The following is a 72089-nucleotide window of genomic DNA, read 5'->3' on the forward strand; positions in this document are numbered from 1 at the left end:
GCTGTCACAACAGTCTTCCCATCTGAAACTGTGGCATTGGCACTGTGTTTTGACATATGATGTTACTCTCCAGTATCTTCTCTTTTCACCTCTCCACTTGAGGGGACACCTTCAATTTTATTTCACTTACAAGAATCACTCCAGTCTGTTTCAGCTGTGCCCACCACTTCAGAATTAACAAATGAACTCTGTTTGTCTTGTCTGTTTCTTGTAGATATTTCTAAACACTTAAGTTCGTTGATACTTTATGTGTTTCAGTGTAATTCCATCTTCCTCCATACTTTCTTCTGTGAGACTCTTACACTGGATGCAATATGACTCCCTGCAAATGTCAGATCTGATTTTAGGACTACCATCCCACTTTATTCCTACAATCAAACCAAACCAAACCAAACCAAACCAAACCAAACCAAAGAGCATTCTTAGAAACCTCAAACTTGAACTAGTTTCTTTTTTTTTTTTATTGTTTTCTTAAACTGAAGCCTAAATAAAGCAAGCAAGTTTTTTACTCATTCATAAATTTGTTGTCTACTTTTTATAGTCTTCAACGCTGACCTCCTCCTTTTCTTACCTGCTCCCAATACTGGAAGGAAAGCTTACAGTCATTAGTATTGGTCTATTTTCAGTTCTCTTCTAAAACTCCTGAACTTATTCAGGTTATACTCCACAAAACACAGTCATGTGTGTCTGAGTTGTTCTGGAAATTCCCTGGCATTATTTAGGAAACCTCTCATTTTTATTACAGCGTTATTAGCTGGCTGTCTGGAGGTGACTGATGCTACCCTTTCCTGCCCGAACCCAGAGTAATTTTTTTATTTTCTGAAGGGCCAACAAAAGAATTAGATGTCTCTGTTCTCTTTCAGTATTTGTCTTTTAATTATTTTGGGGGCTTCTATTGTCTCACAAGGTTATCTCAATATGATTACCTTTTCAGTGACAAAATACCTGTTGGAGTTACCAAGTTTAAAATGTTCTGTATGTGACCTCTTCCCGTTTTTTGCATCTATCATCTCTTATTTCTTGACTCACTACCTGTCTTAATGCCTTTTGGTCATCATCATGCCATTTGCCTGGTTTGGCTTTCTCTGTCTTTCCCACATTCTTCAACTGTCTTATAAGTCTCTGAACCACTCTCCTCTCAAAGGAAACCAAATAGATACAGGTGGGGTTACCATTCATGCCACTGAAGTTTATCTCATCAAAAACTTAGATGTTTAGCCTAACTGAACTGTCTTAAATTCCTCTGTTGCTAACCCAGAGAGAATGACGCTTCCAGCCTGTGATATAATCCATACAAATTTCTAACCTAGGTGGAATAAATCAGCTTCTGAGATTTGCTCTGGACATCTCAAGCTCTTTCCATTACTCTTGAGAGAGAATGGATAGTGACTAACTAGATGCCTCCCATACAGATAGCTGAATTTAGAAGAGGCAACTTTTATGCTTCCCAATTTCCCCAAAATCTGACATTCAGCAAAACTTAGCCTATATAGCAAGACACAAATACGTTCTCTGATGCGCTTGAAATCTACTGTCTGTCATTTGACAAAGGTTTTAAAAAAGGTAAATGGTTGTGCTGCTGTCTGCCAGATGAACATCAGCATTCATTAATTCACCTTTGGAGTTCTCATTTTTTTCCTCACTTCCAACCTCTCCTGCCTGTCTCCTGGAAGCAGGGCATCTGGCAACAAAGTGGAAATATTAGATCCTGAAGAAGTCACAAAATAACACACTGGGTGAACCAAAGTATGAAATAGACATGTGCATAATAAACATCTTGCTTTCTTTTGTTAGGGATAAATCTCAGTTAGTGTGTTTTGCATCATTTGTGGTTATGGTATGACATAGACTTGGAAAAATAATGGGTTTAGGCAGCATGTGGGACCACGGTTCCTAAGCAGTTTAGTGTTTGGTAGCTGTTAGGTGTCAGCTGTGATGGATTTGATATGGACACCGGTGGTGGTTGTTACCTGAGTGGGAGACATGAGTTCCAGCATCTTGGAACAGAGAGCTCTTAAAGCACTGATATATGTATCCTGAACAACTGTTTTAACAGTCTGATTATCATATATACATGGGTAGCACTATAACACTTTTTTTTAAATTAAAATTGTAATTCGGTTGTCCATAGGTGCTTTTCAACATGTATAACTTTAACCATTTAGGAGTTAGAGCCTACACGACTAGATTAGTCTAGGTATCCTTTTATGGTGAATAGAAAAAAACATCCAAACACAATTCACTGCAAATGCCACACATGCAAAGTGAGTTGAATCATCTTCCAGAGATCCTCTGTCCACTGAACATGGAAAAATCCAACTTTTAAATACTCAAAGCTAGAGGGAATAAACACCATGTTATAAAAAATAGAACAACTTCAATGTCTGAGCAGGGAAGGTAGTTTTGTGCCTAGTATTTGTGTCACATACACACGCCTTTCAGGGCTGTGCAAAGGCCCTTTAAACAAGAAGAAAGACAAGATTTCATGTATCTTTCCCATGTTGTCTGTTGGTTGCCCTGGGAATCCTCCTTCACAGTGGTTTTATTGCAGGACTGTCTGAGCACCCTCTCCAGCAAGCCCCTGTTCCCAACTAAGAGCAGACACTGAAGCTTTGGTCCTTGCAGAACTCAAGAGGAAAGAGATACAATGCAGTCAGAGGTACAAATAAGCAAACAAAAATGTTAAACAAACAAGCATTAGACAGAGAGGTAAGCCTGTTACAAAGCTTGTGAATATTTCAGCAGTACCGCTATACCTAAGCGAATCTTCTATTTCAGTCCAGGTCAGTTGCCAGCAACCGTGAACCATGTGAAGGGAGGAATCCAGAGTGATCGGGTGTCACACAAGGACAGCCATTAGGAAAGAAAGTCCTCACTTCTCATGATCACAAGCCTTACTGAGGTTAGAGGCAGAACAGTACCAGTGATTGACACAACTTCTTCGCTCCTTCTCTTTTATAATGGATCTCCTCTGGATCAACAGCTGCACCAAACACGGTGCTGCCGGTAAAGAAATGCACGTGCTTAAGAAAAGAGAGAGCAGTAATACAGACATCTGTTTGGCTGGGTCTCGTGGAAGATCTATGTAAGCTGCTTGGAACGGACAGCCAAGCCTTGAGCAAACATTTCACTGATGCAGCCAAGTGACATCTAGAGATTCAGTACATTGGACTGAGAAATATCCTTACCTCAGCAGCATTTGTTTATAACTTAGGCATAATGTATGGTGCAGTTTCTGAGCTGTGTGATTTATCCAAACATCTAAAAGAAAGACATAACATTGCCAGAAGCTTATTCTGGGGTGTCAAAGCAGATTCAGGTTTTCGCATCAATGGCTGACAATCCTGGCTCTTTCGCTGAAGAGGCTGTCAGTACTTTTCAGAACATGTTCTTAAAAAAAACCCTATATCTGCACTAGGGGAAAAGTCTTAAAAGCAGTTACAGAGAATTTTCTGGGAGTCTTGAAAATAACATATATTGCGAAACGCTGTTCACAAGGGCATTGAAAATTAGCACTGCTCTGTACAGTGTTTCTTGCAGAAAATCACGCAATGTGATTACATACCTCTTGATAGGAGGTGTCAGCTCCTGTGTTACGGCCAAATTCTAACCTGGATAATTACCTTCTGCTTATCTAAATTCCCCTCACAATTTCAGCTGAATAAGATCTATTGTTTTACTTCACGCCCTAAAACGCCGAGAAGTGCAGTGTTAGTGTACTTCTAACCAGAGATGGCTGCATTTTGGTCAATACTTTTGTGAGAATTTTCACTTTCAGAGAATATTGGGCAAATTATCACTGTATAGAAACTTGATGTAGAATTTTTTCTAACATCAGAAATGGGAGAACTTGTGGCTAAAGGAAGTCATTATTAGGTAGAAAGCCTAAAAGGCTTGGTGTCTCTCAAGGAAATGAGAATTATATCTATATACACACATATATATAATTCACAATTAATGTAGTATATTATATATAAACATATGTTCTATATGAATTCAGAACAGAATTGAACTTATTTTTTAAAAAAATCTTCTTGTCTGAAGCAAACTAAAAAGTATGAAAGAAACTTCCATGATTTTTCCCTCTCTCAAAATTTACAGTTTATGTTTGCATAATTTGCAAAGCCTTTCAGAGCCTTCTGTTGCTATACAATTGGCTAAGTCAGAGCCAAACAGACGAAAGCGGTAAGGTGTATGCTTTATCAGCAGTCATGTCAATTAAAACTTATATACTGCTGGGCTTAATGTAGAACTTTCTAAACTCAGCAGACATTTATGTTTATTAACTTGAATGCCAAGGCTACTGATAGCCATTTGTTGCCCTACACCTTTTTATTAAGACAAAATATGTTTCACAGAAGCTTCATTTGTGGTAGTGACTTGAAGTAAGTATACGTAAGCATAAATCCTTCAGATAAGAAAATTGATTTCTGAATGCAACTATTTTACTCTCTTATTAAAAAAAAAAAAGAGAGAGAGAAACAAAATCTAATAGAAAGCAACAAACAAACTTATTTTTTGTAGTCGCATCATGTACCCTGAGTTAGGTCTCTTTCCTTCAGTCAGGCTGGTCTTCTGACATCTGGCAACAAATTCCCATTTATACCTACTTTTGTGCTTCATACCCCTATCTTACAAAATCACGGTTAGTTTTTCTGTTCCAGTTCAGAAAGGCCAGAGGTTATCAGATAAAAAATATGTAGGGTAAAAAAGGCCATCAGTCATGCAAATAACAATCCTTATGGAAAAGGACAGACTTTAGAATAGTATCCTTATTTTGGCATTTTGGTGCTCTACTTCAATTTTAGCCACTGCTTTCAAATACTTTTGAACTATTGCACATTATATTGAATCCCAACTCTTACAACCAGCTATTGAACTGACTTTAGTATTAAGCACAACATTTATGTATAAGAACAGGTGGGATATAGCACCAAGAATGTTTCAGAGAGTACAGTTTTCAACTCAACAACTCAAGTAAATGAAAAAATGAACAGAAAAGCATAAAAAAACACCTAAGTGTTCCTTTAAGGAAAGCAGTCTCACATCTAGGCACAAAAAATTTTGGAAATTAATGTTCTATCTGCTAGAAGTTACCAATTATAGAATACCTACCTTTACTGCATTTAACACAATAGGAACGAACCTCAGAATTATGAGCTTAACCTGTAAAAGGACTGCTTCAAAGTTCAAAATACAGGAAGTTTCATCCTTACGCAAGTTTTGGACACCACTGTTCTGGGACAAAATTTATGTTATGTGAACTTCATTTAGCTTAACTACATATTACCCAAATCAAATTAAGTGAAGTCTCCACTGACAAATTTAAAACTTTACACATATTCCTCACTTGACTTTGTTACACAGTTGAGTTTGTTAGTAATTAAATGCTGACAGGAGCATCCAATTTAAATGCAAAAGACCAGAGTGTAAGTAGCTACTGAATATGCAAAAAGAGGCAAACAAAGGGAAAAAAAAAGAAAAATATTTAGGTACATTTTTAGATATTCATTTAGTAACAAATGAGCTAGTCTATAAAGGCTATTGCCCTTTGACTCTTGCATAAATTAATAAATCTGTAATAATGTTTTGTGATCTTGTGTCACAGCACAAGCGTTCCCGTTTCTTCCCAGAAAAGCCAACCGTAAGTGGTAGGTTTAGTTTCCTGGATGCACCTTGCTGAGACAACATGGCAATGCAACCATGAAAGGGAACTTCTTATCCATATGTAGCTTATTCTTAAAGGCTTATGCAGACGAGATAAAGCCAAATGCCTTTCCAAAATCTGCACCTGCTGAAATTGTTCACAGTCTGAATCTGGACCTATTCAGATTTTCCAGTATAGAAGCTCTTTTGTGCATTGTCTAAATTTTTACAACGGAGTAGCCTTCCTCAAATCCTTTAAAAATAACAAAAATAACCCTGCCTGCAGTCCCCATGTTCCTAACTGGTCATTGGTTAGGTTCCAGACCCTGACTTTTCCTTCACACACCTAACTGTGTGCAAAGAGACAAAGGTAATGATATTGCTACTAGGCCAAGTCAGGCGAATAATTTTATCTACATTCAGTTCACCAGCTGTAACATATTTCTTTACCTTACTGGGAATATTATAAGGATGATAAATTAATTTAAAATCTGTGAGATGCTGAGAATGCATGGTGATGAGTTCCAAAGAAAAAACAGTTAAATAAAGAAGCTGAGTGTATGAACCACTGCTGACCAGTGTTTCTTATACCACTCCACTACGACCCCAGGACAGAAAATAAAACTGGATACCAGGTAAAGAATTATATGTGCTATATACTCTTTGCTGAGACTTACAGCAAAGTTCTTAGGCTCCAGTAAGTGTTCTCATTCCCACAGTCTCCATAAGGTCAAAGTGGTTTTGCACAATTCTTAATGACTTTCCTAACCAAAGCAACATACTTATGTATCCCAGAATGATGGGTGGGTTGTGATTTAGTAGTTATGGGTTTCAGCAGCACCTAAGTAAAACACTGTTTGTTGTTTATAGTTACTTTTCTATTAAATGGAAAATTATACTCTCCCAGAAAGACTAAGTTCTTGGCATTATTCCAACACAGTTCTGACTGACATTTGCCAATTTACTTGTCATCATATTCAACATGCCAGTATTAACATTTTCCTAGCTGATTTAGAATTTTTCTCACAAACCAAGTTTTAGTAGCACCTCCTTAGGGCTATGAACATGTATTTACTACATGATAGGATGAAAAAAATAAAAGAAAATCCACATTTATGCATTTTCATATATATAATTTATGTTGGGTAAACTGGAAAATGCTTTCAAGAATCAACTAACATGAAAAGCATATTTAATAAACACGAATCCTTTTTATAATTTATATTCTGTTTTTCCAGGTTTTGCAATATGTTCTGACTTACATCAGGCTACATTATGATTCAAATATAAAGATTTTTTTAAACTAATCATACAAACCTATATCACGTGAGATCCTCTAAAAAGACAAGATGACATTTAAATACATAACTGAAAATGTTCAGAATTTTAGCTGCAAGCATAGAGAATTGAAAGTGGATATAACTTATTTCCAGGTTTCAGCAGTGGAAAACAGGTATTGTATGTGCACTCATTTATTAAGCTTTCTGATCTGTCCGCCACATGCTCAGTGCACCAGATCCAGCAGGTAGTTAAATTCCTAACTTCCAACTTCTTTCAATTTAAGAACAACAGAAATTTAGAAGCCTCAATGTTTTTTATCAATATGGAGCAATACACAACACTTTTGAAAACTGTGGAAGCCATAAAAGCAAAGGAAGAACAAAAGGACTTGCAAAAAGTGTATATACTTGCATATTATCATTCTTGTAAGTGCTTCGTAATTTGCAGAAGCTGAAATATTGATATTTGATTCATACCTGTGAAGGGAATGAACACTTTCTTGTGTTTAGCTGTCTTTGGGAGCAGCAGTAACACACTCGGGTCCCTGGGCTTTACTTCAAGCTAGGGGAACACTTTGAATCAGCCACTGTCAAATACACTTGACTGGCTGCTCAGTGTAACCTCAAATGCAGCAGTGTGCAGCCAGCCAATCACCATGCAAAATATTAACAAGGTCATAGTAGTGTAACACACTTCTATAACTCAGAGATTACAAAAGACATTCAAATTCTGATGCCCCATTCATAAGGAAAAGATTGTAATGAGAACAGAGAATGGCACAACATTAATTCATTGTGTGACAAAGAATATAATGAGAATGGGAAATAGTACAAACATAACTCATTCTTGTTACAGCTTTAAGATTGTAATGTCATGGTTCATATCACATACTTAGGAAGAAAGGTATGGCAGAAGAGTTGCTATATTAAACATAGTTAATCTGAATGCAGTACACATTATTATATATGCAATATAATAAAAAAAATGAAATGTTACTTAGAAATGGTTTGTTAAAATTGTTATAATTTCTCCATACATTTTTGTTAACATTTTATTAATACCGTTGATACGAAGGGTTGAAGTGTGTGTGTACGCTTATAAACATAGAGCTGTCCTCAAGATCTTTTTACTCATGTATATCTTTAGAAATCAATTGCAATTAAAAATAAAAATATTGAGGACAGTGTCTGTGTCTCTCATGACACACATTACAAATCTGCCAAGACAGAGGCGGTCGCGCTTAGTCATTTTGCCCGATACAGTAAAATGAAATACAGTCATAAAACAAGTGATGTATTTACCTCCTGATTTTGTTGAATAATTTTACTTATTGCTTATCTACCACTCATTCAGTGATGTGCAATATCCTACCGAATGTAGTAGACTTTATTGAAGCATTTAACTGATAAGACATTAAAAATCTTTGACCATCCATCTGAGAGTTTGCCAAAGCCCAAAGCAACTTGTTTCATTCATTAGGTGCTATGCAAGATCACCAAATCAATACATTTTATTTTGGTTTTAAAAGTAAATCATTAACTTTGTAGTCATTTCTGTTAACTAAAAAAGGAAGTGTTCTCAAAGACACTCCTGGTATATTAAAATTCAGTTTCAACAGGCAGTTTCAACACAGCAATGATATTCTAGATCTTATCTACTTACTTGCCTTGAAACTTCATTCTCTGCTTCTATGCATTGTCTCTGAATGAGCATATCCAACACCAGCATCTAGGACTTCAGCATGACTTTTGTAAAGTTTGTTTGCTCCAAATTCAGCTCCAAATGTTTGTAGGGTGAATACTTACAAAGCTACCATAACCAGTGCAGGGAATGGAAAAGATCCTGTCACCACTGCAGCTTTTGCAATGTGCAGGTTATATTGAGCACATTCAAAATTTAAAAATCATCTCTTGATCAGCCTTATATAAAGGTTTCTCAGACAAGAAGTAGCCCATAGGTTGTACAGTAGATACTGCACTTCTGGTATCACCAGGTGATCACTGCCATCTGAAGGATCTTGGGGCCAGATCCAATCAAATAGCCTTAAAAGTACAGCTTTTGCAGAAATTCAGACCCTTTATCCAAGAGTGTAGTGCATAACATCTATGACAAGTCTTTAATAACCTAAGATCTCTTAAGCTTTCCAAACAAAGTTGCTTTCATGACTAAAATTGGATTGCTGCGGGATGTCTGAAAATACTGTTTTCCTGAGTCCCAATGATCACACTGCCACTTACCTGTCACTTCAGGACATTTGGGATATATTGCTTTGACTTCACTGATGAAAGCTCTAGGATGGTCCATTCCAGTACAGGTACTCAGATCACTCCTAACATACAGCGGCAGCACTGAAAAGCACAGCAGTTAGGACCACCTTTAAGAAATGGCTATTGCTATGGGGGTGGCCGTTAAGATTCAGAATGATGTTTCTGTATTTTATCCAGGCACCATTCACTCCAAAATGCATAAAGCAACCTTGTTGATAGGAGGAGGGAATAAATTTCTCCCCTGCCTTCCTTCCTTTAGAGAAAGGCCTTCATCAAAAATTTCATAGCCTTTATTCTCTTAATTTTCTCTTCATATCTTTGACTTATGCATTCTTGACTGCTTTACAGTCTGTCTTCAATGCAAGAAGCTGGGAAGCCCTCTGCCCATTGCAGCTCTAGCTTACTACCAGGGCCACCCTTTTGGAGATGTTTGACTCCTACCAACCTGGTGAGGATTCACCTCAACCTCTCACCTCTTGGATAACTGATCTAGTTAAAATGGGAAGCATTAGTGTCACAGACTCTGTTTTTAAAAGAAAAAAAATAATATCCATGATCAAAACAACAGTTTATGGACCTGAGAGTAGAAAGAGATTTAGAGCTGTGCATAGTTATTCATAACTTTAGGCTAAGGCTGTTCTCCATTTCTGGAGACCTGACCATAGATACCTAAATCCAGTATTCAGAAACATTCTTTGCAGCTTGGGGTGGGGGTTTGGGAGTGATTTAGGGAGCTCTCATGCTCAACATACATACTAACATATGGTATCTGAATTATTAAAGCAAGTGGAGGAGTACATATAACTAACTCAGATTTGCAAGGCCACTGTTAAACCCACTGTGATGCAAACATCAAAATAGAACAAAGAAAGAAGAAATAATCACATATGTGTGCAGCAGCAGAAGACTGTTTTCTGGAAGCACCATCTCCACCCCTGTGCACAAGTATGTTGCTCTTGCTTTGGGTCTCTTTATTTCCATGAAAGATGTAATTCCTCACACACTTGCAGAGATTGCATTTCACTGTTTCTTATTTACAGCATTCATACGCCATATATCTTTGTTCCATATTCACATGCAATTTTGACCTTTTGACTATTCAATGGAAACTTCCAATCTGTTTATTTATATGTGAATGCACAATGTCAAGGGAAAGCTAGGAGGTGATTAGTTTTACCAAATGAAATCAACTTTCAGCAGGCAACTGAAAAGCAGATTTGTAACTTAAAGATGATATTCATATCAAATGCCAGACAGGTAGCATTTCTGAATTCGTTCTAGAGGTGTTCTAGAACAGCTTCACCTTTTTTGCTTAACAGAGAAACTCCATTTCCCCACTGCTTCTACACATGCAAATAGATCTTTCTAATAGAATATCACAGAATCACAGAATGTTCGAGGTTGGAAGGGACCTCTGGAGGTCATCTTGTCCAACTCCACAGCTCAAGCAGGGCCACCTAGAGCTGGTTGCCGAGGACTATGTCCAGACGGCTTTTGCATATCTCCAAAGATGGAGACTCCACAGCCTCTCTGGACCACCTGGGCCAGGGCTCAGTCACCCTCACAGTAAAAAAGTGTTTCTTGATGTTCAGTCAGAACCTCCTGTGTTTCAGTTTGTGCCCATTTCCTCTGTTCCTGTCACGGGGCACCACTGAAAAGAGCCTGGCTCCATCCTCTTTGCACCCTCTCTTCAGGTATTTATATACATGGATGAGATCTACCCTGAGCCTTCTCTTCTCCAGGCCAAACAGTCCCAGCTCTCTCAGCCTTTCCTCATAGGAGAGATGCTCCAGTCCCTTCATCATCTTCATGGCCCTTTGCTGGACTCTCTTCAGTAGTTCCATATCTCTGAACACCGTACTCCAAGTGTGGCCTTACCAGTGCTGAGTAGAGGTTACCAGTGCCAGGTAGAGAAAATCTAAAAAATAATTTGCTCCTGAATTAGAAAAAAAAAATATTCAAAATTATTTGCTCTTGAATTTGAAGAAAATCTACCAGATTTCAGCTAAAAAGATTAAGACTTTGAAAGAGATCAACATCTGAATGTGACCCCTTACAATATTATTGGCAATCTTAGAAAGATTTATTGTCATAAAAACAAAACCCCGTTTCCTTTTCTCTCCTCTAAAATTAAAGCTAAGATATTAACAAAATTGTAAAATTGTACCACATGGATTAAACTTAGACTGTTCATTTGTCCAGAAGACAATTTTTTTCTCAAGAATCATAATTCTATTTTCAATAAATTAGTTAAAAAGTAAAGGACATTGCTTTTATGTGGTTACTGTTTTTTCTAATCTAGGAGAATTAATTTGATTCTATATTGATATAGATAAGTATAATTCAAAAAGTGGCAAATATGTTCTTATAGTGTTAGTTACATTTTAGTATCCAACATTACAGCCAGGTGCATTGTCAAAATGAGATAGGTATAAAGACCATGAACAGAGGAAAAAATGTGATTGTGTGAGGGATGTTATGACAGTTCTGTATGCATAATACATGCATCCCAGGAGGCAATTCTGCATCTGTTACATATATTTATGTATTTTTACTTGTACTTTTGGAGATATTTAAGATTTATGGTGATAGATTCTTTCCCCTTAAAGACAATAAAAGGAAAACATGCAACAAGGGTACAATTTTGTTAGTGAGTGAAATGAGCTGGGTGTGAAAGTCGTGCACATGGTAGGCCCTGTGAAGGTTAAGAAATTTCTATTCTCAACACTTAGTAGCCTTTCTGCAGTGGCTTTCAAAATACTTTCAAAACAAAACTCTAATAGATTTGATCTATGCGCAGCTAAAGTATGTTTCTGTTCATTATAATGACTGAAAGAGGGTAAGAAAACAATTGCTAGATGTTAAAGACTAACACAGAAATGATGAAGACATTTTGTGAGTGAAAAGAAAAATCCTGAAGTCTCAGGGAATGAAGAAAGTGATGATAAATGAAGACAACAACACAAGGTCAAAGAGGCAGAAAAGATAAAATGGCTAAAGAGACAGACAGTTTTATACAACTAACTGTTTGAAGAAACAACACACTGTGTTGTACTGTAATGACATCTCCCGACCATTGAATTTTCTATGAAGAGATAGATGAGCCTTCTACTAGCTTCCATTACACAGCAAGTATTTTCTAGTCTCTGCTATACAGGAGATTTAAAAAAACACCTTCTTAAGAATATTCTTAGATATATTTGGAGGGCAAAGGATAATATTTCTGGTGTTTAATTTTGACTCCTTGAAACAGTGACTTCTGTACAGCCTTCTTTGAGCATTAGAAGACCGTCTAAAGAAAGAAACAGAAAGACGTGCCTCAAGGCACAAATCAGAAAGAAGCTCCACCTTCCAGGTGTATGCAGTTCTACAGTTGCCTCTTATATGGTTTTATGAAGTTTTTTTAAAGACATCTTACATCAGTCAGTGTCGGAGATGGGTTATTACACCAGATGAACTGCTCATCTTATCTGGTGTGTCATTATTACATATAAAGCGACCCCCCCTGGTCCCCCAAAAACTTCAAAGATAGAGATATGGAGCAAACCCTGAAAGTGAAAATATAAATTTGATGGACAATATATTCTTCTTCCATCTTTACTATTTTGAAGCAATTTTCATTTACTTGAAAAGCAGAAGAAACAGAAATTCTTTAAGGAATTTAAGATATTCCACAAATATTAGTAAAAAAGTTACTGCTACTAACTAGGTGATAAAACTATGTTTTCGTATACTATCAATAAAAAACCTCTAACAACTCATATTTCCCTTAGTTGGAAGGAAGAAGACAGTTACCAAATTGTACTGTTGACTAAATATAGTTCATAAAAGAGATCTATATTAAAATATAGCGTAAGCCTTATCAATAATGTTACACTACACTGAAAAATTTCATTTACAAATCATGTATGAATATAATGTCATATTTATCAGTTTAATTTTCCAGTACCGATCTACCTTTAATTTCTTAGCTACTTCCAGAGATGATATGCTAATATAACTTAGATAACAAATAATATATAACAAATAATGACTTTGCTATCAAGAAAGAGCAATGTCAACACTTTAGTACCATACTTCGTCTCAAAATCTGTCAATATATGCTAAGTGATAATCTGCCTCAATCAACTCTAACCCTTAAAAGAAAATGTTTGTAATGACAAAAATCAAAATACCAACATTAGATAGCCAAAAGACATTAGATAAATCTGTGAGTCATAGCCAAGTATATTATTTTGAGCTGAGACAGACATTTACTTGCACTTTTTGTGAGCTGCAGGTCCTAGGTTTTGACATAGATCTAGTCCAGTGTCATTTTATGGTTAATAAGGAGTTTGTGTCAACACAAACAAACAAAACAAACAAACAAAACACAGAAACAGGTAAATTCACAGATATTTGAGGACAGAATGTGGTGGGGGAGGGAGAGAGAGAGAGAGAAGTACATCTTTACATGTGCCTACTAATCAAATTTCTGCCCCCCTAGCAAATCAGTTCTACTAGGATGCTCAGGCCTGGTTTAGCACAAGCCCTAGAAAACCAGGTATTCTTACACAAAGTATTTTCAGCTTGTTTCTTTTGTCATTGCAATAAGAGTTTAGGTCACCTTAAGGTAACTTAACAATAGGAAAAACAGAGCCTCATAACTTAACAGTTTTCCTGAACAATTGTGCGGGTGTTTTTTTTTGCTTTGGGCATAGTACAAAAGAACAGTAGTCTCTGAAGGTCTATTTCATTGTAGGTGGCGGAAAGAATAATTCTGCCCATTAAAATAGCTCCATAAACAGATTAAAGTTAATTTTGTTAATTTTGAAACTTTGATTTTTCCAGCATTTTTGCTAAAGAGTTCCATTCATCAGTAGAAGATAAATTAAAGGATTGCAGTTGAAGACAGCTATTTAAGATGTTTAAACCATACACTTAATTGGCATGTTAAAAGTTAAAGAGTCAGAGTCAACTCCAGTACATAAAAACGTATAAGCACATAAACTATAGCACTCTATTCCACGGCTCAAGAGGCATCATGCCATCCACTTCATTAATCAAGGCTATGCCCCAAGTTTCAACACTTGATGATTTACAGTCATTCTTTGTACATGCTCAGCTATAAGAGGATAAAGGTCTCTCTACAGTGGAGTAAACCTAAGACACAGATCTCAAATTTGAAACACTAATTTTAATAAGCCAGCTTGCTTATTTTAGTAGTTTCATGATTTCTTATTATCTAATCAAGAACGGGGCTGCTAGTCCTGACATAGTTCATGCCACAGTTAAGAAAGATAATTCTAGTACTCAGAACAATTTTATCTCTATTACAGCCAACGGTGTCAATTATGATGGCTCTTTACGAAGGAAGACACCTATTCTTTAGAAAATGGATTAACACTGCACCTGATTAGTAATCACTGCAATGTTCAGGAGACAGCAAACAGAAATAAATGACTGTAGACTCCTGGGTTGAAATCTACTAGTGCCTCAGGGGTAAAAGGCTGTTTGAAGGAAAAGCTGATCACCAATGGAGAGTTCTAGCAAGAAGAAGGAGAGAAAGAGAACAGGAAAGAAGGGAAGAAGAAGGAAAGAAGGGAAGAAGAAGGAAAAAAGGAGGGAAGGAGGGAGATCGGTTGGACTTGATGATCTTAAGGGTCTTTTCCAACCTTAACGATTCTATGATTCTATAAGGGACAGAGGGAGAAAGGGGAAGAACTTTTCCAGCTCTTCCTTTTAAATTTTTCCCAGGACATAGAATCTTGCTCAACAAATGCTATTTTTTTAGTTAAAGGGTCACGAATCACTTCCAAACTCTTATGTTCATGTTTGTATCGTCAAGTGTTCAGAACACTTGAGGGGCAAAGTAAAAGAAATATTCCCCATCCTCAATGTCCATGGCCGGATGAGAACTGTAGCATCCTATAGTCACGAGTAAGAGACCAGGACATTGTGGTATGCCATGGGTAGTCAATGGATGATCCATGGGACTTTAGTTTCAGTTTCCTTGCCCATAAAATCCTTCTGTGGACTAGCTAACTCAGAGGGATAACACGATTCATCCATGAGCTAAGAATATGCTTTATTTACCCGCCTATACATTATCCTGATGATACTCTCTGTCCTCTTGCAGAAGCTGCATTTTTTTCTTTACATTCCACTGTTGAGAGAGAGAATTGACCCAGAGGTATAGAGATCTCTCCTTTGGCACAAGGAGGACAAGGCTGATATCTTCCATCTGGCTGGAAATTGCTCTATCTACTGGATGAATCTGTCCAAACGGAAACACGATCTTTAGTTGAAGCTAAGTTACCGTCAGTAATAGATGTTCAAGATGTCTGAAAGAGGTAACATCAGTCTAATTAATAATTAGGCGCTCTACCACTTGTTAGACTATTTAAGTATTTTAACTAATAACTATTTCATACAGAATTAGTCTTTAGAGCTTTAACCACTAGTATTGATTCCCTGCTCTAGTCCAATGAAACTTGTTTTCTTAGGAGCTCAACAGCATCCTCCTTGTGAGTCTAGTTTTAAGCCACCTCATATCTTACCTGCATTGTATGGGAAGGCTAAATGCTGAATGACTGGTCCCAGGGACCTGAAGTGAGATATTTCCATGCTAAGTAATGCACTACTCAGATCCCTATTTGTATCTGAGCCCCAAGTGAAATGGAGAGGTTTTCAGAGATGAACTGCCACAACAGCAAAGGAAACTCTATTTGTTTGGCATTTGTAACTCATACAGCCTGATGCTTTACATCTGATTAGCAAACATTGGCAAGAGTTTGTAGACTACAAAGACTGCATTGAAAATAGCTAGCACTGCTGTAATACTGCAAGTACAGCTGTAATACAGAAAATACAAAGCACGGCAGTAATCTCAGAGAAGCTACTGAATGAATAGTCAGTCTGGCTAATATAATCCCCAGAATCAGATGTCTTCTTAAAATCCATTACCATAGTATTCCCCTTAGAACAGTAGTTAGTTTCATCAATTCACAGCTTTATGACCTAGCCAATTAATATGAGTGATAACCTGACTTCCGCTCATAAAAACAATCTCTCTCTAATGCTAGTATAATTTGGAGATACAATACTCAAAGAACTAACTTTCTGAACAGTGAGGATGATACTGTGTAAGAGTTCATACACCATTTTGCAAAACCTGGATCACCAAGGCAATGAATCTCTTTATGAAGACATATACTAAATAGCACACACCAATAATATATAAGAAACACTTAAAGTACATACAAGAATGAGCATCTGGTAAAATGGATGCACAATTTTGCTCAAACCAACTAAGAAAGTAATACTGAGACCTTCAGTTTCTCTAGATGTTGCTGTAATTTTTTACCCATAGTCTGTTACAGAGGATCAAATTTGTTCTAAAGGCAGATATGTTCACTTCAGTGAGAGTCACATCTATTTACTCCAGAACTGAATATGACATTGAATGAATCAAATCAACAAAGGTGTAGAATTATAGTTATTTCAAATAAGGCCATAGGTACAATAGTCACAGATATTTTAGAATATAAGTTAATTCTGTTGTCATTGTTTTTCCTACTATCCAATTGTTTTGTGAGCGATCTCATAGTGGGGCAAAGATCAAAGCTATTAGAATAACAACAGCAATCAACATTGCTGATTCTTTCTGTTCATTTGACCTCTAAAGTAAGCAAGATTTCCTGTGAAAAAGTTGAAATACTCAGGCAGATTCAATGTTTTTAGTTTTGCTGAATTTCCTTGAACAATTTAACACAAGATTGGAGTTTATTTGGTATAAGTTATAAATAAGGATAATCACTGCCTGAAGTAATTTTTTTATTTAGTTTTCTTTTATTTTTTTTTTCAGTTTTCATTCAGTTGAAAGTCAGTGTATTTCATTGAGATGACAGGTTTGGGTTTTTTTTTTTATTTGGGAGATACTACCAACATTAATATTGTAACATAATTTGCAAGAAAGACAGAAATATGATGAAGAGGAAATGAGCATCAGCTTCTTAAAAATATAATGTGTGTGACATTGTGCCATGGACATTCATTTTAAGAAAAACAAAAAATATCAGATATTTTTCTTAACCTGATTATTTTACACTTGTCACATATACCTATATGCATACACATATACTTATATTTTTATATGTATGTATGGTAGCTTCACCAAAAGCAGTGTGGTGTCATATGGCCCTAGACAATATTTGGAATATCTTTACCCTATCACCTTTAATAAAAATTTTAACACTGATTGTCACTTGTCATTCTTTAACGGAGCTTCTGCCTCCCAGTCATCCTCCCAGCTGATGGCAGGCAGGATTCAGGGATACCACTTTCCTAGCCTTAATACCTGATTTAAACACCTGAAGTTGGGGGAGGACATTAACACCCATAGCTGTTTGTATGATTTCACACAATACCAGACAGCTGCATTAACCCTATCATGATGCAAAATATCTACTTTTATAGGCATTATAGCCTAGATAGGTAGCCATTACACTCCAGATGATAGGTATTCCACCCTTGTTCATAAGGTCAGTCACTGAGGTTGTAAAAGAAACACATTTTTATGACTGCTTCCACCAGACTCAGGATCAGACTAGAAAGCCCCTGCATCCCATGTGTAGAGATCCAGCTATCTTCAAAATCCATCCTTCGCTTAGAGACACTTGTTGAGACAAATTAATCCTGGACAATGTAACCCAAAGCCTTCTGAAATTCAATTAGTATGTGTTATATGTTTTGTAAAGTAGTATTCCCATCTGTGTCATGACTAGAGAAGCAATTTTTTCATTACTATTACTCAACAAATATGTTTGGAAAAGCAGCTTGTATGAAAAGATTAGCATGATGACATGACTTCAAGTTTAGCCTTTAACTATCTGTGGGTCAGTAATTTTGGATGATAGAAGTCTACTTCAGTTAAAACCCACAATTAAGAAATTGGTTTGGGTAGATTTTTTAGAGGATTGTTTACATTGCAGAATTAGAGAACTGGGACATTAGAAATAAGTCTTCAGCAAGTTTCAGCTTTCATAACTGTATATGGAGTAGATTTACCTGAGCTTATGTAGCATAAACAGGTAACTGAAGGTTCTGTCTGTCAAAAGATATCTGTAGGCATTAGAGATCAAAATATAGGAGTAAAAATCTATTTCAAAAATGAGGCTATGCAACTATGAGCTTCATCATAACAAAAAACATATAATAAATATCCTGCAGAAGAAAAGAGCTATGGAGCTATCAGCAAATGAGCTCATGTACACTTCATTTTCTATCTATACCTTTCTGTATTAAGTTCCATCCTCCCCTTGTTTCAGGGAATAGCACACTCAAAGGAGGTATCCAAACATCTTTGTAATTTTGCAAGGGCAGAAAGAGGGTTCTGATTCATAATTTCTGAAACAGAGATGGCAGAAAACAGAATATAAAATCTCCAGCAAGTGGGTTTTTTGTTTATTTAGTGTGTTCGTTTTGAAAAATGGAAAACTGTGAGCAAGTAAGGTTATCAAGGGCTGAACAGTTCCTGTACTCAATCACACCACTTTGCAGTTTCTTACACAGCTGCATATTATTTACATGCACACACAAATATGTTGTCTTGGTCTTTCATTTTGCAATACATATCTAACGTGCACTAATAGCAGAGAACTCAATTCTTGCACACAAAGTACATGAATTAATAGACTGGTTTTCCTTTCCAGTGAGACTTTTCACACAGGAATGGATGGAGTGTTTAGAGGGGTTACATAAGCCCATCCATCCAGATATATAAATTGACATCTTAAAAAATTAGCACTTTGGGCCTATTTATTTTTTCTTATATTCACAGTAAGCTACATCTTCCTGCTTGCCTCTGCCCTGCCAATTCATCTCATTTTCAGACCTATCATCTGATCTGGTCCATATGGGAACCACCAGAGACATCACAGCAGCTTCCCAATCTCTTGGGAATCTGATTGCTTCTTTTTCTTATGCTAGTTCACTTTGTCCTCCAAGTAAGAATTCAAATGTCAATCATTTTTTGTTCAATTTCATGGGGTAGAATCACAAAAATGGCAACCAATCCAATTGCAAATTACTTGATGAATCTTCTTTGAAGAGTTGCCAATAATGCTAATCATCAAATGGTTGAATTCAGCTCTGTAGAAATGCATTTGTGAAGAACAGCAATCTCTGTGACTTTGACAAAGGAACTGCTGACTTGCCTCACTGTTTGTCTTTTGATGTGAAAGAGCAAATCGATTTATAGAGCTTTTGCTTGCAGATGTAGGATATGATTAGTATGCAGAAAGACCTTTCTACAGTGTCATTTGTTTATTTAGCTGTCTCTGCACTCAGCCCTGATTGTGTATACTTAATTAATGTATACAAAGCTAAAAGAAATAAAATCCTGGAACCATGATCATAGAATACTGTACTACATGTCATTCGTCACCATGAAAATGCTATTTATATTTTATTGGCTACAAGGAAAGGAAATGCATACATTTAAAAAACTGTTTCAAAAAGTCCTTATGTTTGCCAAAAGCAGACAGTTATAGTTACACCAAAAAAGTGTCAATGAAAGCTGTTCGATTTAAGCAGGAGGTTCTTTTTTTCCAGTGTTTAAATTTTTATGCCAAACAGTTGTTGAGTCTTTATAAAAAGTACCTCTGATGCCTTCCTGAGGTCAAAGTACTCTGTAAAACATCCTAAGAGACCTGAATCATCCCGTTCTTCAAGGCCTTCTGATTCTGTTGCTTGGAAATTTTAGCTGAGGAAGAGTTTAAAGAGGAAAGCAGAGACACTAGAGACCTTCATGTCAATAATGAATGATCAATAGAAGTCACACACTAGAAAATTGACATTCAGTCAGCAATTCTGTGTTATTCATGCACATTTCACATTGTCTGTTCAGGTTTGTTGTGGGGAAAGTAGACACAGAAAAGCAGAAAAAGGTAGAAATCATCAGAATATCAAATAATGGAATCCAGAGTGACATCTAGTGACATGCTGTATTAGAAGCATGAACATTTAATTACTGAAATATACTGATTTTACTAGTCATATTAATTACAGAATTCCAGAAAAGTTAGTTTAAAAAATGTTACAGAAGTTTCGTACAAAATGCATTCCATAAGCACATGAGACCATTCACAATTCAAATTACTAAAATGTTTGCTTCTGTCTGCTATAAATAGCAATTCAAGTGGAAACAAATTTTCTACAGAAACACTTCATAAGTTTAACAACACTGATGCTGTAATTACTTTGTCAGTGCAGGTTCACCTTATAAATAACTTCCTAACTCATCTGCAAGACCTATAACTCTTATATTCTTCAGCCATGAGCGCTGACTCAAAATCATGAGCTAACTAATCTATTCAGGCCCTTGTACCATATTTTTCAAGATGGCAGAACACTGTCTTCATGAGCAAAATGCATTTGACCTTCTGTTCTAAACTTTTCCATTGGGTTAACTGCAGGATTCCAGTCACTGAAAGTGCTGTAACAAAAGAAATCCCTATTACAGAGTTAAAATCCAGAATACCCTGCTCTTAATCCAGTATCCATACTGACACAGACAATAAGGCCCTTAATTTCTATGATACGGAAAGCGAGAGCAATTCATGTTATTAAAAGAAAAATGAGATCAATCTACAAAGACTATAGAATAATAAAATACTGTAAGGAATCATATAGAATTCTCCAAATACGCAATTTAAATAATATAAAAATACCTTGAAAAGTCACTTGCAAATTGTCTTATTGATACTAGCTTCAGTAAATAGGAAAGTGCAGAAATCACTACATGTGACTAAAATAATTTTGTGGGTTGTAAGGCAAATAGATGAAGGTAGAAGTTACTTTAATCAAATTTGCTACTTTGAATCATATATTTGTTCATTTTTCAACTTCAATGTGTAAGAAATGTTTATCGTTTTCATCTTTTCATGAAAATCATTGCAGTACAGAGAGGAGGTGAGAGAAAAGACATCACATATTAGACTGATTAAGCTTCCATGTCAGTAACTTTAAATCAACAAATCAATTAATGGGAGAGAATAAAAGAACACTTAAAATATTTGGACAAAATAAGTCTATATTTTTTGGGGGGTTATCTTCTTTCTAGACAAAGAACTAAGGTAAATTATATTACAAATATATTGTAATTGTCACATAAAAGTCATATAATGAAGAAATCTTAGATTTTTAGAATTGGTTTATTATATAAAGACCACCATCACTAAAGGCACTACATTTCTTTCTGTTTTGTTATGGATTTCCTCCTTCTTCTTTCCTTACATACTTGGACTTTTAAAACTTAACTTCCTTTTGGAGACAATTACAACTTCTTTCAGATGTACCTCACAATTACTCTTATTCACTTGCAAATCTTGAAGATGTAAATACACCTCTAGGTTGCATTTTTCTGTAAATGCTCAACTTTACAAATAGCAATTCTCAGACACTAGTTTCAAAGAAGGAAATACTAAGTGATAGTTCTAATTTCACTGTACAGAGTATCAGTTTCTCCTTTTTTTCTTTCTCTTTCTTAAAAATTAAGGTTAGCTTAGAAGGTCAAAATCTTTGGTGTTATCTCACTTCTAGAGCACCACTGAATGTAGTGTACTGGCCAGGTAAGCTGAACTCAGCTGGTTTGTTTCATTAACATAGCAGAAAACAGATTATATGTACAATGAATTTTTACTTTTTGTCTTCATTCCATATATCTCTCTGAAAATATGAATATTTTCTTTCTTCCATCCCTTAAAGATCCTTGTCCCCATATTCTAACATCAGTTTCTCTTCATTTCTTCTTTTTTTTATGTTTCTCCTCTCCTCCCACTCTTCAGTGTTCCAAAACCCTCTTTCATACCCTCACTACTGATTACAGTATCTTTATCATTAGCAGTAAACAAACCAATCAACCAACCAGCAAACCAGACAAGCATGTCACAGAAATTCAAATAATAGTCCTCAAAAGTGGGCAACTCTTTTAACAATCTCTAGTTGCTTTCAGTGGGATGAGATCAGACCATAATTATTATTCTCCTTTTTCAAAATTGCTACCCTTCAGCTCTTTTTCCAAACAAGTTCAGGAAAAAGTTGTCTCCCTTCACAGTCAAGAAGATGAGAAGAACACAGTTCTATCAAGAAACAAATAATTTTCTTTTCAGAAATCAATTTATTATTTTCTAAAAATTTTTAGAAAAGATGTTTTTTAGTCAGAACATCTCCTATGCTTTTAGCAAAAGCATTGTGATTTTATCTACACAAACTAAAGTAACTGCAGCTCTATTCTTAGTGCACAGCAACTTAGTTATGACCTTCCTAACACATAAAATCTTTAACTTCCAGACTGAGGAAGGAAAGCTGTTAGACGTATGGAAACACAGCAGCAGGAGTTAATACTTTGCATTTGAAAGCCCTGAATTACAGTTAAGGGCTACACTTCACTTATGCCCTTTTTCCTTTTACTTCTTCATTTTTTTCCCTTCCTTACCGTGCTCAGAACTCTCTTCCACCCTATTTGCTCCTTTTCCATTTCCATCCTCTCCATTGCATTTCATTACTCATGGGCAATTCTGCCAGTTTTGTCCCACCTACTTGGTCTCTTCCTCTTGGTCTGATCAGTGCCCCTATAAAACGAAGTATTTCCAACACAAAACAAAATTGACAAGTGCAACAAGAAATCTGAGCTATAGGATGCATGTAGCAGCAGTCACAGTGACAACTGGATTGTCCCATGAAATCTGAGACCCTCAGAAGGTGCTCCTTTAATTAAATAGAGTTAATTCAAATATGTCATGCCTTGCACTTTCTCTGAAGCTCCTGATGCATTATTTTCCTAAGAATGATGACCTAATTAAATAGATTTTGGCATAGACTCACAAAATCTGCACTTATTTCACTCACTCAGGGAAGACCTTTATAATTCTTTCATAACTGCAGGAGAAAAACTATTTCTCAATACCTCTTCAATACATAATGAACATTAAACAGGAAATACCAGCTCAATGTGCCTTTATTATTTTTTAGATGTTGAAAAGGCCAAGATAAGGATTTATTAATAGCATTTGGGTGCCTAATGGCCTTAGGCTTCTTTGAAAAACTCAAGCCAGAAGAGGGATGTTCTCAGCATGTTTGCACAACAAGCTGATGGAATCACTTCTTATATTTTAATCATAGTCTTCAGATTAATGACTGGCATAAGAGTCTCTAGATTTTCCTGGACTGGTTTCCTAGTTCTCATTTTGGTATCATTACTATTAATGATCTCTTAATTTTCCTTATTCTCATTAACTTTGATAATCTTTCTCTGATCTCAAGAGTTTTGATGTCTTGATTCATTCTTCACCCACAATGTTAAAACTTTCAGAAAAAGCTTGATTAACTAGTTGTATGAAAGAAAGGGGAACCACAACCTCTTTCTCTGACCACAATTTTAACCAAAAGTAGTTGCTCCTGCGTTCCATGGGATGTGTCTTTTTTCAAGAGTATGTATGTGTGTGCATGCATATTAACTTTGTTCAGAGGATGCCAACAAAATTGGTCTCCTACACAACTGATGTGGAAAAATGTCACATCTGAGATTGCTGAAAATCATTGGGAAACAAAAAAGTGTGGGGAAAAAAAAAAAACAAACCTCACTGATTTGCAATAGCAGAAGACTGTTCTAAGCATTGTGCTATAGAAACTACTTCTACCTTGCCCCTTTGATTCCTCCTCACTCCTTTTAACAAAGGGATAGTAGTAGCCTTGAGCTAAACTAGTGCCTACCCTGATGGTTAGAACATGCCATTGAAGAACGAAACTGAATGATACAGGTGTGAAATTCTCAGACACTGTCTCTGTTTCTAGGAGGAATGAATCCTTTTACCCCACTTAAAAAAACAAGGATAAAAATAAAAAGAAAAAAAAAGAGAGAAAGGGGAAAAAGGGGAAAGGGGAAAAAAGGGGTAAAAACAGGAAAAAGGGGGAGGTGGGGGAAAAGGGAAAAAAATGAAAAAGGGGGAAAAGGAAAAAAAGGGTAAAGAAAAAGAAAGAGGAGGAGATAAGAAATAAAGATTAAAAAAAAAAAAAAGAAAGGGGAAAAAAAAAGAAGAAAAAGCAAGCTGGGAACTGCCCTGTCACAGTCGTAGTATTCAGAACCACAAGTGGATGGAAGTGCGCTGAGAAATGACACGTGTTCCAAAGAGCGGTGAGAGTCTGAACATTCCTATGGCTTTCTATAAGAGATCTTTGCTAAGGGTTTCCTAGAACTCACAGGGTGCCCAAACAAATCATTTATAGGCATCTAGTACTTTCAAAAGCTTAGTGCTCTAATTCAGTCAGATGGGGCTAGGTACCTATACTTAAAGTACAACAGTATCCCTGTTGGGAATCATACAGCATATGCCTGAGTCTCTACTTTACCATCATGTAAACTGGCTTTTATCTTTCTATATTCAAGCAACTTTGTCTTTCAAAAGCAGTAAGTCTCCGTAAGTTCAAAACAAAATGAGCTGTGAATACTCAGCAATCTACAAAACTTGCCTAGATATTTATATGTCTCAATACAGGTCAAGGAGCCCATTTTGAAACATTGTCCAAATTACCAAACACTGATAACAGACAGATGATATAACTCTGCAAATATCTTCCTTTTGCACACACAGAGGAGAAACAATTTAAAAAAAAAAAAAAAAAAAGCATGCAAACACAAACCTTAGGAGAGCAATACAGGCACTTAAATACAGATTTCTAGTGCCAAGTATGTCTAAATTAGAGAGGGGAGACAGTGATGGACACTTGACTATTCCGGTGAAAAAGATGCTATCATGTAAGTCACAAAGCACTTATACTGCTGCTCTTCCAGACCTGCAAAGACAGAAGCTGATCCATAACTAGAGACTTGCAGGACATCTTCTTTCCATTACCTTGTTTTTGAGCTGATAATTTGGAAAATCAAATTAGAAATCTTCTATCTAAACCTGCTATTAATACTTCATAATACCAGACTTTAACTTCAACCAAAATAAATACTATGATTTAATAGACTGAAAATAAATGTAATTAATAAAAATTTGTAAATATGGCCATGTTGTAAACCACACCAAAATAAAGAGAATGTTGGACTTTATGTCAATAAATCCCCTGCTGCAAAACCAGTGCATGTGATTGTAAGGCTGGACTCATCTCCTGCTGTTTCTAGTGCCCTATGAGCTCCCTCAGTGTGGTGCTTTGGAAGTTACCTTTGGGAGCCAAAATAATAACTATACTGCGGGAACCAAATGTGGCAGCATTTACAGCCCCTTGAAGAGATGCTTTTGTACTCTCCCTGATACAGATATAAAAGAACAGTTCCCCTGATAGAGCATCTTTAGGAAATCTTTGGTTCAGATGGTATTTCACGTAACAAAAGGGAGATTTCTGGGTTTTGAATAGAAGAGGAAAGAAATTAGAAAGAAACTGGATTACATAGGAAGAAAAACTACACTGCTTGTAATTTTGCTCCTCACATCAGGGTCACACACCTCCAGCAGTCTGCATGCAAGAGTTTTGGTGGTTCATTTTCCCCCAGAGGCCCTTGTATCTTGGCACCCACCCTCCCTCCAACATGGGTTTGGCTCAGCCTTCTCACTCTTGACTAAAAAGGAACTGATATCTTCTCTGCATAACCAGTGCACATTTTTTAAAAAGCAAGACCAAGGAAAAATACAGCAACTATGGCTGACATTAGAATAAAATACCAGAATATATTTCAAGAAAGGAAAAATTTCAGCTTTTCACAACAGAGAGAGCATTTCTGCCAACTGGATAAATGCCTCCTTGGACTTACCTGACTTCTGATATCTATATGGAGAGACTGAATGAAAAAAGGAGTTATTTACCTTCTTACACGTCAGTGAGAGTAACAGTTTTTAACGCAATATCTGTTAACCTCACTAATGGTCCGTTTCCATATGATTGTTTTATTACACTAATGACAAAATAAAATTACATAGTACTGTATTTAAGAGCAAGACAAGCCATGTGGTTTCTAAAACCAGAATGTTTTTGTATAGGAAGAATGACAGAATAGGTGACTCTTATGGGACAGTTTCAAAGGAACAGAATTCCCAGTAAAGAATTTTCTTTCTCTTTTACAGAGACTAAACTAAATACAAACAAATTTAAGACAGAGAAAACACTTAAAAAATCAGTTCAAGGAATGCTGATAAATAAATAAAAATTAAAAATTATTCTGTCCTATAAAAGTCATTCCAGATTTGGGATTTTAAGAGGAGATCTTATCAAAATATATCTGAAAATATCTCAAGTACTCCAACAGACCCCACAGAATATTCCGGGCCCCAAATGAGAGACAAGGATGATGACTTTAGAAAAAGCATTGTGTTGTATAATGGTGTCCTCACTCCTTAGCCTATATTATCATTCATTTCTTCTTCTAAATGTATATAATTACATTTTAAGATGTTCCTTAGAAGAAGCTTAGTGTAATTGCTATGATCTTGCTTAATAATGCCTTGAGAAACAAAACAACAGATCCAAATAAAATATCCCTCCTTAAAGTATAAGTCAAAGGCTATCCACATGGAAGACTGAAAAATAATCAGATTCTGCATTCCATCCTTTCAACAATGCAACTGCACTTTCAAATATGCTTTGTTGTTTTCTTTTAATTCACGAAAATTAATCTTATAGATGTAGATGCCAGATTTGCATTAATTAAAACTCCACTGTAGAAGCCAGGCTTAATTGCAATCAAATTTGCTTAATTATGCATGGCGAGAGATTCCCAAATGAGAAAGGTTTTAGTAAGGATTTTTGTTTTTTATACTGACAAAATAAATTGAAATTGTCATTTTTTGTGTTTTATGTAACACTTGTAAATAATTTGTGGAGCACCTTAAGTCTTCTATGTAAAGCAATGTTATTGCTTAAGTAATTATAACAATCTGCATTTTTCATTGTTAATTGTGGGTGTCAGCCTCATTAATTTTAATTTACAGCCTGTAATGAAATTAAGAAAATTTTGTGCTGATCTGCTGAAACTTGTCTTATAGAAAGTTACTTAATAAAACTGAAGTTCAGAAAAGTAAGGAATTTATTTGTACATTGTCAAGACAAGTAACAAATGTTCATTTTTCTCACAAGTTTTGCTTCTAATTTTAAATCAATATCTAGTAAAGCAATTTGTGTCAGAAAGTTTGAGAAAGTTCAATCTGCAAATTTTTCATAGAATGTAGACACAATATGTAGTTTTAATGCCAACAGATATTATGTCACTGCACTCAAAAAATTTGTTGTAACTCTATTCTGTTATTCATACACTTCTATTATGTCTGTACATTGCTTGATTAGCCAGACAACTTAACTTACTGTACTGAACGTTTAAAAAGGCAAAAATTAATAACTTTGGAAATCACAAAATAGCATGTCATGAACTGTATCTGAAACATGTAAACACAATTGGGCAAATGGAAGTAAGTAGCCAAATATATTTCCATAAAGCCACAAGAAAAAAACAAACCAAAACAAAATGTGAGTTTTACGAGTTGGAAGCGTAATGTCCTATAAGCTGCTGCTGTCAGATCCAGAGAAGGATGTGCTATGCTGCAACTCTGATCTTTCCAATGCATGTGGACATGAGCATGACTTCTGCTGTGGCCCTACTTTGGCAAGACCCTTACACAAAAACTCTGCTCTAAGCATGAGATGTCTTACCAAAGTCAATGGGACTGAAAATCATCTTCAGGCCTGCACTTGCATTAAGATGTATTAAATTTTTTAAAAGACTGAAAATGTTGCTTTTAGATTTGTTTATTACTACACTTGATGATGGCAGTTATCCTTAGCTCAGTTATATGTTCATCCCTGTGTTTAGCAGAAAGGTTTAGGTTTAAACATAAGACTAAATGTTTAAATTGTCCAGGAGAAGGTAAGAAACTTTATAATTGTTCATGGAGGGCACTCAAAGTTGGTCAAATCCTGTTGCTACTTGTTTTCAGGGAAAGCTCCACATTCAAGATATATAAAAAAGAATTCTAGGTCTGCAAACCCCTTTAATTTCCTGTGATCAGGAATTAGTTTACAAAGCAAGTTTCACTTTCCTGTTTAAACAAATACCCTTCTATTTCATAAGGACAGTATTAAAGAGAATAAAACATCCTCACCTTTCATTTTAAAGTGTTAAAATAGAAATTATTTTTTATGACAAATATCACAGTCTAGCTAATGAATATGATATTATAATGTAGTATTAATAATGACTTTTTCTGTGAATAATCTAATACATTTTCCATCTCAATTAAGTGGTTTTGAATATTGGAATTATTATAACTTTTTAAAGTTAACATTTTGAAGATGTGAAAATACATTAGAAATTTAATGAAGTGGTCACATAAAATACAATATATTTATGTAATATGAAATTCAGGATAACTGAAAAAGTCTGCAGAAAACTAAACAGAAAGAAAATTCCAGTGTGATAAAAAGTTTCCAGTCAACTCTGTCTGGAAGCTTCCAGTAAAACAATCTAACAAAACCCCAAAGTCAACTATATAATTCTGAAGTCTATAAAACTGCATGCTTTATTTCTGTATTATTTTACCTTTTTGATTATATTTGAAAGATAAATTTGAAACATATTGCAGGTTTGTTTTTTAAAGTTCAAATACAATATAAAATAATTGTTTCATTCTTTGTTTTCCAGCACTTAAAATTCACTTTCTTCCAAAATGCACTCACCTATTTCACTCAATAAAAAACTATCTAACAGGACCAATTCCTTTTTCTTTCTTCATTGCCAAAATGTTTTTTCTGTACAGTTCTGAAACTTCCACAAACTGTAACGTTCTTAAAATTAAGCATATAACATAGCCAAAAACCTCTGCTCACATTGTCTATGGCCCCTTTATTTAGAGTTTCTTTTTAATATACTCAGTCTTCTGCTTTTCAAACCTCAGCTCTTCAAACTCAACCCTTACCTTCCTCTGTTCTGCTGAGTTTGCATCGTTGCCCCAGCCATGCAAGAAAACAGAAAGATATGGCTTAATTAGGCTGCAACTTTATTAATTTAATTTATCTGGGGACTATCCAGCAGCAATTTCTGCAATACAGGTCATAAATTTTTCATTAATTATTTTCACTTGTAAGAGGGCTGCCATTAGGTTTCATTTCCTCTGGTAGCAGGTCCTCAGCCCTGGGTGGGTGATTCACCACCATCTTTAAATGATGGTTAGGAAGGACAGGTTCTCTTCTTGTCACACTTGATTTTGAGAGTCCTGCTTCCAGTACCTACCTCCTTTTGAGGAGGCTTTTGATTTTGTCCTTTTTTAACATTGGTTCACCAAGGAAGCAGACCCTTTATGGTAGTTCAAGTATCTGAGATGGATTTTTTCTTGGAGAGGCAGATGACAGACGGACTAGGCCAGACAGTCTCAGTTATATCCCCTCTACAGATTAACAATGTCAGTTAGTTGACCTGAGCTTCATTGACCTGCCAAGCTATCCACAAAGCTTTTTTCCACCTGGGTGATTGACTCCCAAAACCTGTGAAGGAAGGCAATGCTTAAAAGAGTTAGAACTGTTTTTCCTAGGCAGTCTACTAAAACAAACAAGGATCCAACTTTTGCATTGTAGATCCCACCTCAGAACCTCCACTTTGCTCATCTTAATATTCCCAGAGCTCTTTCCTTTTTTTCATTTTTACTGGAAAATGTCCTTCGTGGATTTGCTTGTCTTGCTTTTTAATTGGTGTTGAGAGGCATTTATTGTTATGATCGTGCATGCACTTGCACAATGCTTTGGATGAAAAAGTATTGTAAGATACCATAAAATTTAATTCAAAAAATGTGAAGGAACAGAAATAGAAATGGGTGAGTTGTGGGGGAGGCTGTTATTTTCTAGTATACAAAGATATTTCTCAACTATATAACATATATAATAAATATATAGGAGTATAAAACCAATAATATTATAATGCATATAATATTATGTATAATATTATACAAAGTATATAAACTATAAACATTTTTTTTATATACCTGCCTTTAAGAATTTGCAATCTGAACATGTGGAAGCATGCAGGGGAGGGGAAGAAATAATAAGCCCATGACTGTGAAGATGTGAGAAGAACCCCTGAGCTTGTGTTCTGCTCTCTGCTGTTACTTTTCCTGCATTTAGCTTGCTACTGTAACTGAACATGAAAATGGAAAGCATAATCTTGTAAAAGAGATGAGTCCCAGAACATACTGCATGACCTAGCATATGCTTGATCCACCACAACTGTACAGGTGAGAGATAGAAACACTGAAGCATAGAAATATTTTAATACATCAGAGAGAAAATAGTTTAAAATTTGGAGGCCATACTTACTTTACTACTGCAAATAGGGGGTTTTGTGTGGGTTTTTTTATTTTTTATGTTGGCCTGTAGCGAAACCATTTTCAATATGCTTTTCAATATGAGCTAAAAATGTGTAGCAGATTCCAAAGCAGATTCCCAGTCTTGTGTCTGAACTAAGTGTTGGTGGTTATAATGGATGATGGTCTTTTCAGTGTTCAATAAAAATAAGAATGTAATTAATCAGATGTGTTATAAAAATGTACAGAATTAAAACCAGGCAGTAATAATCTAGGCTTCTAATATCCAGCACCTAAGCAGATTTTCCTTCTTAAATGGATAGCAACTGGTACTTACGCACCTCAGAGGTCTACTGAATTTTGACATTGCTTCTGAGGGATGTATACAGAGCAATACCAACAGGAAGAAAAACACCCTTAGGAAGTCAGTTCCAATCTACATGCAGCATGCAAGACATTTTTGCAGTGCTACTTACGACTTTTTATGTTGTCTTCTGGTTATAAATGTTACTTCTTCTGAGAGAAAGAATAACAATAAAGTACAAAATAAGCTGGGTTCTTCAAAAGGCTGAAAATTGTTACATGTTCTAAGGATATCTGCAGATCTAAGTCTTCTGATCATGAACATTGCCTGCTGCTCCTCAGTGTTCTAGTGAGCTGCCAAAATGTAGAGGATGAGGTTTTTCCTATAGGAAGGGTATAGTAATAGTAAAAAAAAGCACTTCTTGTCATTTTTAAATGGTGGGGCATTTAGAATGACATTAAATATAATTTTAAATTTTAAAGTCAGGGTGGGTACAGGGTGGGGGAAAACCAGGATGGCCACTAGGAGCTGCTGGGCTGGTTGGGCTGGGTCGTCCCACAGACACCACCTCAGCCTTCCACTTCTGACATCTTCTCAGTGGCAGCAGTTTTTCTTTGGGGCTCAGTCTGTCATAATTTTTCTCCTTTGTGGCTTTGCACCCTATCACTGTCCTTGCTTCATTGTCCTGCATCGCTCTCTGTTTCCCTGCTCAAGGCCAGGACAGGTTCAACCCCTCATTTCTGACACAGCCAAACTCTGTTTTGCCTGCCTGGCTAAGACAAATCACATCAGCTCTGCATAGAGGGGCAGTATTTAACCTCCTACGAAACAGATAATCTTTAATATTTTCAAGTACACCTGGATGCTTACCTAATAATTTTAATGTTCTGCTGAGGCACACATCAGTAGTATGCACAACAAATTACAAAGGACTGGTTTTGAAACCCTGGGTATAAGGTTGTCCTTATGTTTTGACAGGTACCAATATGGGGAAAAAAAAAAACTTTCTTTGCTAATTGTGACGCTTTCATATAGCCTGTATGAACCAGCATAGCAGAGTACCAATTTGTCCTGGACATGTAAATAAAGGTGTCAACAACTTTCTTAACAGTTCAGCTAACAGTTAAACATATTTTACTGTCCTTTTTCTTTCTATTCTCAAGGCAGGAGGACATTAATGACTGTGAAAAGTGAATGAATAACAGAAAAAAAAAAAGAATATAAAAGAAAGAGGAAAAGAAAATGAAAGAGAAAGAACAAAAATTAAAAACAAAGAAAAGATAAAGAAAGAGAAGAAGAAAAAAACCCTTGTTTGGAAAGGAAGGACTTTGGTGTTCTTATTTAATTATCAGGGGATACACAGGATAAAGAGATCTATTTCAAAACTGTGACTTAATGACAAGTTGATGTGTAATACTTTGCCTGAAGACCCAGACAACATCGTTACGAGAGAGACAAGTAAATTGTAGGTAAGAAATAAAAATAAATGTTTCCACACCTCTGACATAACTGTAAAAGTTAAAAGGCTACTGATAAATTGGAGACAAATGACTATTGTTCTGGCAAAATAAGGAATCTTAATTCATTTTTGGATAACAATATTGCCAGCTCTTGCAATTTTATTATTAGCCTCATGATATTTGACGCTTTTCTTAAAGACCTAGCTCCTAGATTTATACTAATTAGGAGGCTGTTAACTTTCATAAAAAATATCATGTTTTCAGTCCTGATACCTAAGCAGAAAAAAATCAGAGCATTTCCTAAAAGTGTGAAAGATAAAAGTCAAACAAGGAGAGCCCCAAACAGGTTATTTAAAAAAAACAACCCAAATCTATGAATTCTGGAAGTCTTACTCATGATTTCTGAATATTTGGCAACACTATATTAACTATAATTAAGTTAGAGATTTATTAGGTAATAAAAACAGCAAAGCTGATAAGAAGCTTCTGCACTGAAGAAGCAGAGCATGCTGAAAATTGGCCAAAAGAAGGTGAAATTCCAAAAGATCTCAGTTTGCAATGGAAACTTTTACTTATTTGTTGCTTTCAACAAATGATTCTGCATAGTTTTCCATCAAAAAAACACCTGACTAATTTTAAAAACTGGTTTTCAGAACCTGACTTGTTCCACTGGCAACAAACCCAGCCTACTATTATAATTTTCACCTCTTAGGGATCATGAATATTGTTGAATTCCTGTCCATCACCATTTTCATCATCTCAGACTTCAGTGATTTGATACTGTTCAGGTGGCATAAGACCATACTGCTAGTAAGATGACTTTAGTAGACAACTCTAGTTATTTTTTTCTGTTTGTTTCACAGTTTTTAGGAAAACTGTGCAATTTAGGAATTGTATTCAGCTAATAGCCAAAACCCAATCATTTACCTTAATCTCGAACACTCTCTGATAAGAGACAATCACCAAAATAATATGGCATATGAACCAGCTCTGCTTTCTGCAACGCAGTCCATTCCAGCAGGGGAATGGATGTGTGAATGGTTATTCAAATGTTGTGCAAGTTATGAAAAAGTCCATCCACATTGTTTTGACAAAGGAATAAAAGCCTGGAAGCAGACTATATTAAGTCCAATCATAAATTAAATAAAGAATATGACCTCAATAGTGTGTGCAGCTCTACCATTTCCAAGAAATTAGAAGAATGACCAGGTACCTTTTTAACCTGAAAAAAAACCCCAAGTTGATTCACCTGTCAAATGGATATTTTTTCTGTTTCTACTCCTCCTGCAATTTTTTGAGGAAAAATCATTTCCATCTCTGCTAAAAGTTTCCATTTATACTGACCATACACTATTGCATCACCATCTGAGAGTCCAGATCTTAATTACCAGGGCAGTACTCCATAGCCTGGATTCACTGGCCACATCCACTTTTGCTGTAGTGACACCATAGCTGTTCCTTAACACCTGACTTGTTGGATATGATGGGCACAGTGTAAATCCTCCAGGTCTACTTGTCTCCCAGTGCCTGAAAGCCCTATCAGATTGGAACCTGGCAAATCTGGTAATTCCAGGACCAGAAACTCCGTCCTGACCAAAAAGGTCACCATCGTCAAATTTGAGCAGCCTAGTTAGAACTCCAGTCCCATAGTCTGCTGCAGTAATGCTATCAAAAGAGTATTGCTGAGAAGAAGCCCCAAATCCCAAATATCAGACATATATTCTATATAGAGCAATCCGTGTATTCTAGCTGGGTCCATAACACTCAGCTCCAGTACAACAGTGGCTGGAGAAGCTGTACTAATTGGTGGACGAACACTGGCTTCTTGCCCCATGTAACTCCTGCGTCTTGCTCTAGGTATCATTTGAGACCTAGCTCTCCTTGCCCTTTTCCCCAAATACAGATTACCTGCAGTGTCTTGTCTACATATCCATGATTCTGGGGCAGACCAAGAATACCTGCAGCTGCCTTGGATGACACCAAGTTCCTTCTCATCTTCCAAGGAGAGACAATTTTTGGTACTTCTGGTGGCCATGCATTGTCCTTAATTCTGTGCCATTCTGTCCCAGACTCCCTCCCTGATCCCTATATTCAGGAATAGAGAGAGAGGAAGGACTCTGCATTTTCCATGTTTCCCCTCTGGAGAGATAGAACATCTTTTCAGAATCATAACATCCCTACCCATGAGTTTCTCATTTGACCTATCTGCAAATACACTGTTTGGATATTGTTGCTCAATCCTAATTGCTGCTCTGGAGTCAAAATGGTCTTCCCTGAGGTGAATAAAGCATCATAAGCTCTCCTGTTTCTTTCTTCCTTTGATCAGTGTTTTCTTACCCAAGGCCCCACAAGGGGAAAGGCTAAGGTGGCTGATCTAGAACAATTTTGCTCTATCTCTTTCGTAAGAGACAGAGCCTTAGCACACAATGGCAACTTTGGAAGGGATCAAGTACTAAAACTGTGCCAGGTGGAGAAGGTTTCCTGAGTCCTCCAACCTCATTTTTAAAAAGCAAGATTTTCAGAATCATCCTTTTCATCTACTTTCATCTATTAGAAATACAAAATGTATACAAAAACTAAGTTTCTTGGTATTTATTACTAAAGAAGTGAGGATAGTAAGTGCAGGAATTGGCTAAATTATCTAAGAAGTTGTATATATATTTCAGCACTACTGAAGAAATAAGATGATAAAGCTCCTCTTCCAAGCTATTTTATGAAAAATACATTGGTTGTTTTGGAACTGAATCTTCTTCACAGAAAGTTTTGGAGTCATCCTTCAAATTATATGACTGAATGAATAACTTAATAGCAAATCACAGTATATCCTTACCAATCACAGCACTTCCTGAGAACTGGGAAGTCATTAGCATGATTTTTACTTTTTTAAAAGGTTTTGAGGGATGTCTTGAGAATTACAGTTTCTTACAATGACTGAAAATCAAATAGACAAAAAATAATGCAGCATTTGGGGAATCATAATATATATGGCAAGAGAAAAACCAACAAGCTTTCTGTAATAGAAAATTGTGCCTCTCTAATGTGTTGGAAGGTTCTGAAAATATTAATAAGACAGTAGATGAACGTGACCCAGTGGACATAATTTACTTGGATTTCAAAAAGCTTTAGAAAAGGTCCCTCATAAAAGAATATTAAAGATAATAAATAACAATGAAGTAAGGGGCAAAGGCTTGTCATGGATTAAAAAGTGATTAAATGATAGGAAATAAATAGTTATAACCTCAAAGAAGAGATATATTAATAATGGAGTGTCTCAGGGGTCAGTATTACGATCAAGTTGTTTAATATATTTTTTTAATAATTTGGAGTAAGTGGATTACAAGGTGGCAGAGTTTGCTGGTGACACTGTACTATTGAACAAGTAACCACTTGCATGACTTCCTACTCATAGTAGTCTAAAAACCAACCTGTACTGCTCTGAAAATCACCAACAACAGGAATCCCAGTGAAGACCAGTAAAGAATTTTAGCAATGAACAGGGAGGGACAGAAGAGTTACACATTTGTCTGTATGTCAACTGTTCAGCTGTATCTCAAGATTCACACAGTGAATGGTTACATTCTGGTAAAACTGAGGTAGGAACTGGGACAGAGAAAAGTGTCCACTTGGCCTCCATCGTGAAATGTTTGAAAGACATGCCTTCGGTACACTACCTTCAGTAAAATCAGAAGTTTTCCTGCATAGTTGAAGAAAGCTGAAATCATACTACAATGGGCTATAAGCCCTCAACAATCACATGTTAATCCTACCAACAGAAACCATATATTATTCCTTTCTCAAATTATGGATAGCTTTGAATCGTTATTAGCCATAGCATCGTGGGCAATCTCATGCAATAGCTTTTCCTTGCTAAATACAAATCAAACAAAAGCACTTGCACCAGAACTAAACATTCTGGTTCAGATTTTCACCGTTCATAAACTTCTGCTCAACCCTGTCAGTGAGGATCAAGCATTCCAATTCTTAGCTCCCAGGGTTTCATACCCCCAGAGAACAGTACTGCTCAACCCATGTGAGAGCTGACTGGAAACGAAAACTGTTGTTGTAGTGGGATCGTCAAAAAAGGCAGTTCTGCTTTCAACCTCAGGAACAAATTATCCTATTCATTACTAGCCACAGCTTCCTATAAAAAATGAGAATAACATAGGAGTTCTCAGTGCTAAGGACTAAAAAAATTAGCTTCCTGTATCAGCATTTTTTTCTAATTCTAATCCTTCTTCCCCAAACATAAAGAATCAGACCTTTTCAATCTAACCATATCTTATGTGTCTCATGTCCCAGGATGAGTTCATCTCCCAGAGGACACCATCTCTGAGAAAGAAAGGTCAGGATTCATCACTAGTAAATGTGAAATGCATTACAGTCATTCCAGATACATTCTATCCAGAGTGGAATAAAAAGTTCATGCCACGAAAAAGGAAAAGTTATTTTCCACAATCTCTCCCTAAAATGGGAAGAAGTAACAATAATCACCCAGAGAAAAACCTCTGGCTAAACACAGTCCCAGCCCTTCACACAAAATTTATCCCTTCAGAACCCAGCTTGCTTCACTCCCAGGCACAGATATGAAGCTTTATACAAAACTTTACCTTTTATTGCCACCCTTGCAGAAAAAAAATGTCCTGATATTAAGGTGACTGAAGGAACAAGAGGAGACAATGTAGATGGACAAAAGAACCACTGTTGAAACATAGTGTTAATCTACTGACTTTTTTTAGAGGCCAGTGCAAACATTTGGACTAATGCAGTTTTTATCTTATGCAATACAAAATAATGGTAAATAAGCCTCATCATTTAGGACACTAAATGATTACTACCAAAGTTGCAAAGTATTTGTTTTATTCATGTTAAAATTGCAGAATTATCTGATCGTTTTGGGGAATACCCTCAAGTATTTGGCGGTCACTTCATTTGTAAGCAGACCACTAACTTCGAAAGGCCAGACATTTAATCTATTGTATTATTATCCCAAACATCATGGGAGAAATTCAGTCTATGCACCGGTTGATACAACTTGCAGCAACTTAGCTGGTAGTTATAGCCACTCAACAAGGGACCTGACTTTGGCTCATGTGTTCTACACATCAGATGAAATGTATAGTTTTAAATGCTTTTAGTTTAATCAAGCAATTGATTTCTGAATTTGCAAAAAATAAATTAAGGGATCTTAATATCGGTCTTTATTTTTTATTTTTAATAAGATATTAGATACAAATTCTAGTTCATTGTCAGCTGGTCAAGAATTACAGTATGTTGCAGTATAATCACAAACAAATATTATAATTAGAAATACCGAGGGAAATTTAAGCTATAAGGCAAAATGAAAAAAGAATTTGACTGTGGAAAATTAAATTAATAAAACATTAAAGCACTAAAAAAGAAACCTACTGCCTATTATAACTAAATTGTTTGCATAGCTAAAATAAAGAAACAATCTCAGTGTTTGCATTTATGAATGTTACAAGGCAATCAGAGCAGGTAAAGGAGAGAAACAGTGCAGTTAAGGTTACAGTCTCCTATCTGTTTCTCTTACATATTTGCACACTGAAATTAATTTAATCCTTAACATTTTTATTTAAAGCAATGAAATTAGGGATTTATGTACCTTACCTTTAGTTTCTAAGAGACAACACAGCGATAGGTTACAAATATAGCCATGATATGCCATGTCATGGCATATGCTGGGAACTCTTTTTATGTAGAAGTCAATGGGAGCAGAATTAGGCCAATGCTAAAAGCTCGTGAAAAATCTTTCCCAGGATGACTTTCTCAACATCAAATAGTAAGTCTGTAGCAGAACTGGGATTGGAATTGCACTCAGATCATCTAAATCCCAGTTAAGTGCCTTAATCACATGACTTACTGGAGCTCTCCTGAATGAATTCATATATGTTCCCATCAGTTCTTCACCTGCAGACCCAGGAATTCTGGTCAAAAGCAATCTGAGGTAGCTGCAGTTATGAGTCATCTCCCTGTCAGATGACTTCTGCCAAACATACGCTTGAACTGATCCCCATCATTCCTAAAGGAGGGAAACAAATTCAAGGGGAATCCATCACAACACAGAAATCAAGTTCCTCAAAAGCACACTGGTTCACCTAGCAGTATTTTTTTTTCCTATTAGTGTCTTATCAGTCAAATACACAATTCATTTATGTGAATGTTTGCTTTCTTGAAAAAATGGAGTACAAAAAGATACAGAAGTGCTAACTTCAATGGAAAATCATCTTTCTTAGAAGAAAAAGGCTCACAAAAAGACAAAGCTTCAAGGACATTTTTTGTGAAAGTTTGAGAGCCACCTAGACCAGCTGTGACATCTGTACTAATTGAAAAAGCAAACGAGGCCACAAAAGACTGTTCTTTGACCATTTAATCAATTTTCCACTCAATGCATTGTTCATTCTTAGAGACTTTAATGCTAGAATTGATTTTAACAGCCATTACTGAAATACGGAAGTCAAAGGTCTCTCAACCTTTTTTAAGTTTGACCAATGGGAAAAAAAGATTATGGATACGTGAATAAATCAGTGACTATGATTCAAATGCCTTACTAAAAAACACCGTGTGAATCACAGTCTACCCATGTACTAGTGGTCACATGGGCTAACCCGAACACAATGTGAGAACTAGCAAGATGGTGATCTCTGATAACATCTGGTCTGGAGTCTAAAATTATCTCTTAAACTTTCAATAATGCATAGCTCATATAGCTCACTTCTTCAATACAAAAAGACATCAGTTGTCCAATGTTTATAAATATATTTGGAAATTGCATATTTGACTCAAGCAAGCAGAGGAGTCTGGAAGCATGAAGAATATTAAGGTTACCTATTAAGATGCTTTTAGGCATGGTTAGTGGATATATGTCCTGCAAAATAAAGGAAAAGGAAATACAGAAATGTGTGCTTTACCTTGTAGTTCTACACTGATCTGTAGAGAGGGAAAAGTCTGAAAAAATAATGCTTAAACAGTTTTTCTCTCATTTTTAGCAACTTCCCTTAAACAGGAAAACATACCTAACCTACCATTTGCATGGTACTGACCAGAGCTAATACAGAGGTAAGAACAGGAGGTAAACTGCAATGAAAACAGAACACACTAAAATGCATATAGGTTAAAAAAACCCAACCTGATCTTATTTTCCTACTTCTGGATTTTAGGAAATTTTTGTCTTCAATGACAAATACCTGCAATCCATAGAACTCCTATCTCGCAGAATAAAAGCTTCTGTGGAGATGAAAGTGTCCATAGGAAAATTCTTTTTCATGGTACAAATATATAGCAAAAGGCAGCAATGGCTGGGGGATGCTACATGTTGGCAGCGACTTCTTTAACATCACTGTAACATCGGTGATTCCCTCATGTACTGCCTTCTCCTTTTTCTGTGTTCTGGGGCAATAAGAATTTGGCCCTAATGAAACAGATTTACAGTATGACCTTTGCATACATGCATGATATATTGTGATGACAGCCACTCCACTGTGAAATATGATCTTTCAGTTGTTTCCCTTTGGAAGATGAGCCTTACATGATTAGATTGATAAGCATCAATGTATCAGAAATTGTGCCAAAACAGCAGCTACTGGCATGTTGTACTGTAGGAACTTTAAGGATATTGACATAGTTCTAAAAAAACAAGCTTAAGGACAAGCTGAGCCACAAAAATCAAATAACGTAATTGACAGATTATTTGATGCAGTTCCTGATTAAAACTTTCCTGTTTTACTGAGATACCCTGACTTAAAAAGGACCTTTGACACTCCACTGTAAAGTCTATGAATGCTTTAAGATTTTTCATCATTATCTTGCATGTCTGAAATTTGCTTAGGCTGTCAGGTGTTTGTCACGGAGTCCTCAATATTGTTATGGTATAAGAGGGCATCCATCAGACACATTAAACACCATGTCTGTTCCTAAAGGAGATTACCTGTATCTGTGATATGTTGCACTATTGACACACACATGACATCCAATTTAGCAATCTGCATTTATCTGGAGATTTGCATGCACCATAAAGCAGAGCTTTAATTTTGTTTTTCTTTTCAACTGGGAAACAAGGGAGGTGGGAAAAGGTTACTGCTTTTTGCCATCCATATTCAGTGACACTGTTGAGTGTTATTCATTCATCTGAATGTTCACATTTGGTTTTAATCTTCTTATTTTCATTTATAAAGGTCAAAGCCAGGTTGGGCCCTACTGGTATAGCTGCTGTGCAGAAGTAGGTAAAATATCAGTCATTCCCTCAAAAAGCTCTAAGTAGACAAAACATAACTGGTGGATGAGACAAGCAGGCAGGTTAAGGTAGGCTGAGGAAGATGAGTCAAGAGATAGAACAGAACGTGCACTTATACAGTACTGCAAGTTCTTCTCACATACCTTAACGCTTACAAAATTTACCTTTCAGCTCCATCCTGATAACAGTCTAAGTTAAATTTTCTGCATTACTTATAAACTTTGGGTGTATGCCAGGTCTTTATGTGGTCTTAGCGTACTACATAATGTAAACATCTATACTAATTTTGAATGCTCTAGACAGTATAATACAAATGAACTCTGTCTTATTTTGCACATAACATAGTTCTAGGTATTCTTATGACATCTCATGTAATGCAATCTATAAATAAAGCACAGTGTTGTTTTCATGCTTGAACTTCTTGGTGACATGTATAACAGTAAACCGAAAAAAGCCAGGGTGCAGGCCAGAGCGGTCACAAGACGATGTATATTGTTAACTTGTTAGCTAAGTGCACGTGAGGGTTTCAGACTGTGGCAAATAACAGTTTTTCATACTGTGCCTGTGCATGGCTTTGAGATTATTATGGGCCACGGAGTATTTCAGCAGGTTCTTTGGAGGTGACCAGTCTGTTTTGGAAGGTAAAAGAGTTTTGCTGTATAGATATGGGTTGTGCCATGCAAGGTTTTTTTATTAATACAGATACAGCTGTAATGCTGTGCAGTAATGTTCATCCTATCTCAAATACAATTTTGTAGAACAGATGGTTCAGAAAACAATGATCAAACAAATGGAAAATATCTCAAGGAATATTAAAATAATTTGTATTGAGTAGCTTAAAACGGAGACCCAACTCATTGTCCAAAGAAGCTGCCAAATATTGACAAGAAAATACACCTAAACATGCAGACGCTAAGACATCCAAAAAGCTCTTCTATTTTCCCATATGTAGTGTGTGTCTTGAGGTCTTCTTTTACATCCAGAGTGAGCAATTGTTTCTTGTTTAAATTTAAATACTTGGAAGATAGTGCAGCAGGCATAGTTCTTAAATTCCCTGGCAAAAGCTGAGTACACTTTTGGAATAAACTTCATCTTAGCTTGAAAGATTTCACCATAAAACAAAGTGTGTTAATTTACTACACAGGAGTGTGAACAACCCTACCTACACACAACACCAACACTTCCATGGCTTCTATTTGAAGTATTAATTCCTTCCAATGTTCAGTTAATGTTATTAAGTGAAAGATACATTCACATTTTGAGAGGGGAAAAAAATATAAACAGCCAAAAAAGCAAGTTAATATTATTAGTTATAGGAAAACAATTTTTGAGAAGATATTGGAAAGGAACTTGATTTTCAGGCTGGATTCTTACAATTGTGATGACAGCCCCTGAACCATTTGAATCAGCATTTCATTTTCTTAAGTATCTTGTTAACCTGTGAATTTTTCAACAACTCTGGATAACTGAAGGTACAACAAATTATGGGGGTTTGACACATTTCTGGGATCCAAGTTATCATTAAATAGGGTTATCTAATTATCTTTTTTTGTGTCATTTGAATTCTTTCAAATACCAGTCATCTAAGTAGAATCAGTTAACTCTGGTATGCATCTGATATATTTTAGACATCACAATGCTTACTTTGCTTGTTTTCTCATAAACCGCAGCATTTTGGGGGAAGAAAAAGGATTTAAAGAGTTTCAGTTGTGCTATTATTACAACTATGATCTTGTTAAAGACACTAGGCAAATTGATTAGCTCTGAAAAGCTGCCATCCATCTGCAAAGTGAGGAATAATCTGTAAATAAAGCTGCAGGTAAGTCTGTTGAAAAGAATATTTCACTCTTGCCAGTTGCTGAAATACCCCATCAGAAAACAACTGTTCACCTCCACCTGAGGAAGCATGTTGTCTGCTAGCACTGACGCAGAGCAGTGTCAGCATAAAACCAAGGCTTATTAGGAAGAGGCAGAATAGTCAGTGGTAGAGTGTTATGCTGGTCTGACTAAAAAAAAAAAAACAAAAAAAAGAAAAAAAAAAAGAAATGAAACTAAAGTTAAAAAAAAGAAACCATAGTAGCTATATAAAATGGCCACTTCTACCCCTCCCAAATGCAGTTCTCTAGATTCAGTGGAGCTCTCCATCTAGTTTTGAGTATTCAGGCACTACTAGAATGGACATAGAAAATAAAATGTTCTTCTTGGTTTTACTTCTTTTTTGCCTCATAATTTTTACAGTGTATTTAATTTTGTATCTGTATTTAATACTGAAAGTGTTTCAGGATGCAATTTTTAATGAAACACTGTATAAAATGCTGCACTGGTACTGTATCAATTCAAGTTTAGAATTAATTATAAGTTAATGCTCCATTTCAGTTGGAGGTATTGCACATGCCATTTATACAAAAGCTCAGTTCCTGTTCCACACATCTTTCATGCTGAAGCATCTTGACTGACGACCATGGAGTCACTCCTTATTTGCAAGGTGTTTGGATAAAGAAATAAAACCCTCATGTAAACCAAAGGGATGCAGAGACATGCTAGCTGACAAGAACTTAGTGAAAATACCAGGTAGCTTTTTAATTTTTTTTCTCCCTTTCATTTTGCCTTTTTTTAAAAATCTTTCTAAAAAAACCTGAAGAGATCTGAATGAGGGAAAGTTTAAGAAAGAAAGGTTCCCATCTACTCTAACAGAGTGTATGAAGGAGGGCACTGAGGCAAGGATAATGGAAAGATTAAAAAAAAAAGAAAGTGGGCAGGGAGACTGGGGTTAACGAAGTCAGAAGAAATGAAGAGGAAATGACCATAATAAGGCAGAGATATGCAGAGTCTTGAAAGGACAAGTCAGATGCTGTGCAGCAAATCCAAGACTTCCACATTAGAGCAAACAATCAGAATAAGGTTGGTAATGTGCATTTTATCTTAATGTCAGAGATAATTTTTTCCATACTTTGAGCTTGTCTCAAGCTTTTTTAATGAGCTTTGCTAATTTATCAAAAAAAGGCTATTTGGATAATAAACATGAATATTAAAACAAAAAGAAGTATGGTTTATGGAAGTTCATTGCCCAAACGTCTAAGCCCTCTTTTGTGAAGCAAAAGTATTCATCTGCTCTTTCAATTGCTTGGTTAAAATGCTAAATTATTCCTGGTGCTTTGTAGCAGATCAGTTAACATTACTTTTAGTTTTATTCAGACAGCATGTTCTAGTTCTTCTTTGTATACGAGGCACTGGCAGCTTGACCTTCTTGTTTATTCCTTTATAAGACCATTATCATCAAAGTTCTGTGGCAGACAATTCACAATTTTCAAATGTTAATGTTAAAAGACCTAGATTTCTAACTGATGCCAAGCTTTATTTACATGTTTGGAAAAGCAAAAAAGGTTCTTATCACACTTTGAATGAATAAGCTCTAGATAAATTGTGAAATACAGCTTGAAATGTTTCTTATCACATTTTTGAGAAAAACAAGATCACAGCAGATGCTCTGGGGAATAGAACCTAGATAAAACATAAGTTGGGAATCCATTCTCCAAGAGTCAAATGCCACTACATTTTAATTTTTTTCTTAATGCAAAGCTATTTGAAGACAGGATTAAAAAAGGACTTCCATTGAAAGGCTCCTCAAAAGCAGTTCCTTTTTGTAAGAGTTCAGATCCTAGCTTCACACACAGCATTCATGGTGCTAAGCAGACTGAGCAAATAATTAGTGAAAAATAATTCAGTTGATGAATTCAGCCTTTTATGCATCTGTAATATACATGAGCAGGCAACGATTATTTCAAACATACACCAAATTACTGAATAGCTTCCATCTGTAATTTTTTAATCACAAACAGCTTCCTCTGAGTTTTCATTGCTCATGTCTCTGTAGTAGCGACGGTCAGACAAACCACGTAGAAGTGTTTCTGTCTCTTCACTGATCAATGTGTGAGATGGCTCAGGGCTAAAATACTGTTCCAGAGTAGGGAAAGCAAGTTTTCCATGGGTCTTCTGTACACATGGGTTTGGCATTCACCAGTGATGGCAAGGAGTTATGCCCCCACGCCAGCAGCCAGCCACCGTTTCTGGTGTCAGTGGTAGAAGATCCACCTTCCGCTCTGAACAGGCAGGAGGAACTAAGGGAAAGGTTTATTAACAATGTGGAGTTTACCCTTCCCAGCACTCTGTCAAAGAAACAGTTATATCAATTTGTATCCTATTAAAATCTATGCAGCTTGTGTATGCTATTCTCTTTGCCTGTTAATGTAAGTAATTTGAGAGTGGAATGCTTCATAAACATAAGAACCTGGCTGGCATAGCTAGGGACCAAAATTATATTGATTTATTTGTGGTTCAAACTAAAAGCTAAAGAAGTAGATGCTGACTTTTAAAAATTATATTCAGTGCAGAGCTGATAACGTGACCCTTATTTACCACACCATATATTCAGCTTTAATTTTTTTGTTGTTTATCCTTTTTCTCTGAAAGCTGCAGCACTTGCACTGAATATAACAGTGAAATAGTGGGTAGACAGGCAGCGTTATTCAGTTTTGCTGGCTGTTCTAAGTGATGAAACAATAATTCACTGGGTGATAGATAACAGAAGGTAATTTTATGGTTACTAAGAATGAGTTTGCATTTGTGGGGATAGTTACTATATAAATTTATAGATCTATTTTGTATGTACCGCATTTTAAATTTTAGTGGCAGCACAAGGAACGGTATGAGAGTAACACAAGTAGCACTGTCATGAACTCCTAGTTTAGCAGCCACTTGTAAAGGTATACTGTAATTCAACATGAAATAGCTTCAGAATGTTCTCACAATCTTGTTATAAATCATGGTCTTTGGAAGGGAAGGTGTTATTAAGTTTGTTTTTTGATTTTCTCTTGCCCTTCCTCCATCATCTTATCTAGGGAAAGTGTTGAAAGGTAAGAAAGGCAATTCTGTACAGGAGGTCCTTTTAAGTGCTGGATTTAAGTGCTCTTTCAGGATTTAGCACTTTTCTAAGCTTAACTGACAGGTCACTTTACCCCTTGTTATCCGGGCAGATAGATCCTGGGACCCTACAAAGATTAATTGTGGGGCAGGCAGTAGGTTACTACAGCTTCACATCACAAAATTCAGACAAGCCTCAACACCTGTCAAGCTATTATGACATTTACATTCAATAAATATAATGTCTCCAGAGAACCAGAACTGTTTTTGTTTAAAGATGGAGATTGGGCCCCAGGGAAGCCATTTTGTGGAACATGCCATTCTGTGGTGAAGAAATACCAGCTTTTGTCAAAGATTTAATTGTTGGAAGAGCCATTAAGATTTCAGTTCAGGTTACAAATCTGAAGGAAGCCTAGACTGACAGAGGGGTGCTTGATTTGATGATCATGGGAGCAGAAGAGGAATGGAGGTGGTAGATGTGCTAAATTTGCATTTAAAAAGCTCACCTAGGAACTTAGCAATTAGACTTTTAAATATAAAAATGTAACTTCAGAGCATCCCAGAAGTATTCAGAAGTACTGAATTATGTAATGGCTGAACCAAGGACGTTCCTTGAAAGTTAGGTTGTCTGCAAAGTACTTTAACAGAAAGTGGCAGAATTTGAGGAAATGCAGCTATGATCTTCAGGAGTTCAAAAAAAGGAGTTTTAGTCCATTTATAAAATTAAAATGGACATCATTAAGAAATTATTTTTCCTAAATTATAATTGAGATTATTTCCTCCATCACGTTTTAAAAGAAAATGCTTCTACTCTATAACAGTGTACCCACAAACAACAGGAATACGTCTGGAAAAAGACATAAAAGTTGAGGGAAAAAAACTGGGTGCTGTCCAATAGCAATGTTATTCCAAATCCTCCTTTACCAAAACAAATTGGAATGATGGCTTTGTCTTGGGTAACTTACCTTATGGGGATATAACTTGGGGTTTTCACAGAGGAAAAACAAGATGATTCAAGGGAGGCTTACATAGCTATTAATAATAGCAGTCATCAAAATTCTTGATAAGCACCTATAGACCAGACAATAATGCAGAAAATGTACAGTAAGACATGTTATAATGCCTCAGAAACAGCATGAAGAAGGAGCTGGATGCAACACTGCTTTTAATTCCTAAAAAAAATTCTGTTGCTTTTCTCATTCTGAGGGCAATGGGAAAGTATTCTAACTTTGTATCCTAATTGTAAAAGTGAAGGAAGCCAAGTTGCCAAATTATTTGCCCAGACTATTTGAAATTTATAGGGCAGAATCCATCACTGAGCGTATATATTCTCTTGGGTGCCTCTATCTCGCAGGCTGCGTTACGATAGCTTTACTGCATTGTATGTGAAAGCAGAGGGTAAAAGTAACCAGTGGGTGAAAAGTCTCATTGGGATCTGCTCACAGGAGCACACAGTGACGGAAAAAATGAACAGAAGAAAAGTTAGTGTTGATCCCCTTGATCTTCCGAAGGCTGCACTCCCAACACCCACAGCTGAGAGTCACAGAAGAATTGTTAGTGAGACCTGCTGCCTTACTGAAGTAGGGAGATCCACAGGTAATGGGAAGATCCAGAGGCAGCTCCTTCCTCTGAGAAAGATTTCACGCTCTGCTTCACTTCAGCATTTAATCAAACACAAAAGCAGTTTATTGCTGTGTATACTCCAGTGCCAGAAACATTATCACCTAATTAAATGGTTTCATTGTTTTGCTATATCAAGCAACATATCTCTTTAACTCCCTGTTTTATTTTGTAGCAAGTTTGCTTTAACGTCATCAGAACGTGATATTAAATTGAAGGGGTGGCTGTTTAAACTCAAGTTCAAATCAATAATACAGGTAGCCTTTCACTGCCAAATTCTAACTTAGTGCTTTTCACTTTGCTGCAGTCCTGCATTTAAGCACCATTCAGGGCCTCTTCTTCTGCGTTCACGTATGATTTATGACTATTCCTGTTGGTGGGACATAAGTTTCAAGGCCTTTTCACTGTTAAAGCTTCCTACAATCAGTGGAATTTCCCTCTTCTGCAGTTCTGTTGGTAATGCTGCCGTGCTCAGTTTCATTGTCATCAAGACAAAACCCAGTATTTTTATAATGAGTTACTTAATTTCAGGTGTCCAAAAAGGCAAATATTTAGATATTCCTGGCTCTCACAAAAACTTAAATTCCAAATACACACCCCGAAGCCCCTCTAAATAGAGAATTTATTACAAATACCCTAGATTAGCTTTTGTATTCACCCTTTATTAGTTTTAAGAGCTTTAAATGGATGATACTTAAGTGATCGAATACCCTCAAGGTTATTCCAAATATTCTGAGATGATTCAAGCCGTAAGGTTCTCATTCCTGTAACTATAAATCATTTGCTATGTTACATTGCTGCTATTTTATTATTTAATTTGCATAATGAAAATTACTATATAAATAACGTTATCAAAAAGCTTCATATCACAGTATAAATAATTACTAGCTATTTAAAGGGAAGAGAAATGTAACTTCATCATTTGATGGCTCCTAAAAATTATTGTAATTCCCTTGTTCATAGTTGAAAATGTTATTGTGTCTGGTAAAATTTGGAGTTACATAGATAAAAGGAAAGGAGGAAGTACATAAAAATTGTTTGTGTAGGGATTTTTTTAGGAAGACTATTTTAGGGAGCCAATGCATGTTACGAGTAGACTGATTCAAACTTTGCCCTTGAGCTGAAGTGTGGTGTATTACCAGAAAAGACAGCTGCTTTAACTTCTGTCAGTAAACCCAGGACCTGAGGAATTCAGGATCCCTGTGCCTCTGAGTGCCAGAAATGCAGAGGAGTAGCCCTGAGCTCAGCATCCCCCAGGTTGGTGGATATGTCGTGTGTCACACCACTCACCTCTTCCCTAACACACAGACATCTACAGCAATGATGCTTGTTCAGCACTGACATGGGCAAAATGTTTATCTTGCATAGTGGAGGGCGTCTTCAGTAAGCATGAGCAGAGGACACTTTTTGGTGTACAGAGATCTGCATTATATCCATATTTAAATTTACTTATCATAACTTCATATTAACTGATAAAAGTTAACTGATAAAATTTCGCTTTCTGCTCATAACCCTTGTAAAAAGTAATTGCTTCCCTTGACCTCATCATTGACTATTCACTTCTCCCCCATTAAAGAAATAAAAAATATGCTTTACTGTAATTTCTTTCAAACACTCTATTTAATTTGTTCTCCGTTTATTCTATAATGACAACCCACCTACCCTATTTTCTAGAATGTAAGAGCTGCTGCTTGGAGATATCCATTTACTTTCCAAATGCACTAAAGTTATAAAATTAATCTCACATCTAGATTCTCTATGTTCTTTTTCAAATATCTGAGTATTCAAGGTGGTCTTTGGCCTTGTCATTCCAGAAATATGAGCAAGATGCAAAATCCTTATGTGCAAAATCCTTATATGCAAAATTCCAGCTGTATCTGAATCGGTATAGGTGCTGTGAAGTAACCTTCTTTAAAAATGTTAAACAAATATTAAAAAGGGGAATGCAAAGTCAACAGAAAAGAAAGCAGTTTCAATCACAGGTAATATTGTTTCCTTTTTTTTTCATTTTTTATGCCAAACAATGATTATAAGACAGATTTATAGCTGTTGGTCAGTCTAGCGACTTAGATTTGACAACCAAATTATTAACATACATCAATCACCATCTTTTTATAAACCAAAAATAGTGTTCAAATGGATGTTGACAAAACAGAGAGAAGGTGTACAAAAATAATCAAAGGAATAGCAAGTAGTGAAAGGTTCTAGCTCCTTCTGCTTATCAAAAACAGCGCTAAGAGACGATCGCAGCCTAAAATAAATGACTTCCAAAGCAAAGATTGCTTAACAGTGACTCTTCAGTCTGGTAGTCAAAAATTCAATGGCTAAAAGTTAAAACCAGAAATTTTGACATGAAATTTCTACGTGTAGGTAAGAATTTCTGAGTAAATTTTCATGGTAAGGGTAGTTAATAGTTCACCAATGGTTTGAATGGATTTTTCTTTAATGAACATTATTGAATCTTGGGTCGGAGTCAGCTGAGGGGCAAGGAGAGGAGAGGAGAGGGCTGAGGAAAATTCCATGGTCTTTAGACATCAGAGAAGGTTATCACAATGGTTTCACTGGATTTTCAAGCTAGGGGGAAGCAATAGTTCGATACATTGTGATAAAGTAATAAAATTGTGCTAAAATGCATAAATAATTTTTGTAATTTTTTTAATGGTTTTGGCAGAGGACCTAATCCTTACAGAAAATACAACCTCATCTGAAAATGGGACACAATCACAAATCTTAGCTGTGTACTGGATGGGCTAAGCCACACCTACTTCAGTTGACAAATAAAAGGAAAAAATATGTAAAAATCACACAATGAAAAAAGTAGAATCATTGCCTTATGACTAAAAAAGACTCACAAGTCTCTATTTCTTGTATATTTCAGAACTTCTATTTGTAAGGAAGGGAAATAACCTTTACTGTATTGTTGGAATAAAAGGAACTAGATGATTCATCTCTGTGAATCTGCTTGTTGAATTTGATGGATCATTCTTAAAAGCGACGTTGCTAATCTTCAGGTTTTCTTTTTTAGGTTATTCACAGATCAGTGGGTTTTCCAGCTAATACAGGTCCTGATGCTCTTCTGTCTTCACACATGGTATTCATCATATCTTGACAAGAAAAGACCTTCAGTCTACAAATAACCTTCACTGAAGTAAGACATGTAAGTGGGTTTCTATATGAAAGATAGATTTTATGGCTGAATAAAAAACAACTGTAGTTAAAAAGTGTCATTGCATGGCCTTATTTGAAGATTTTCCTTAAAAGAACTTACAGTGTTTGTTGTTTAAATCACTAATAGGCAAAAAAAAGGATTAAATTATTTTATCATTAACCACAAATTCAACAGGAAAGGAAGATCAGTTGAGTATTTTATCATTCTGAAATGTGCAGCCTTTAAAATATTTAAGTATCCACATTAGTTCTTGTCAAACTAGCACAAAGCAGTGCATAATATGACCTATGTGTAAGAGCAGAACAAGATAAGAGGCTTTGGTAAGGGTGAAATATTCACAGTATGGTTACTTTGTGCAACAGTTAATAATTTTTTTTTCCTAACACTATATTATTATTATTATTATTATTATTATTATCATCATCATCATCATCGTCATCATCATCATCATCATCATCATTATTGTCATTATTTTCATTATTGTCATTATTATTATTAATCCTGATCAAGGTGACAAAAATAAAAAAAAATCTTTCTCTATTAGGCAATTCAGCATCAATACTACTAAAAAATAATGAACCCTTGTCAGTGATAGCAAACTTCAGCACAGCAGAAACCTGATTAAATGTCATTCTCCCATACTACAGAATCAATTTAGCTTTGTATCAGAAGGATTGGTCAAATTTTACTATTTGCCACAGCATCAGAACCCTAGTGAAGTCAACAGATCTCGCTTATCGCAGGCTGGAACTAACTCTTCCTGAAGTGACTTACTGATTTCACAGGGCATATGAGGAAAGACTGTCGGTCTTCAAAGAGAACATTAAAAAAAAAAAATAAAAAAATAGACCAACTAGAAGCAGAACTAATGAAATTTAATTTCTAACATCTTTCACATACCAGACCTGTGAGATGTACTAAAGGATGTTTTGTTAGTTTTTTCCTCATTAGGAAAGTTTTCCTCATGTCTTGATGAGCAACACTAATAAGGTCTCCCTTCTTTGAGAGCCACTCATCTCACGGAGCATATAGAAGCTTAATATCTTCATAACATCCATTCCTAACAAGTCAGCTGGAAAGTGGTCTCTGGTTTCCAAGAAGGTGTCACTGGGTGGGAGAAAAGGCATTGATCAATAGGGAAACTTGTTGAGGCAGAGTGATCTGTCTGAAACTCTTATAAGCAAATAGCTAGGAACTCCACTTTAAGCAGCACACCTAAGCTGTGATCATACCAGAGCATAATATTTTTATTTTCATGCTGAGTTAATAATGAAATAAAAACTATGCTAATAACAATAAAATGTCAGGACATGCACCTTCAAGAGCTAAATTCAATATTAACATTTAATTGACTAAGTTGCACTGCAGAAAGGTAAAACACAACAAAATAAAATGTGACAAAAATAGGATTATATAGTTTGAACATTCTCACAAGCAATTTCATATTATTATCGTTGTTGCAAATATCTGAAAAAGAGTAATAGCATGAAAACAATGTTTTTAAAGCTCTCTGAAAAAAATGCTTTGTTATAGCAAGACAGTTACTAATAATGAACAGCAAACATCTATCTCTAAATGCCTCAAGATACAACTGCAGTTCTAACTGGGATCAAAACAGTGTAGAAGCAGCCATAAACATAATACATTCAGATAGTAATATGTAGTCCAATAGATCTGATGCTTTTGAATTTGTTTTCTTTTTGTTGTTGTTTAAATTATTGGACTTAAATATATCTTATATGGTTGCAGCTATTTGATTTGAAAAATTGCATTTTCTATACCCCCAAGAATAACATCCTGTCAGAGGAGTGGTAAATACAAAATATCATGACTTCTCTAGCCAAAGCAGAGAGTGGTTTAAAAATATTTTAAGATCTTGCTGTGTAAACAATTGAAAATGTTTAATAAATACATATCCATGTAAGTTCTTAAGCAAAACTATCACATAGCAGTTTACTCTGCTTGACAAGAGAAGAACCTCATGGACTTCAAAATTTAAATTCTTTCACAAAATTAAACCTTTCTCAGGAAACCGCTAATAATGTGATGCCATTTCCAACTTCAGAGCTGAAGACTTAAAATATGAGAAATGCATTCCTTATATGAATTCTGTATGAATTTTATTCTTTTGTTTGAGTCTTTTGAAGGAAACAGAAATGTTGAATCATATTTGAAGTTCAGTATCTCAAATTTCAATGCAAAAGTCATTTTTTATTGATGACTGTTTGAAATGTCTAAAGAGCCAAACACTATACTCCCTACCTTCAGCAAACTCAAGTGGAACTCAGTAGTGAGTGTTAGTAGTATCAGAGACTTGGAATATTATCAATGTATTTCTTCTCTATATTTTTTTTTTAATTTAAAATTAATTTACTGCAAATCAGAACAATAATAAGACCCCAAATTAAATGTGGTAGTAGTGTGCTGCAAATTTAGTTCAAAATTATTTTCTCATCAAAAAAACAAAAAAAACATAATCATTTATTGCACCGGAGCACAAGCCCACCACATGCTATTACAGTAAAAGCTAGGCATTATTTCCATCTGGCTTTGTGCACACAGGATGTTGTATAAACTACCAGAAGAGCTCTATTTCATTGTAATTAAAATTTAGTGTTACACTTAAGCAATAAGGCAACTCCAGGAGATGTAATTATCATGAGATAATGACCTTGGGGTGTTACAAGGCAAGGAAGCAACCAAATGCCTCTAATCCTCCAGGGGGTATGATTATTTCAGAATAACCACACCCCCTGAGGTTGTGTGATTAGTATCAGAGACAAAGTCTGTACCGAGAATACAAATATGATTTTGTAGGGAAATGTTGGGGCGCTGGTCTAGGTAAAGTTGGTAATGAGGAGTGCTGAAACAGCAGTTTTGGATGAATTGTGTTGTTCACGTGCTAATTCTGAAATGTCTTTAAGAAGTCTCTGGACACATATAGAGCTGACAGTGATGTCATACCTGTATAAGTAATCCTCCATAAATGCACAGATCTAATCTTTTCCTCCTATTTTGGTTTCATAATTTCCATTTCATAATAGCAATAAGCTGTGGTAAGCAATGCATTTCTGGGGGTTTATTCCACTTCTCAGGTGGCTGAAGTCACTCAACCTTTAGCTTCATATCTTTCAAGACATCTGAGAAGTGCAATAATTCCCCAGAAATGCACTACCTGTCATGTCTTATTGCTTAATTACTTTGTACTTATCAAGTAGTTGCTCTTTAAATGAATGCAGAAGCACAGTATGTTTTACAGTTATGGTGTGTATAGGAGCAGTATAACACTGTTATGGCAAAACATAAAATAAGTAATTGTTACAGCAGAAGTACAAACTAAAGCTGCAGTACAAACTATGGTACAAACTATGCTGGATGTAGAACACTTTATTATTATGATAAGTATCTTGTATATGGTTATGTAATGGGACATGTTCCACTTTAATAAGGATGCAAAACAAGGACCAGAAGGAAAAGATAGAACAGATAAAGCAAAACTAAACTCTAATTGTAGAGTTTATATTCCTCTTGCTATTGATAGCTTTGGGAATATGTTAACATTTCTGAAACTAGTGAAATTGCATTAGTAGTGATTTTAGTAATGAAAAAATGAGTCAAATGGTGAAGTATATCAGCAATAATGGGGAGAGGCCACATATTGCTATTGATCTTCCAGAAAAGAAAGTGCCCAAAAATGGGGCAGGGAGAATAAAAACCAGCTTTTACTTGCATTAAAAGGAAATCCTGTTTGATTTGTTATGAAATCCTTAAAATTAAGATGTTATTCACAGTTGTGAGCAACAGGAAAGGATGTGGAATTTAAAAACTCCATTTACACAATTCCTGTAAGAACTATTGTTGAAACTGTCACTGTCAGATCTCACTTCAGTTTCTTACTGGAGTGGTTTCCATCCTTCCTTTGCTATGGCTAAAACAGGGTCCTCTGGAAATATGCGTTTATCTTAACTGGTGAAAAAAAGAAGACAAGAGAGAGCTGCTCAGACTTCAAAGGCTAGGTTTTATGTGCCTGACTATCTACATAAGTTCACAGTCTACTTCCGAGCTACAGAAGATCAGAAATGAAAAATGAAAAAAAAATCTTTGGGAGAATGGATATGGGTATCATGAGTTCAATATATGTTGAAAAACATCTATTTATGACAGAAAGCACCTTCCCCTCCTGGTGCTGCTGAAAATAATGTCCATCTTTTTAAAGCAGGAAAACTATGAACCCACATAATAAAATCTTTTCAGGTTTGTCTACTGAGTTTGGAGCCCTACCTGTCTAGGAGGAGCCACACACAAAGATTCAGCCATCCCAGAAATTCTGTTGCAGTATATAGTACAGTAATTCAAAAACAAGGAAATCACTTGACTGCCAGCTGAAGCAACTTACAAAGGTTTTACTCAAGGATACTAAGCTCAAAGTCAGCCTTAATGGTCTGGAAATGCAAAAAGAAAAATTTAGCAGCGTAACAAAATAATATTTATTCACAACTATTTTTGTCTGTGTTGTCTGCAGTGCGTAAATAAAATATTATGGAGAATAGATATAATCACTAATACTGATTGTCTCATTTAAAAGTGTTTCTTTATACTAATGTAATATATTTCTATAATAGAACTATAATGCTTCATTAAAGGAAAGATGTCTGAAATTAAATTTTACTTCACACTTACCAGATATCTGTCTTAGCATTCCCTCATTTTGGCTTGCTGGCAAAATTGGTGCTTGGACCTGCTCCAAGGGAAGTCCTTCCCCTTCAGAGAAGGAGTCCCACCCAAGGCAACATTGCAAAAGCAACCAATGGACAGACATATCACAGACATACAGATATAAGTACAATTATCTCAATGTTTCAGAGCAATTCTTGCTTCGTATAATATGTAAAGAAGCAAATCCCTTTTGGAGAAACAAAGCTGAGTTTGGCTGAAATGAAATCCAAAGCCCCTTCATTAGCCTGATAATACATGACTGAAGGAAATCATAACACACACCATCTGTGAATCTATAGTATGTAACTATTAACCTGAAAGAAAATCGACTTGAAAATTTCCAGGCAAATTCATAATATAACACTATCTCTGTCCATTGCAGCATAAAGATTAATTCATGTACTAAAAAGCTCTTTCACTTTCTGCATCCACTTTGATGCTAGGAACTTATCTATTAATGCTGAATACTTGTAGTGAGAAATTTTAATACTCTGCCATAGTAGACTTCCCATGCTAGCATCCTAATTTTCTCCATAGTTACTGTCACTGCAACCCTTAATTTAGAGCACAGAATTGGCACAATGGTAAATTACGGTGCTCCTCAAAAGCTTCACCTTCCAACCCCAGCACTGTGATTGTGTCAGAATTTGAAAGAAGAAGAAGAGTTTATTTCTCAGTGAGTGTGATGTCACGTTGAGCAAGAAGGAACACATGAAGTGAAGAGATTTGCAATGCCAGTGTGCTAGTTCAGAGCTCATCACTCACATCTGAATTTCTGGAGCATTGTTCCTGGCAATTTTTTAAACTTGTCACTTCAAACCTCCTAGAAAACAGCTAATAGGAGTGGTGCACTTAGTTGGCATAATGTTGAATGTCATTTAGGTGTAGATTATATTTGCTTCATCTATATAGACATCATCTGTTTTTATTCAAGAAAAAAAAGAGATTACAAAGAGAAAATACAGCATACAGAAAAGCACTAAGAAGGGATTTTCTTCTCAACTACTAGGGGATTTATTCTGAACTGATTTTACTTGGATGATGATAGCTTTTCATGCCTCGGGTAACGATATGGAGGGTAGGTCAGAGATGAAGTTATGTAAAAACTACAAATTGTTTTTCAAAGGCTGAGATAAAAATTGTCAAAGTACCTCATGAACATTGTTTGATCAGCAAGAACCTCCAGAAATATTAAAAAAAAGACTAGGACCATGCATAAAAGTAGTCGCAGAGGCAAAGAAGCATGATGTATTATCCCAGAGGATGCTATCATTTGTATGTTCTCTGCAGACCTGAAAGGTCTTGTAACCCCCAGTATGAAAATGTTTAATTAATTAACGTACCTGGATTCCTCTCAGCTAGAGCCAAGACTTTAATATGCAACCTGTGAGTGACACAGACTGTATTAAAACAAGGAAATTCAGAAGCAAGTACCCTAGGCTGTATTCTGACTGAAACACGCCAGCATCTTTCTGCATCTTGGTCCCCAGGAACATAGAAAGGGAATTCATTTCTCTCTCAGGGAAAAAAAAAAAATGCCAGGATGAGTGGGGGATCAAGACTCTGGCATGCACAGCAACACATTTCTGCAAACAGATTGAGACACTGCCATACAGCCGTAGCCTTTTTTTCTGGTCTGTCCAAGGGCAGAGCAGTTTTTTTGGTCCACCTGGCAGCTGGGAGCCTAGAGACAGGCAGAGGAACAGGCTAGATGGACCACCCTATCAATCAGCATTTACATGCCTCATGCCATCTGGCAAAAGAGCATGTTCCTGCCCAGTTTGCAGACCAGAGAGGGAACCGGAGAAAATAGGAGGATAGTGTCTCTGGGGTATTTCAAGAGAGAAGAAGGTGACAAGCATTGAAGTGAAAGAAGGCAGGAATATCTGGAAGACATCTTGTTGGCATGGCGACACTCAAGGTACTAAGGTAAGAGAGAGTTAGAAGTTTGGAAGGAATCAGGAAATGTAAGGGCCAAGGGAAGCTCCGGGTTAAGCAGGAGGTGTAGAGGGAGTGGATAAACTGAACCCTTTAGTGGCTCAGTTAAAGCATGTGCTGTTGCTAGGATTAATATAATTTTAACATTTCTGATGTGAATTTTGGAGCAAACAATGAACATTGTCTGCAGACAAAAGTATTCTTTCCAGGAAAGTTGCTGTACTACCTTTCCAAGCAGAGGAAATAATTTCTTCATATCTTTTTCATCCAAATGCTGAACGGAAGTACCTCTGATCAAAGGCATGATTTGGATGACGAATGGTGCAGTCAAATTTAAAAAACTGAGACAACTAAGGCAACAGATAAATACAAGGGAAAAGCTGAGTCAAATCAAGTGCTGAAGTATTCATGGAAGATAAATAATTGAAGAATAAAAATTGTACCTTGAGAAATTTGTTACAATATGGTAATTTGTACATCCAAAAATTCCCCTACTGCAAACTGGAATATCCTTCATCTCACTTGTGAGGCTTCTTCTTACAGTAATTTTATTTAACTCTTCCCTGATAAATTCAGTCCAGCATTTCTAAGCAATACACTGCAGAAAACTATCTTGTTGCATTTTAAAATAAGTATACCAGTCCAAAAATCACAAAAGATGCTATTTTTTGTTTTCTTCATGGTAGATAGCAAAAAAAAAATTTGCTAAAATATTCTGTGTATAAAAGTAAAAACCTATTATCATTCCTGATGCCTCTAACCCAGTGGAATTCATGTTTTATAAATGAAATGTTAGATCTTATTTCTTTATTGACTGGCAAAAGCCAGGTAAAATCCCAGAAGAATACCTACAGTACATCTTTTCTGACATGGGGCAATTGCCTGTTTCATTACAGGGAAATCAAACCAGATGTAACTTGATTCTTTATTACCTTCTTGTAAGGCAGAAATGGATCAATCTTTGGAAATCAGTATGGACGATAATTTCAATGATAACTTGAAGAAAGCATATTTTAGTGTGTAAGGCCACACAAAATAATGAAATTTTGCTTTAGAGCATTTAAAACTTAATGAAAGGCACTGCTGCATAATTCGAAGCATTTAAAATCTAGGAACAATTCATCAATACTTGTAAAATAAATTTTTCATAGAATCATAGAATCCTTTAGGTTGGAAGAGACCTTTAAGATCATCGAGTCCAACCATTAACCTAACTGCCAAGTCCACCACTAAACTATGTCCCTAAGCACCACATCTACCCATCTTTTAAATACCTCCCAGGATGGGGACTCAACCACTTCCCTGGGCAGCCTGTTCCAATGCCTGACTACCCTTTCAGTGAAGTTGTTTTTCCTAATATCCAACCTAAACCTCTCCTGGTGTAACTTGAGGCCATTTCCTCTCGTCCTATTGCTTGTTACTTGGCAGAAGAGACTGACCCCCACCACGCTACAACCTCCTTTCCGGTAGTTGGAGAGAGCAATAAGGTCTCCCCTCAGCCTCCTCTTCTCCACACTAAACAATCTCAGCTCCCTCAGCCTTTCCTCATAAGACTTGTTCTCCAGACCCTCCACCAACTTTGTTGCCCTTCTTTGGATGCACTCCAGCACCTCGATGTCCTTCTTGTAGTGAGGGGCCTAAAACTGAACACAGTACTCAAGGTGCGGCCTCACCACTGCTGAGTACAGGGCGACAATCACCTCCCTGGTCCTGCTGGCCACACTATTTCTGATACAAACCAGGATGCTATTGGCCTTCTTGGCCACCTGGGCACACTGCTGGCTCATATTAACCCGGCTGTCGACCCATACCCCCAGGTCCTTTTCTGCCAGGCAGCTCTCCAGCCACACTTCCCCAAGCCTGTAGTGTTGCAATGGGGTAGCCTTGTTGAACCTCATACAACTGGCCTCGGTCCATCGATCCAGCCTGTCCAGATCCCTCTGTAGAGCCTTCCTTCCCTCCAGCAGATCAACACTCCCGCCCAACTTGGTGTCATCTGCAAACTTACTGAGGGTGCACTTGATCCCCTCATCCAGATCATTGATAAAGATATTAAACAGGACCAGCCCCAATACTGAGCCCTGGGGAACACCACTTGTGACTGGCCACGAACTGGATTTAACTCCATTCACCACAACTCTTTGGGCCTGGCCAGCCAGCCAGTTTTTTATCTAGCGAAGTGCACGCCCATCCAAGCCATCAGCAGCCAGTTTCTCCAGGAGCGTGCTGTGGGAAACGGTGCCAAAGGCTTTATTAAAGTCAGGGTAGACAACATCCACAGCCTTTCCCTCATCCACTAAGCAGATAACCTTGTCATAGAAGGAGATCAGGTTAGTTAAGCAAGACCTGCCTTTCATAAACCCAAGTTGACTGGACCTGATCACCTGGTTGTGATATTGTTTACAACATTTTATTTCATTATTACTTTTAAAGCACTTTATCATGTGAGGCCTGGAAAATATTTAGTGTTGCATACAGGGCTGTTATCTGATGGGTAAATTCACAGGCTTTTCATACATGTTAGGTAAGAATGACAATATATCCCCAGATCCCGTTACTTAGGGTGACTGCTTCTCATCTATCTCTAGCTGACAAATCCAAACTGCTCATGCTAGTTCCATCTGTAGTCAGTCAAGAGCAATAGGATTTCCAGATGGTGATTCAACACGTGTTTTAGATGTATTTCTAAGAATGGAATGAAACCTGCTTTGGAGACCTTGCTTTCTCCTAATACTTTCTAAGGTAGACTTACCTAAGTTTATAATTAAGCTTGAAAATTGGACTGTATAGCTAACTTGAAACAGTTAAATTAAATGAGAAGTATCCCAGATTTATTGATTTGTTTTTAATTACCTAGCTATATAAAGAAAATACATGGCAAAAATAAAGTGATATTTGCTATGTGCTGACTGGTACAACACTCAGCAGTATACAAGTAAAATGTGACATATCAACAATTGGATTAACATAATGTTAACCATTATTAAAACATAACAAACTTTGCTAACAGGAATCTCAAGAAGTTCAACAAAGGGAAATGCAAAGTCCTGCACTGGGGAGGAATAACACCATGCACCAGTACCAACTGGCTAACAGCTGGAAAGCAGCTTGACAGAGAAGGATCCGGAGGTCCTGGTGAAGCACAAGTCTTATGAGGAGCAGCTCAGGGAAGTGGGGTTGTTTAGCCTGAAGAAAAGGAGACTCAGGGGAGACCTTAGTGGTGGACTTGGCAGTGCTAGGTTAATGGTTGGACTTGATGATCTTAAAGGTTTTTCCCAACCTAAATGATTCTATGATTTGGTGATATATCTCACCTATTATTTTCAGAGCTCTTACTATGCCCCAAATGGTAACGGAATAAAGATGGGGTCCATTAGATGAGCCTCTTCTGCAAGGGATTTGGCAATGGCTCACTAAATAATGTTATTAACAAATACCAAATGCTGCAAAGCATAGGCTTCGTAACTCAATCATGTTAATGAAAGAAATTTAGCCCAAACTAGGAAATCTCATTAAACACAGGACAGGAAGCAGTCAGGAGTTCATCTTGTCCTTTCTTTTCCTCTGAGACAAGGTTAAGACCATACTTACCAGTAGTCTGTTTAATTCATTCTTGAAAATATCCAGGTAAGGGGATTCCAGAGCAGCCATATATAATCTGTTTCGCATAATTTCACTATCCTTATGGCTGGAAAGCTTTTTCCTGATACCCATCTTCACCTGGTCAATGAGCAAGGAGACCTGATCCTCTTTACAGTAATCTTATATATTGGCAAACTATTATGATAGACATAACAACTCAGTAGTCTTCTTTTCTCTGTCTTCAAACAAACAAACAAACACCCAAAACACCCAACCATTTTCCCCTGTGCAATATTTTGCACTAGAACTGTCATCAGGCAATCTTCTGGCAGTCTGCAATATGCCAGACATCATGCATGTATAACTTACATATACCAACAAGAAGAGGAGACAATGGAGAAATGACTGCTATGCCCCAGAAAGGGCTGTATATTCATTGGGATGCAATCTTAAGGACAGAATCAGCACAAGGTAACTGAAGAATGGGGGAAGAACAAATTTTACTGAAAGTAGTGGCAATTTTCAGGTAGTTTTTACTGTGCATCTTGGCTTGATAACAACAAATGCAAGATCTAAAAACACTCTCAGTACTAAACCTTTCCTAGCTGTGGTGGATTAAGGTCTTTATTACACCTTGTCTAATACCTAAGGTCATCCAAGCTTTATGCCTGCCCAAATATGAAGTTTTCTTATCCTGGACCATTAAAACTAGCAGTAGCTAATATAGCCAGGCCCTGTACATTTGTTCATTTTCAGTACATTTAACAGAAGTCATGAATCCTATCTAAAATGAGCAAAACAAACAAACAAAAAGAATCATGTGTCTTTTTTGGGAATACAGTATGGCATTAGAAGCAACAGTGGACTTCAATATTTAAAACATGAATTTTGCAGTAAAGTTATTAACAGATAGATTCTTCAGTCCTTTATAAATTGAAAATTTTAATTTAAAAAGCAAGATGTAAGCATGTCTTCTACAGTTAAATTAGTACACATCTGAATACTTTGCTTCAAAAAACCTCAGGTATTTCCAGCATCTTTTTTTAACAAATCACAATACAAATGAAGTCAGCATTTTGCTAATTGTTGCAAAGAACACAAAGAGTTATTTCTCTATGATAGTTTTCTGGGACCAGCAATCTCATAGTCTCTCTGTCAGCATGAAAACCCTTGATGTAATATTGAATTAAGAGCTACCTTTTGACAGCCATCTTCATGTAATATTCAAACCCCTTTTCACCATCACAGGTACAGTACAAGCCAGAGATCTTTGCTTGAAGAAGATGGAGAAGTTGATTCATGCCTTTGTCATGTCTAGGTTGGGCTACTGCAATTTATTATTTTAGCTAAGTCAAGCTAAAATGCCTGCTTCAGCATCTCCAATTTTGTCAAAACATCAATTGCTACAAATCTACCCCAACTCAATACTGTTTATCAACCCACTTCTTTAAGTGTTTCCATTTACTTCTAGTAAAATATCACATTTATTTTAAAGGAAAGCTTTCAGCTGGAGAACCATACTAGTCTTGCTAATTTGAGCGTTTATTTAATAGACTAAATTTTGAAAGGGGCTTTCAAGTATGTAGGCATAAGCATTCACACATGTAAGTAATAGAGTTTATGCTTGCAAAGCCCATTTTGACAAAAGGGATTTGCTTCAGAAAATTCTATCCTGTGTGCAGCTAAGTGCTAGATCCATCACATGCATGCAGAGATGACAATGTTTTTAAAATATATGAACAAATTTTTCTGTTAGGAAAAAGTTTTGAGTACACCCATGGAGTCAGGCCTTTCAGAATTTGGCCTAGATTTAAAGCGGATTTTCTATGGGAGGTACCATCGTTAAAGCAGCAATTTCAGGACAATACTGTCACAGATCACTTCCTGTTTTAGTGGTTTTGAGGGAAACAATCTGGTAGTTTGTACCACTGTCTCAATTGCTTTTTCTTCTCATAACCTTACTTATCATAAATAGATAAAAACAGAAGTGGAAACTGTTAATCTAAACCAATTTTCTGCATGAAAACTGTAGATTTCTTCTCCTTATTTGTGCATATAACCTAATAAAGTGTTATTGAAATAGGTTGTTTCTTTTAGAAAGACATCTGACATTGATAAAAGGACTCCAAGGGATGGGGAATTTACCATATTCTTCACTAATCCATTGCAAAGCTGATTGCCCTCACTGTTATAAATGTGCATCTTGCATCTACTCTTTCAACCGAAATCCCCTGCGACTGCACGTTGGTTCAAGTAAGATGCCATGACTTGTGTAAGAGCTTAATACATCAATGACTGCTCCAAGTGCTGACAATACAAAATGAGTGAGCTTTCCCCAACCATCAGATCAGATACAATAATCTTGTTACAGAACATTTATGCCTAAATTTAAATTTATAAAGCATTGCACAGGATTTTAACCATGCTATTTCACTGACCATAATGGAAATTGTCTGACTGCATGCCCTACAAGCTGCTGATAAAATGTATGTGTTAGACACTAAGGGCAAGATATATGAAATGAATTGGGTGCTGCTGTGTTGGGATTTGTAATGCCTAAACTTTTAAGCTGCTTGACTTCCTTTCTGCTATCAAGGTCCTGGATTAGATGGCCAGGAGTCAGTGGGAATAACAGTATAAATCAGTGGGAGCACATAGCTGCCTCACAGCAGCCAGCAAGTTCTGTAGAAAGCCTCTTTATTCTAGCCACTATAAAGCTTTAGCTATTGCTAAAGAGGAAAAATATATTGAATTACATTTCTGGCCATGGTTTAGCAGCTTACTCTGCAATTAAAAAGCACTGAAGATGGCTTCTGTACTTCAAAATCATGTGTCCAGGTAGTAGAGATACTTATCCCTTCTGTGAGAGGGGATGAGGCAGAAGAAACACTTCAGAGAAGACAGTAAGGGTGATGGCTCTTTTACACAAGGGCTCCTGAGTTAAACCTCCTTTCCAGCATGAAATCCGCATGTGAAATCTGCAATCAGTTGCCTCCTCTGCCTGAAATAATTATATTCCCCACCACCCAAAAGATCTATCTAAGCACAGCAGAAGTCATTGAACTCTTTTCTGAACTGCACTGCAAAGTTGTATATGGCCACAATCCTCCAAATTAATTCCCTAAGCCAGGTCCCCAGCATGATGTTCCTGGCATCACCGTTCTCTAACCCTCTGTCCCCAAATAAAGTTTTTAAACCCAAGTGTCATGTGCCCCTCAGCCTTTCACAGAATCACTAAATGGTTGAGGTTGGAAGGGACCTCTGGAAGTTATTTGGTCCAACTCACCTGCTCAAGCACAGCCACCTAGAGCCAGTTGCCCAGGACTATGTCCAGATGGCTTTTGAATATCTTCAAGGAGGGAGACTCCACAGCCTCTCTGGGCAACCTGGGTCACTGCTCAGAAAACCTCACAGTAAAAAAAGTGTTTCCTGATGTTTAGACAGAATCTCCAGTGTTTCAGTTTGTGCCCATTGCCTCTTGTCCTGTCACTGGGCACCACTGAAAAGAGCCTTGCTCCATCCTCTTTGCACCCTTCCTTCAAGTACATATACACATGGATAAGATCCCCCTGAGCCTTCTCTTCTCCAGGCTGAACAGTCCCAGCTCTCTCAGCCTTTCCTCATAGGAGAGATGCTCCAGTCCCTTCATCATCTTCATGGCCCTTTGCTGGACTCTCTCCAGTGTGTCTTGTACTGAGGAGCCCAGAACTGGACACAGTACTTCAGCAGTGGCCTCACCAGTGCTGAGTAGAGGGGAAGGATCACCTTTCTTGACCTGCCAGCACCCTCCTAATGCAATCAAGGATACCATTTACCTTCTTTGTGGCAAGGGCACATTGCTGCTTCATGTTCAGCTTTGTGTCCACCAGGAGCCCTAGGTCCTTTTCTGCAAAGCTGCTTTCCAAGTGGGCAGTCCCCAGCATATACTGATGCATTTCCACTCTTCTGTTTACGTATTTCCTGTTTCTCAAACTCCCACATCATGAACACGCAAGATATTTCAGGTTCTTTGATCCTGGTAACCTGAAGTTTTACCTCTGAACTGTATGGGTTACTGTGTCCAAGAAGCAGCTGCAGTACACAACACCTCAGAACTAGGGTCTCCTGTTCTGATGAGGTGAGGGGAAGTGGGGAAAAGAACTGGGACAGGGGTAAGAAGAGAAATATAAGAAATACATACGATTGGATTGTTGGACAGGGATACGCAACTTATGCACTTCACATAATATGTCACCAGGACTACAAGTCACTTCATGCTCATATGTGAAAGACCTCACCACTAAGTACAACAGTTCTTTTCAGTTTTACCATCTCCTTCATTTACTGGCCAATTTAATGCCAGATTATTCTATGTAAAAAAAATTTCAAAATATACTTCAAGAATTATTTATGCATTTCACAGTAAATGGATTTTGTCTTAAAAAAATCAAACATCCCTGAAGTATTCATCACCAGAGAGATCAAAAATTATGTTTACTCTTTTCATCACAGTTGCCATTCACAAAGAGAACAACCGCTTCAAGAAAAGCCAGTGATCTGTACCCAAATGTAAAATATAAACACAGGGGTGGAACAGGATATTTCAAGGTTTGAATCAGACAGAGGCAGTTACAGGCCTGAGACAGAGAGAGAGTTTCAAGTCCTTTGTCCCATGCCCCTAGTGTCTTATTTAGTATTGCAGATATAACATTAGTCACAGAGTTAAATTATAATTTAGAAGTGTGATCTAATTAGGAGGAGCCAAAGCAGAAGTTAGGAGACCTATGTACTATTTCAAATTCCGTCATTTCTTTCCAAGTGAGCAAATCCCAAAACATGTTTGTCTCAGAATTAGAATTATGTATATCTATTTTTATTAATAAAAGAGATGTTACATGATCAATAATCTACTAATTACAAATATTGTTGGTATTAGCAGGAAAGTAAGACATATCCTAACTGTATGACTTAGATTTTGTGATAATACTTTGAATGACTTCATTGTACTGGGTGTTTAACAAAGCATTCACAGTGCACTACAACACACCCAGCTATAGTTTATGACCTGCTGGCATGAACCGAATAATACATATCTTATATAATGCTGGTCTAAAATATAATAGATGTGCTCTTGAAACACGAGTTTGTGGGCTGTTCTATTAGACTCCCAGTTGGAGCCCTAGAAGTTTATACATGAATCTCATAATCACCTTATAGATCTTTGCTGTTATATGCAGAAACTTATCTTGTCATTTCTGTTTTGCACCTAAGAAGAAAGGTTGAAATATGTTAACTTTTCTTGCTCTCATTATGCCTGGAACATGACATCCACCCTTGCAAGTAGGCAAGGGGATTCAGTTAATGTTTAGCTCTAGGTAACATTACCAATTCTCTTACCATACTGAACACAGAAAAATCCTTCCTTTTGTTCACTCAAGATGTTGATATGTGCTGATGACAGAGAGGTACCTTCTGAGGTATTTGGATTTCAGAATGTCTGCATTTCTTTTTGCAGAGTCTTGAGATTCTAAAAAGTCCTCATGGGATATGGCAAAGGCAAAATTAAAGATTCCTGATGTAACTGTGTAGAAGTATACAAGAAACTTAATAAATCATGTAGGCTGCACTTTGGAGCAACAAACTCTAACATATCATCTGGGGGATGAGGGACCTCAAACAGCACATCCAAAACCTGTCACTAAGCTCAGCTTTATATTAATAAGTTACACACCAGCTCAGGGAATTCTTTCTCCCTGTTTTTTAGTAATCTAACAAAACATTTTTATGTCTCTCAGCATTTAACATTCAATTTGCTAAATGTCACTGAAGAAAAATAAAATGAAAAAGACGTCAGTTAATAATATACTCTTTAATGTTTCATCATCCCATGACTCCGTGTTTCGCCATGTTGACCTAATTTGCCATGACAGGAACATGGTCCTTGTTTAAGAATATTCCAAGTGTAGAAATGTCTAAATCTTAGTGAGAAGTTCATACTATCTTAGCAAACAGAACCAGCTTTATTGACATTATTTTAACTGTTCGTAGTAAAGATATATCATTAAGAAGACACAACTATACTCAGTGGCACATGATTTATTTAGGTACCTAATGTTTTGATTGCCCCAGTTATGGGCTGATCCTTCCTCATATGGCACTCTGACATTCTTCTTACATCAGACCTCAAAGTAGTTATTTAGTATTTTGACAGATTAAGCAAAATTGAGCTGTAAATCCAAATTTTATTAGGACTGTCTGACATTAAATGAATCTCACAATATAAAACCTTCAACTGCAATAGGACAAGTAGGCTAGGAGGAGGTTAAAACAATCATATACTTTCCATGTGTTGGTCATGTATTTAAATCCATCCATATCTATTATCAATGAGAATCCTTATGTGTTGACAGCAGTGACTACTGCAGGAGTTTCAGCATGGTGGACAGAAGTCCACATCACAAAGTACAAGCGGTCTAATACTGTAGAACTAAAAGGTCTTAAGTGAGAAGATAAGAACTGAAAGGCTGATAAAATTAAGCTTCTCTTTCACCTTCAAGACAACCATCCCAAAACAAGATTGAGGCATTCTGGCGTTATTGTGAGTAAGGTTCTATTTCCATATTTAGTTATCCTGTGAATACAGAAGGGCCTATAGCAGTCATTACTATTCGGCACCAATTCACGAACGCAAGAATTCAGAAAACTGGAGGAGAAGGATGAGCAAAGTGCTGAAGATTTAGGTTAGATGTCAGATTGGAACATTCTGCTGAAATTATTGCAAAATACTTGCTGGCAGAGAGAATAGTAAATCTGGCCAACTACATTTATTAAAAGTATTCTCTACACATTATTTATTTACAAATAATCACCTTCCAGATATTTAAGTATTAGAGAGACTCTGTTTTTCCCTAGAAACGTAATTAATTTACCTATCCCAGTTTAACCCATTTGATATTTAAGTATTAGAGAGACTCTGTTTTTCCCTAGAAACTTAATTAATTTACCTATCCCAGTATAACCTATTTATCCAATTTATCTTCTTTTTTATTCTACAAGCTACCCGTAATTTGTGCTGTCACATTAATATATAGTGATTCCAGTGCACTTAATCAGGGCAACTCTAAAATGAAAAAACGGAAGGAAATGCATAAACATTTACAAGGTCATCTGCCAGCATATCATTACATGAGTGAAAGTATCCTATGAGGCACGCTTTAACCTTAAAAGACAAGGTGTATGAGTATACTTTTTTTTTGTTTATTCCTAGAGGTATAGGTTTCATATGTACTGCTTAGTATCTACCATTCCTATGAAGTATTTATACTGAAAATTATTAGCTCCAAATGCAGCACCACAAAAAGAGTAAACTCAGATAAACATTTGATCTTTCATGTTTGCAACCAGTTTCACACGTTCCTCCCTTATGATCCCAAGTTAGTTTCGGCAACTCCCACTGATTACCATGTACTCTCACTTTCAAACATTTTATGTTGGTTTAGAAGAACGGATTAATTCCCATTAGCTGTGTACTCAGAATCCTGGAAATTATTTTGGATACACTTTGTACAGTGTTCCTTTTTCTTCTGATGCACACCTATGATGGAACTTAGAAGGAGTTTGAGCTGGGGATGTTCCTTGACCTGCTGATGTTCCAGAAACCTTTCACAGCAAAAAACATTTCCTCAGGAGACGTAAAAAAAATTGACCTAGCAGTGGAAACATAGGCTTTATTGGAGTCAAAGCAACTTTGCAAAAAGTTGAACAGATGATTCAACAAATTTGTTTAAACTTATCATATGCAGATAGGAGTACATTTCTAAACGTAAGGAAAAAAAATCCATTTCTTCCAACAAAGATCAGAGGTGAAAAAACAGAGGGCCAAAATAGAGGAAAAATCCATGACAATTTATTAATTGTTTTCATCTACTTGCATTCCTGCCTGTGACACTATTATCCTAAATATAACATTAAGATATAGCCTGCAGTCTAGTTATCTGGCTGTTCTAGATGAGAAGGGACAGGAGGTAAGTGTGGGGCAGTGAAGTATGGTGATTTTCATCAATGCCCTCTTAGTGTTAAACAAGATAATATCACTCCACTCAAAGAAACTTTAGACTAAATTCCAATTACGGACAATTGGGAGCACCAGGCACTTCTAGGTTGCAATTAATTATTTTACATGTCTATTTTGGATGTGCTCAATCACATCCTGAAAATACATAGTATTCAACAGTCTATAGGGGCATCTAGACAGTTAATTCACAGGTGGACAATGTAGATATACATATTTGGTCAAAGACCATGCTATGTCTCTGATTATTTTGGCACATTTCTTTCATTTGGAAAAGTCAATGAGGAGCCTTATGAGTGACTAACTCCACTGATATCTGTATTCCACAAGTCACTCAATCAGTTTGATGATCTATAATGCCAGATATTATGTTATCCAAATATCTGTTCCTTATTAGATAAGCTTCAGGCAATGCTGTGTCATTCTGGCCAGTTGCCTTTTCTGCTGAAACATTAGATGAGATTTATATCTCTGAAAAGCTTTCACCAGGCCTCTGTTTTCTGAGGGGTATATGAGGACAGCGCCGGAGCCCCTATGCTCTGAGCATGCATTCAGTTAGACTATCACTGGCACTGATTTCCTTCGTTCAATGCCAACATAGGGAACCGCCAGGAAAGCTCATGCCATGGCATACCTGAGACATTGACAACACGCAGCTTCTTATTTTCAGTTTTTTAATTTACAAGTCCAGTTAAACAATGAGCAGCGCAATGTGTGCATTGATGGCCTCATGGAAAAGAGATGACAGAAATTAAGAGCAATACTTAAAGAAAGTAAAAGTAAGAAAGAATTAATCGCCTATTGCCACTCCTTATAGAGACGAAGGTTTTCAACACAAAGCATGTCATTCGATTCCCAGCTACTTCAAGGATTATTCAGTATCACTTTCAGCCAAAAGAGGTCTTTTTTTACTCAAATTTTTCACTTAAGATGTTCACATCTTAATTCTTTGGGACCAATGCCTTCCTGTGGTAAACCAAGGCTTTGTCACTTCCAGGTTCAATCATGGTATATGGCATTACTCAGAACTACCCAAAAAGGCAGAATTTGGTGGGCCTACTTATTAAGTAACATATCTGAGAGAACACATGAACCTTGGCTGCACTAGGTATAAAGTGACCAGAACAAAGTTTGCAGTGGTCACTTGGAACCATAAATCTGCAAATAGACACGTTTCTGACTGTGTGAGATTCCTTGTCCCTCACTCTCTGATATCACTATGGCAAATCTAACCTCAAGTGTTTGCACTTACACTACTGTGCCTTTAACAACAGCAACATTTTCTCATGGGAGGTCATCTGTATTTGATTTTTTTTAAACTGTTACTATGTTATCAGCTAACATTTCTAATTAATAGAATATTCATAACACAGACTTTTGTTCCTCAGCCTATTCAATTCTATACTATAGACCAGACTTTAGCATGACAAGGAACAAAATTCTGTTCTAGGCAAAGTTTATAATTGCTTTAATTAAAAGTGAAAATGCAGATATACCTTGAGATCTACTTTGCTCTGGGACCTTCTTTCTCTCTTGATTAGACTGGATCTTGTTATCTTCAACCATCTATTCTTCTAGGCTTTTTTAAAAAGACTGCTCATGGAGCTGTGAGGGCTTAGCAGGAAGTAAGTAAGAGACATTCTTTTGACATTAAAAAGAGTTTGCAGGAGTTCCCATTTTCAATGCTTTTATATATAGACTTCTCTCAGATATAATTTTGAAATTATGTATTGCATTTGGAGAATGAGTGTTTATATGGAAAACTCTTTAACTTATAAATTAAATAAATAAGTGTATCCTGTGAAAGCTAAGTAATTCCATATCTTGATGTACTGATTCGGGCTGTGAATGCAGTCCAGCTAGTGAACCAGTGGTAGTGCAATACTGTAATTACTATAATTCACAATTACCATTTTTAACTAAGGTAGTTTTAAAAATCTCTTTACAGCTATAAACCAAACATTGATATTTACCATGAAGTCTATTCATGTTACATTGCATCCCATCTTGTCCTGTCAATCAATGCTTAATGCAGTGTTAGTCTAATTATATCCATACAATGTAATTATATTGTAAGTAGAAATCCTCCTATTAAATATAACAATGCTTTAGACATGGGTAGACTAAAGAAACGATGCTCTACAGAGCTGTGTACAATGACTCTTATCTAAACAAAGAGCTGAAATGTCATATGAAGTTGGAGCGTAATAAAAGTGATTGATATGTCATTTTTTGTACTAGTTAAGATATTGTATGCTATCTCACTACTTTATAATGCACTCTAAATACAAAAAAATTGTGTCACAATGCTGGTTGAAGATACACATTTCTGTTGTTGATTTAACCTGTTTAAATTACACTATTGTTTTCAAGAAAAGCCTATAATGCTTCTTAGATGAGTGACATGTTTTCTTTTTAGCTTTAGTACTTTACAGAAGAAAAGATGAAGCAGAGAGAGCATCAGATCTAGGAAGCACATGCATCAGCTATTATCAGTCACCTAGCTCATACTTGTCTCATTAATGTGGTTTCAGAAGAAGGTCAGACCTGTAGCAGATGTATTACTCAGGTGACAACATGAACATCAGCACTGATGCATATCACTTACAGAAGTAAAACCTCTCTGCTTGGACCATCGCTATCCAATCAGGACACCATTACAATGAATAAATTGTTACACTTAGTCTCATAAGTGTATATAAAAAAGAACTGCCATCAGTGTACTTCTTTTAGATCTAGAGAATAGATCTCTTCAGATGCAGACAAAGGAGAAATTTTGGAGAGAGGGAGGGAAAAACATGTCTGTATTTTGTAAGTAGGTCATACCATGTGGGAAGAAACCTATGAGGCTGGTGCATTTCCAAAGCATGAAGTAGACAACAATGAACATGGTGGATCAACATGCCCAAGAGGTATTCTGTGCAGGCTGCAAAACCTAATCTAAGTATCTAAATGTCAGTGCCTATATGTAAACTAAGTGTCTAAGTTCCCATTACGGTCAGCTGAATGTTAGTCAATACAAGCAAGAGGGCTGTACATCTGACTAAATGTCATTAGCTACTTTGGGGTGATTTTAAGAGCTCTCTGGAATCTATTAATTGTATTGACTAGATGGAAGCTTATATACCTAACTCACATGTTGGTGCTTGCATTTAGAAACATAAATTTAGATTTTTAGAATCCAAAGCTGAGCATCAGCCCTGGTCTGTGTTTCTAACTCTGGGAACAAATGATAATCCTGTGGTCACAGGAATCAGAAATATAGAGAAACATTCTTGATTGTTAGCGGTTCAGGATAAACTCAGTGTATAAATAAAAACCATGAGATTTAAAACCCTGTATCCAGGGAGAGACCTGAGCACAATCAGTTACAGAATTTTGGGAGATCTCAGAGTCCCATAGTCTGGCCCACCTAATACTACTTTACTGAGTTACCACACAGCAGCAACTCTAATGTGTCCTTCAGTCATCTAGGTCTTGCCCCCTGATACATGCAAAGTAGCTTGTTCTTCTTTGAAGAGAAAATAACCTCAAAAAGTCAAATGTGCTGGGGTAACAAATG

The sequence above is a fragment of the Platalea leucorodia genome (assembly GCF_965183815.1).
Source record: "Platalea leucorodia genome assembly, chromosome: 2".
NCBI lineage: Eukaryota > Metazoa > Chordata > Aves > Pelecaniformes > Threskiornithidae > Platalea > Platalea leucorodia.